The sequence below is a fragment of the Rhineura floridana genome, chromosome 6 (genome assembly GCF_030035675.1).
Source record: "Rhineura floridana isolate rRhiFlo1 chromosome 6, rRhiFlo1.hap2, whole genome shotgun sequence".
In the NCBI taxonomy this organism is placed as follows: Eukaryota; Metazoa; Chordata; class Lepidosauria; order Squamata; family Rhineuridae; genus Rhineura; species Rhineura floridana.
The window spans coordinates 143,076,713-143,148,801 of NC_084485.1; the positions used below are offsets into that span (position 1 = coordinate 143,076,713).

The following is a 72,089-nucleotide window of genomic DNA, read 5'->3' on the forward strand; positions in this document are numbered from 1 at the left end:
CAGAATGCTTTTATGAGACTAATGCTAGGTCTTCCCCTGGGGACCCCATCAGCTCATCTTAGAGCCGAGTTGGGATTACCCTCAGTCATGGCACGAATCGATTTAATATACTTACGATGCTGGACCCGAACCTTGAACATCGAAGACTCAACTTTGGTTAAGAAATGTTGGCATGATCAAATGCTACGGGGAGGTTGGGCCAAGGAATACCAGTTATTACTCTCCAAATACAATCTTCCCCTAGCTAAAATATTGGAATTAAGCACAGCTGCACTTACCAACTGGGTTTATAAATATGATGCAGCGCAGGACCGTGCGTCCATAGTGATGGCCCCGTTTTCAATCTGGTACCCATGTATTAAACTGAATCATGTGGCAGCAAGGTATCTAGAAGTACTTGATAGACCACCAATTAGAAAAGCTTTTACTGCATTACGTTTTCAAGCAATGCCCACAGCTTATCTTGAAGGACGTTATCGCGGCATACCAGTGATGCAACATTTACGGTTGAGTATTTACGGTTGTAATGCAATTGAAGAGATCGTCCATTACTTACTATATTGTCCACTCTATGATGACCCCAGGAGGAAATTTTTATCACTGTTTTTAGATGTTTTAGTTCATTGTTCAGATAGTGAGAAGGTAATTGATCTTTTAATGGACAATCTTGAACCAGTGACTTTGGCAGTCACTACTTTTGCAATGGCTGCACAAAAACTGAGAGATGCCCTTGTGAAAACGATCATATTTTGAAAAGAACTCCTGCGGTTTTATGTATATATGTATATTTATGTTTGTATATTTGCATATGGCCTATGGCTAAGCTTGCAATAAAGTATTGTATTGCATTCAAGTAGGATACTGGTTGCTGAAAAATCCCTGTGAATTCCATCACTACAAATCATTCCAGTCCCATAGTTACAAGAAACACAAGGATATGGTGCACATTTTGCTTTACTTATATAATTATGAATGCATATTATAATTCCAGGAACGTTGGAAGTAAGATTTTTATCATTATCATGGAAATAAGTGCAGCATTGTGATGACTAAAAGACTAAAAACCAAGGAGGCAAAATTTAAAAAAAATTAGCACAACTTCATTATATTTTCCAGCTCATGATCCATAACGTCATTTGTGCACAATTCTTTTTTCAGAATAAAGATATTATGGAAATAATATTGACACCTCATATTCATGGTACTGTTATAAAGTCACATTAATTATGTGTACATAGATGTGGTCCTCCAGTGCACGATATGGTTCTTGTATGGCCCACAGAGCTGAAGAAGTTACCTGACCCTACTCTCAAGCCATGTTCATGTGAAGAAGTGATGGACAGAGGAATAAAGTTTATTTATTTATTTATTAAATTTATATCCCCGCCCTTCCCCCAGCAGGAGCCCAGGGCGGAAAACAAACACACTAAAAACACTCTAAAAAATCATTAAAACAGATTTTAAAATTTATTAAAAACAAAAAATCTTTAAAATCATATTTTTTAAAAGAAGCTTTAAAACATATTTAAAAGTCAAGATAGTATTAGGAGTTTCCTTGCTTCTATGCATTAGAGGATATTAGACTTGCCTGTATTCATTCCGATCTCAGATGAGCTAATTCATTGGATCTGATCCACTCAAACCACAGGGTACCTGCAGAATACATGAGGGTAACCTTCATTATTCCACATGTAAGATCAGTGAAATTTCATTATGCAGTTTTCTTCCTCATCTATGTATATGATCACTTAGAAACCTTTGCGGATGTGAAGCCAACCAGCGTCTTCATTTTTCCTAACATAAAGATGCTGTTAACTCTCAAAACAGTTGGGCTGCACACAGATTTATTGTGTATCCTTTAATGAAGAGACTTAAGTTATGCTGTTTAATGAGAAAAGCTTATCTATACAGTTGTAAATGCAAAAAGGATCTGAATATCCTCTCACCTAATTAAGTTAAGGCAAGGCAATTAAAATAGACTATACCAGATGTAAAATCTGTGTTGAAATAGATTTTATGTTTTTTGCTTACAGCTAACTGTATGGATTCCTGGATCTTGTCACCAAACAGCACTTAATTAGATAGGTATGATTGTGGTCTATAGTGATTTACAGTTGGTACTCTGCATTCTTCAAAATGTCTCTCTGTGAGATATGGATTGTTCATCCCTACTACAGTGACCAACACCAGTACTATGCAGGAGTGCTATCTTGTGACCTTGAAGCAGCTACTGTATCCTTAAAAATTCTTGAAGACCTTGTAGAAAACGGGTCCAGTTGTCAGTATGCTGTAGCATTTGTACTGTGGAACTGGATGGACAGCAGAAGGCCATAGCAGAGGCTGACAACCTGGTGCTGGGAAGGAATGGGGTGCTGGACGTGCAGAAGTAAGAAGCTTATGCAAAGCACCCTTGGTTACCAGCACATAATAAGATGTAAGATGAATCTGTCCAAATTGTGACAAAAAATTGTCAACAAATATAGAAAACTAAACAATGGCCCACAGACTGGAAGCGTTCAATATACATTGCTTCGGCAGCACATATACTAAAATATACATCCCAATTCCAAAGAAAGGGGATCCCAGGGAATGCAGTAATTATTGAAGTATTGCCTTAATATCCCATGCAAGTAAAGTAATGCTCCAGATTCTACAACAAAGGCTCTTACCATATATGGAGTGACAAATGCCAGATGTCCAAGCTGGATTCAGAAAGGGAAGAGGTACCAGAGATCATATTGCAAACATACATAGGATAATGGAACGGACCAAAGAATTTCAGAAGAAAGTCACCCTGGGCTTTATAGATTACAGCAAAGCCTTTGATTGTGTAGATCCCAAAAAGCTATGGAATGCTTTAAAAGAAATGGGGGTGCCACAGCATCTGTTTGTCCTGATGCGCAACCTATACTCTGGACAAGAGGCTACTGTAAGGACAGAATATGGAGAAACCCATTGGTTCCCAATAGGAAAGGATGTGAAAATGATGTGTGTTCCCAATTAAACATTAGGGAACTAATTCATAAGTTCGCCAATGAATGAAAATTCATAAGTTCACAAACATGAAAGCATGTAAGGCTACATTTGTGTAACTATGTATCTTTGCATAAAGGCAATACAAAAAGGTCATTTTCTTTTTACTTTATAATTCACACAAAACATTTTCCTACTCCATAACGATTTTCTTATTTGTCCTTATTTGCCTTGTTACATTTTTTATAACATTTGAATTGAAAAATGAACCAAAACAATTATAAAAGGTAAGGGTGCCGATTTATAATTTGCAGAGGGGTGCTGAACATGCCAGCACCGGCCCTGGTCATGGCTTCCCCCAAAGAATCCTAGGAAGTGTCATTTGTGAAGGGTGCTGAGAGTAGTTGGGTGACCCCTCTTCCCCTCACAGAGCCATAATTCCCAGAGTGGTTTAACAGTTGATCCCTCTTCCCAGAGAACCCAGAAAAAAAAATCCTTTTAAATTTTAATATCCAAATTGAACACTCAGCAAATATGAAATATTCATTAATATTTGTTTCAATTCTATTTCAAATATACATATTTGGATGGTAGAATTCCAGGGTTTTTTTGTATCTGTATTTGCCTAGTACTCACTGACTTTTTTGAAATGCTGAACATTATAGCACGGGAGTTGCATTGATTTGACACACTTGAAAATACAGATGTTGATTGTTCTAAATATGAAAGAATATGAGTTTCCAAAAGGTTAGCTCCCCCATGTAACATCAAGTGTTAATCTGCATATGGATTTGCATGTGTGAAGAAGCCATCACCTATACCCAGAAAATCTATATATCATGATGTCACACCTAATACACCACTCTTTAACAGAGTCAGGTCACACATTCCTTAGCCAGTCGTCAAATGTAATCAAGTAATGTGCATCCATGTGTGGATCCTAATTTTCTATTGTACTGTTGCTTTCTCATGTAGAGTAAAATGTATTTTCATCTGACCAACATGAGAAGCGTTATTAATGTCACATTTCATACAAAAGAAAAATGGACTTGAAGCAAACATCTGAAAAAATAAGTATACTCGTGATCCCTAAAAGGATTATTCCAAAAGAATCACATTAACGTTAGTGGTTTGACACAACTGCAGCCCTAAATCCCATTTTTGAAAATAACTTAAAAATTTAGACCTCACAGAGTTTCATGAATGTAATGCTTCTAAACACTAACAGTTCTGGAAAATGAGGCTTGCAATCCATTCCTTTCAGGATCCCCACTGGTACAAGTACTTGAAGCCTAAGCCACTTTAGGAAATTTTAACTCTTCAAAACAGGAGTAGGCCTGAAAAGCCTCAGCAACTAGTCTCCTTTTTAAGCAACGAGAGTAGTATCATTATGTCTGAGACTGAGTTGTGTAGGCAATCTGAAGGCAACATTAAACTCTGCTGGAGTAGGGGTATTATGTGATACTGTTATCTTTGTTTCTATAGAAACTCTCTAAAATGTCAACTATTTTTAGCTTTGTAGTTGGAGAAGGCAGAGGATTGCCTATAAGGGGTTGGAAATAAAAGTTTTGCAACTTGCCACATTTCAACTGTCTGATTAGCGTCTCACGTATTGTGTGGCTCTCCCAAAGTTCTGTTGAGCACATGAAGAAACGCATCGGGTTTAATACCCAATAGGTCCAGACTGTCCTGATTTGCTTGGGACTATTTTCTGATACACTTTGCTGCCTGAGGACAAGCTGTCCCCCATTCCACATACGGGAGTTGATCAGACTAGCCGAGGAACGTTCTTTCAGCACTGGTAATGGGACAATATTCTCCACCATACCAAAGGGCAACAGGATAGCTGATGTAGGGCACAGGACAAGCTGTGTGATACACATAGCTTTCTCCTTCTCCTTGTTGACTGCTGCCAGTACCTGTTGCCTGAGGAAGCTACCTCACCCCGCCTAACGGTAGTGCTGCTCCCAAGATGGTCCTTGTTTTGCCTTTGGGGGAGATACTGTTAAAGAAAACTGCACATACATCCTCAATGTGCATTATTTTCCTTGCAGAACACCCCTCTAACTGCCTATCCAGACAGGCAGTGTTGCCAAATATTGTTTTTGAATTGCAATCATTCTGTAATAAGTACAGCCATACCCACTGTGAGATTAAACAATCCATTGAACTCATTCTGCAGTACCTTGTCCAATAGTTACCACTGGTGGTGGCAGCAGCAGCTGCTAGCCCGCAGGGGCATTCCAGGATGTGGGACTCAAGATGTTCCTGCCTTCTAGATAGGGCGCCAGAAGCACCATTTCTCATCCCATGCCACAGCACTACTTTAACAGCCTTTAACCGGTGGCTGCCTGTGAGAGCACTGCCCTTTAGATGGCTTTTTGGATTAGTTATTTTTTATTTTATTAGAAAATTTCTTAATCACTTTACATTCCAAGAATCTCAAAGCGATGTAGCAAAAAAAAAAAAATCAAATACAATAAAACATGATTTCAAAACATCATTCGAAGTACCGTGCAAAAGAATAACAAAACCATATACAAAACTACAAATCAATACCAAAAAAGAAAAGAAAAACAATACACAATACAACATATTAAAATCAGATGCAGCACAAAAGAATCTCAAGAACACTATGCAAACTAGGGATCAAATGCAATACAAAGATACCAAAACAGTATATACCCAAGAGAACTGTGTCGCCCTGGGCTCCTACTGGGAGGAAGGGTGGGATATCAATCAATCAATCAATCAATCATTAAAAAACAGAACAATAAGTTAATCTCAAAATGGTATACAAGATAACAATCAAGTCTAGTACAAAATATTAATAGTCAAACACAACCTTTTAAAATAACATCACAGTATCAAATCCATACACTTCCAAAATCCCAACTAATCACTTTGCACAACACAAGCAGCTGACCAGATAACAACTTGGACAGCCTTGGGATTGTGAACATTTGCGGTAGGGCTGGGGTGTTTCAGGGTTGTTGTTTTTTTAAAAAAGTATGATATATTTACCAAATCATTTGCCTTTCATTTGGCCTCTTTTATCCCCAAACCGGCCCATTGCCTTGGACTGTGAGACCTTTTGGGATGGGTCTATTTGCATGTAGAAAAATTGCTCAAGGCCAGTCTGAGACCAGAGGCAAGAGCAGAACATGAAATAACATAAATAAAATGAATGATTTTTATTTAATTTTTAAAGGAAGCTGCTGAGCTTACACCCTGCTTTAGAATCCAGCATCAGACAGAGTATCACAAAGCAGATGAATGCAAGTATTCATAGAGACTCTTCACACAATGTAAAACCTGGATTATGCAGGCTTCTAAATTGCATGGGCAGCCTCCATGAGCAGAAGAGGCTCCCCGCTCCAGAACTTCAGCCTCTAACTCATGAGGGGCTGGCAAGAAGGGGGAAAGTGATGCACTGAAGGGAGCGGGGCTTGTCAGCATGCTCCAGCTCTCCATTGCATGATGATGAGCAAAGACCGTAGCTCAGTGGTAGAGCATCTGCCTTGCATGAGGAATGTCCCAGGCTCAGTCCCTGGTGTCTCCAGGAAGGACTGATGAATGCCTTTGTCTGAAACCCTGGAGAGCAGCTGCCAGCCAGAGTAGACAATGCCAAGCCAGATGAGCCAATAAAGCAGCTCCCTACTCTCCTAACAGTAAACACTATGCCTGAAGAGGGCTATATATTGTGTCTGATTCAGAGGGCTCTGCTGTTAGAGATGCAGTGATTTAGGTACGGGAGCTTACCTACTCTCTCCTTGTCGTGACTGCTAAAGTAATTTAACCTTTTAAAAGAATTCTTTTGCATTCATCCGTACAATTGTGAACGGGTCAGAAGGACTTGATGAGAGCTCCTTAGCTCCTGTTCCAATCTATACACTCATGGAAAAGTAGTTAGATTCAAAAAGGATTAATTAGCCAAAAGTATTTGGTGGCACCAGCCCTCTCCTTCCCCAGTGAAGTCAAACTGCAGGCTTACAAATGAAGTCCTTGCTGCACATGGTGATTGAAAGCAGGGTAGATTTCGGGGAGGGGATATCCAATATACCCAAAAGGAGAAGGGAAATTGACTAAAGAGCACAGTGCAAAACTGCAATACGTAGAGGTTGCCACCAAAGGCAGGAATGGTGTCTCTTTTCTGCCTCTTCCTTTAGATTATGCACAGTAAAGAAAAACACACCAAGTGACGTCATTGCATTCCAAACTTCTCCAGCCCCATTCCCTGCCATTGGCCACTGTGGTCAGGGAGAGATTTGGAAAGCAATGTGATTACATCACACATTTTGTTTCTTGCAGAGCTGGCCCTACCATGAGGCAGAGTGAGGCAGCGGCTTGAGGCAGCAAATGCTGAAGGGTGGGGACTGGGTAGAGTGGTGTATACCATGTGGCCTGCCTGGTATACCCTAAGCTAACCAGCTGCCCTCAGGGGCAGTAGAAGATGGTGTCCCACTGCACCTTATGTTTAAAGCACTATGGTGGCCACTTTAACAGTCATAGTTTCCCCCCCAAATCCTGGGTACTGTAGATTGTTAAGGGTGCTGAAAATTATTAGGAGACCTCAACTCTTCTCACACAGTTACAATTCCCAGAGTTCCCTAGGAAAAGATATTGATTGTTAAACCACTCTGAGAACTGTAGTCCTGTCAGAAGAATAGAGGTCTCCTAACAACTCTTAGAACACTTAACAAACTATAGATTCCAGGATTCTTTGGGGGAATGGGGGAGGTTGCCATCTTGTCCTTTGCCTCAGGAAGCAAAATGCATTGGGCTGAATCAGGTTTCCTGATGCACTGCCGGGGGAGGGAAGATTTGCATGTGGGGCTTCAGCTTTTGCGTGCCTTCTGTCATCTAGCTCCATCCACTTACAGGAACTGACTAGGATCTCAAACAGTTAGGCATGGGAACATCTCAAATCTCTTCATGATCAATGTCCTGGAGGAGCCTTTCAAAAAGATCTCAACTAGTGCCTCTTTTTCCTTCTAGTATTTATGTGAACTATAAATCAGTTCTCAGCTGCCGGAAATGTTTTGAACTCTACATTTGTCTGACAGGTTTATCCACCTTACAGATTCACATTGTCTATGCTGGGGTAGCCTCAGTGGTGCCCTTTGGATGTTGCTGCACTTCAAATCCCATCAGCCCCAACCTACATGGCCAATGGCCAGGGATGATGGGATTTGTAATCCAACAATATATAGCTATCCTTAGTCTAACTGCCTGCTCGCCCTTGCAGCAACTCTCCAGGGTTTCAGATACTGTGGAGTCTATCCTAGCCCTGCCTGCAGATGCCGGTGATTGATCCTGGAACCCTTGGCACACAAAGCATGTGCTCTACCACAGAGCTATGGCCCTTCCCCAGGGCAATGCTGTGAGCGTGGGGGTTTAAAGATGCTATTCAATTTCCCCTAGTGTAAATACTGTAAGCTATTATGGAGAAAAGGAAGACTTTGTTTCTGTGCTTCTTATCCAAGAGACCCTACTCTTACAGCTGGTCATTGGAAGTGAGGTGAGGCAAAGCATTGAACTCAATGATAATATCAGGCATGCTCAGTAAGAACCAACTGTCAGTGTTCTAAAAGCCAGACTCACAGCTGCTGCACTTGCCTAATCAGGGGGCCACACCCACACCACACCTTTATTTAACTTCAGACAGTCATGGCTTTCCCCAAAGAATCCTGGGAAGTGCAGTTTGTGAAGGGTGCTGAGAGGAGATTCCTATTCCCCTGACAGAGCTCCATTAGCATCATTGTACAGGAGTAAATCCCACTGAACTCAAAAGCATGCAAATGATCAAACCTGCCATCCCCTGCTCCTCCCTCCTATCCTCTCCCTCTTGCCCCTTCCCCTTCCTATCCCCTCCTTTCCCCTCCTCCTCCTCCCCCTCCATCCTTCCCTTCCTCCCCCCCATGGTCAGTTTTACCTGTCCTAGAACTATGACCTGGAAGACCAGGATTCGAATCCCCATGCTGCCATGAAGCTCACTGGGGCCAGTCACTGCCTCTCAGCCTAGGATGAAGGCAATGTTAAACCACCTCTGAATACCTCTTACCATGAAAACCCTATTCATAGGGTCGCCATAAATTGGAATTGACTTGAAGGCAGTCCATTTCATTTTCAAGTATGATTGCACAGGAGTAAATCAAACCTGCCCTCCGCTCCTCCTCCCTCCCATCACTTCCCTTTTGCCCCTTCCTTCCCCCTTCCTTCATTCCCTCCTCTCCCCTTCCAATCCCCTCCTACAACCTCCCTCTCCTTCTACTCCCCTCTCCCCTTCCTCTTTCCCTCTACTCTCCCCTCCCCATCCTCCTCCCCCATGATCAGTTTTACCTATCCTAACCATGATTGCATGGGAGTAAATCCCATTGAACTCAATAAGCATGCAAATTATCAGACCTGCATTTCCCCTCCTTCCCCTCTCCTCTCCCTTCCTCTGTTCCTCCCCTCCCCTCTTCCTCCTCCCCTGCCCACTCCAGGCCTCCCTCCCCCATGGTCAATTTTACCTATCCTAAGCATGATTGCATGGGAGTAAATCCCACTGAACTCAGTAAACATGCAAACGATCAAATTTGCCCTCCTCCTTCTCCTGCTGCCTGCCCCCATCCCCTCCACATTTCTTGTGGTCAGTTTCACCTATCCTAAGCATGATTGCAGGGTAGTAAATCCCACTGAACTCAATAAACATGCAAATGATCCATCCATTCTCAGCAAACTTGCAGAGGATTCCATTTCTTACCTCAGATTAAAAAGCAGAGAAATTCACTAATAGGTAAAAAACCTTGTGGTTTAAGAATGTACCTATGTTACAAAATGTTACATTTGTTACAAATATTACAAAGAATTTTGTAATGTTACAAAATTCTTCCAAGCTACACAGGAAGTGGATTGGACTGTGAAAGACCAATCCAAATTGTGTTTGCATTTTGACAAATTTGTAGGGCAGTACAATATCTCAGAGAGGAGGTCAGGTCTCCTGCTCCCCTGGTGCATCCACTATAGCTGCCCAATTTCCCTGCTTTTTAAAGTTTGATAGAAATATATGTTGGTAAATTCTTAAACCACAAGGGTTTTTTGCCTAGTAGTGAATCTATGCATAGGGCTTTAGAATGTGTACACATTTTCTGTGAGGATAGACCAGCCTTTCCCAACCAGAGTGCCTCCAGATGTTGCTGGACTACAATTCCCATCTTTCCTGACCATTAGCAATGCTGGCTGAGGCTGATGGGAGTTGTAGTCCAACAACATCTGGAGGCACACTGGTTGGGAAAGGCTGGGAGAGACTGAGAAGCTGGGTTGGTCTCCTGCAGTTCCATTGGTCTCATGAGTCACATCACAACTCCTGAACCAGTAGATGCAGTAATGGCCATCTGCATGGTGATTATTATTAAGTATAGCAGAGAACAGCTCTCTCTTCTGCCAATGTCAGTGATGGAAGAAAAGAAAGTGAAAGCGGTTGGCTCAGAGCCACCACTTTGATATTCCCCAGCAACTTATTTTGTCGAACACACTTAAACTCCCTCTCCAACAGTAGGAAGCCTGCCCAAACCTTCTAACTGATTGACTCCTACTGAGCTATTGTGATTTATGCACATTAAAGCACTGGATTTCACAGGATAGGAGATATAAAATGTGTACCATGTTGTGGCAGAGAGGCTGTCATGGTTGTTGCCAGGTACAATCATCTACTCTTGAGCTTCATCATGACTACTATCATTCCCCGCCCACCTTCTTGCAACATGAACAAACATAGATGGATTTTAAACCAGGAAGGGAGGAAGGTAACTCTATCAAGCTCCCTCCTGCGAGGATTCTAGCATTCACCTGTTTAAAGAAAGATCTGCATGGGAGAAGCTGCCCTGTTCTTCTGGCCTAGATGTTGTCACCAGCTCTGCTCCTGGATCTGATGGGGGGGGGAGTGCTTCATGGGAGGGATTTCTCTTTATCAGATCCACCACCACCATCTTCTGTAACTTTAAGAATTTTAACTTTTTAAGTATTTGTGCGTGAGATTGCTTTTTCATCCTCCCTCCCATTCCTTTTTCCTTCTGTGTCATGGCTTTTTAGATTGTGAGCCTACAGGCAGGAACTTATTTAAAATGGATTTTGCTAAGCTACTTCTAGAAACTTTTCGGCTAATATGTGGAGTACCCATGCTATGAATAAATAATTATTAGTTATTATGCCAGTCCAAGAAAATAATAATCCGAGGAAGACATGTCAGGGTGGGGGTGGGGAAAGAGAAAGAGACTCACGCATAGAATGAGTTTCCTGAAAGTTGATTTTCAGTGGTAATGCTAGAAGCTATGAATAAGGCCTTTAAATAGTAGGATATAAGGATATTGTCTAATGAAAGGCTTTCCCAAATTATAATGGCCTGCAACAGGAGCACATATGGTCCTTCCAATGAGACCTTTCTTTCATATTGTGAGGTGACTGAAATAAGAATCTGTTTTTTAAAAAGTGTTTGTGATTAACTGAGGAGACTTATCAGGGCATTGGGAATGATGGGAAGACCTCAAACTCAGTATGATGCTAGGACATGACTGTTTCTGCATTGCAAACTTAGATCAAGTTTGAATCTTTTTGACAATCATGACACATGCTTGCTGCAGATCCCGGGAACTTCACAACAGGAAGATGCTAAGACTTTTGTAAAAGAGATTATAATAATAATAATAATAATAAATTTAATTTCTGTGTTGCCTATCTGGCCAATGGCCACTCTAGGTGACGTACAAAATCGTTAAAACACAATATGATAAAATACAGTAATACAATATAAAAACAGTATAAAAGCAATACAGCTGGAACAACAATATTAAAACAGGGCAGGCGGCATTTCAGTCATAGCAATTAACCCTCCCCGGAGATCCCGAAGGCCTGTTGAAAGAGCCAGGTCTTTAAGGCTTTCCGAAATACATTTAGGGAAGAGGCGTGCCGGAGATCTTGTGGGAGGGAGTTCCAGAGGGTGGGGGCTGCCACTGAGAATGCCCTCTCTCTAGTACCCGCCAATCTAGCTGTTTTTGGCGGTGGGATTGAGAGAAGGCCCTGTGTGGCCGATCTTGTCGGGCGGCATAATTGGTGGCGTTGAAGGCACTCCGTCAGATAAACTGGGCCGAAACCGTTTAGGGATTTAAAGGTTAATACCAACACCTTGAATTGGGCTCGGAAAACAACTGGAAGCCAGTGTAGATCGAACAACACTGGTGTGATGTGATCCTGGTGGTGACTGTTCGTAAGTAGTCGAGCCGCCGCATTTTGTATAAGTTGTAATTTCCGGACCGTTTTCAAGGGTAACCCCATGTAGAGCGCATTACAGTAATCCAAACGAGAGGTGACCAGGGCGTGTACTACCAGTGGAAGCTGATGAACAGGAAGGTAGGGTTGCAGCCTTCGTATGAGGTGTAGTTGATACCAGGCTGCCCGGCTCACTGCCGAAATCTGAGCCTCCATGGACAGCCTGGAATTAAGTACAACCCCAAGGCTGCGGACCTGGTCCTTCAGGGGTAGACTCACCCCATTGAACTTCAAGTCAACATCTCCCAACCTCCTTTTGTCCCCCACGAGCAGCACCTCGGTCTTATCTGGGTTTAGCTTCAGCTTGTTCCTTCCCATCCATCCACTCACGGATTCCAAGCACTTGGACAAGGTCTCCACAGCCAACTCTGGCGAAGATTTAAACGAGAGATAGAGCTGAGTGTCATCTGCATATTGGTGACACTGCAGCCCAAATCTCCTAATGATTGTCCCCAGCGGCTTCATATAAATGTTAAATAGCATGGGAGAGAGGATAAAACCCTGTGGCACACCACAATTGAGAGGCCAAGGGTCTGAAACCTCCTCCCCCAATGCTACCTGTTGGTACCTGTCGGCGAGAAAGGAACGGAACCACTGTAATACAGTGCCTCCAATTCCCAATCCCTCCAGGCAAAGTAAAAGGATACTGTGGTCGACAGTATCAAAAGCCGCTGAGAGATCGAGGAGGACAAGAAAGGTGAATTCTCCCCTATCTAATGCCCTCCTCAAATCATCTACCAGAGCGACCAAGGCTGTTTCAGTTCCGTGAGCAGTCCTGAAACCCGATTGGTATGGATCCAAGTAATCCATTTCATCCAAGTGTGCTGACAACTGGTTGGCCACCACTCGCTCAATGACCTTGCCCAGAAATGGTAGGTTCGAAATTGGGCGGAAGTTATTGAAAACTTGGGGATCCAAGGAGGGCTTCTTTAGGATGGGCTTTACAATTGCCTCCTTGAAGGCTGATGGCATCACACCCTCTTTCAAGGATGCGTTTACCACCGCCTTGATCCCCTCGCCCAATTTCTCTCTGCAGCTCATAAGGAGCCACGATGGGCAAGGATCAGTAAGGCAAGTGGTAGGCTTCACAGACGAAAGCACCTTGTCCACTTCCTCAGAAGGGAGAAGCTGAAACCGATCCCAACTTACCGGCGTGCAACTGGCCAACTCTGGTTCATCCACTGTATCCACGGCGCACGGGATCGAGCTCCGTAAGTGTTCGATTTTATCAGCGAAGTGCTTTGCTAATAAGTCACAGGAGGCCTTTGACTGTTCCAAGGGTTCCTGAGCAACTGGACCGACCAGGCTTCGGACCACCTGGAACAGCCTCCTGGGACAGCACTCCGCTGGTCAGGTTAACACTCCCCTCCCTAAAGAACTACAAACCCCAGGGCAGGGAAGAAGGAATGACTTCTTACATTACCAGTGTAATGTAATCTAGTCCACATGTAACGTGGATATACTCGAAGGAATCTTGCAATGTAACGGGATAGATATGAGTGAAAACGGACTGCTGAAATTCTACGCTATATTTGTGGGTGGCAAAATGGAGGCAGGCAGCATCCTTGGAGTGAGTGTCAATTCTTCAACAGTCTGAAAAAAATTTTGTGAGAAGAATCTCTTAGGAAAATTTATCTTGAGAAATTTCACCTCAGTTAACGCTGAATGAAAAGTAATTTTTAACACATACTGGTGGATGAAAGGCACACTAGGCTATGAGAGGAGAACTGGGAAAAGTAGGGGCCCAAGCCCGTCATTCCCACCGATAATCTGAGAGTCAGATGCACTCTTAAAATTCTCCACCCTATCCATGGGTGGCAAAACTGGAGGAGGGATTTTACCAGATATTCTTGGGGTGTGTGTGTAAAATGCTTCTTCAGTTGGTAAGAAGCCCCTAAAAATAAAATTCTCAGATAATAATGGCTCAGCTTTAGGAATGGAAAGTACTGTCCGTTTTGCATCTCTCACTTTCCCTTTTTTCCATTCTTAAATTCAGTTCTCCACATTTCTGTAGCAATTTGCGGGTGTTTTTTTAAAAAAAAAAAACCATGAAAATTCTCTAGTATGTTAGTGTGAATTTCTCCTAACAACATTGTGGCAAGCAGTTTCTCATCCTATAATGCATTTTTGTATGTTATTTTCACTTATATATTCATTTTTATGTGCACTTTCCCCTAATATGTATATTTTGTAAACACTGGTTGGCGAACTGCATTGCAAAATTCAAATAAGTGTGACTTTTGAAGGATGGACATGTCTTGGTTTTCATCTTGTTTCAGAAAGTGCAAATTTTAGAGATTCAGCTTGGATGTTTTTAGATTTTCAATGTCTAGGTATTATATGCCTATGTTGTACGTCGCCCAGAGTGGCTGGACAGCCAGCCAGATGGGCAACTAATAAATTCTATAAATAAATAAATAAATGAGAACTGAATCGAATTTCTTGCCCATTCCTGCTCAGCTCTAATGGGAGCTGTGAGGTTCCAGCTTGGCAAGGTTGTGCCCCTGACGCCCCACCTGTGTAGCAACTGCCTGGGGAAGACACCATCTATTCCAAGGGTCAGGGGATAACTGCAGCCCCCCAAGTCTCTCTAAGTGGCCCTTGGGACTCTCACCTCCCTAGCCACATCTCTCCTTGGGCCACCCCTGCTTCTCACCCTCCTTGAGTGGTTTTTGAATGTGTCTTTCAAATCTGGCAGTGCCTGGATAGAGGATAGAGAGGGGTGTGCGGATGTGTGCAGAAACTCACCTACCACACAAAAGAAAAAATTGCATTGCTTGCTCTAATCACTTTTGTCTCTGGCCCTACCCACAACTGACATGTGGCCTTCATAAGATTGCCAAGTAGGGAATGTGGCCCTCTGGCTGAAAAGACCACCCCTGCCCTATTCTTAACAGTTCATTACATATAGATATAATCCGCTTCTTGAAGCAATGCATCAACTATAAAATAAGCCCAGTACAGTTCTATGAGAGGAACAAACTTGACTCCTGATATAGGACACATAATTGTGGAAGCGTTTTCCCTTCTGTGCAGTTCCATTTGGTGGATAATAAAACAAGGGATTGTGTTGAACTAAGTCCTGCTCATGATAGACCCATTGAAATTAATGGACACTAGTTAGTCATGTCCATTAATTTCAATAGGTCTTCTCTGGGTATGGCTAACATTGGCTACAATCCAAGGACTTTAATCATCATCATCACCACCACTGCCACATTGGGGTGGCCTTATGGAAGATGTTTTCTAAAGTGTCTGTTATGCTTTCTGAAAGTTTATCTGCCCAAACTCCAACAGATAAAAAGAAAAATGCAAAGTTGGATTTTCTTTGATATGATTACCCACACTGACAAGGAATCACCTCATAACTGAGTAAGGGCAACAAGTAAGATTGAGTTAGTAGGGAGATGCAATCTGTTTGGCTGGTCCTGCCACCTGCTTTGGATGCAGAAAGGCAGATGGGGTGTGGTGGGACAAGAAAATTTCCTTGGCACTCCTCTGTGTCTTTTGTCATTGCTGTCTTCCCATAAATTGGATTAATTCCATTTTTCAGTTTGCATCCCAAGCATTGCTGCAATCTGACAGATAGAATTTGAATGTCATCATCTGTGATGAAAGATAAACTAGTAAGCTTTGGAAGACTGGCGGCAATACATCACAGCTCCAAGAAAGAAGCACTGAGTTGCTGCTGCTGCTGCTGCTGCTGCAATATTGGTTCATGTCAGGCTTCTTTGTGTTTTCATTTACTGACTCATTACTGGAGATGGAGCTGAACGCTATGAAAATATTTAGTCTTATTAGGGCATGACTTTAAAAGATGTGAGACTAAGGCTGCAAGCCTGTGACTGTTTATTTGAGAGTAAGTCACATTGAACTCAGTGGGACTTACTGAATAAGTATATATAGGATTTGGGCCCTGAACTGTACTGAGAACCAAATATTTCTTCAGTATAATTCTTTACATCTATAGAAGAGAGGAAGATAAATTTATAGAAGAGAGAAAGATATATGCTTTCCCCCATGCAGTCCATTAGCTTCAAGCCCTTCCTGAACAGTTTTTGATGGCTGGTGGCTATTAGCTAGTGAACAAATCCTGTCTTCATGGATGGGGGAATAAAGAAAACAAGGCAGTTGAAATATAGCCAGCAGAGACATAAGACAATGTTTGCAACTAGCTGGCAAAAAAATGTGTAAAAACAATGAGTAAGGGGCTTCATGGGTATATTGGTTATTTGGGAACTAAACTTTGCTTTGACACATTATCTGGGGGTTCACGTTCAACCCATATAGTTGTTGTAAATAAAAAGATAAACATATGAACCCTGTACTTCTCTAGCACTCACAAGAAAACTGACCCTGCAAAATGTTTTTCCTCTGGAGTTTCCTAATTAAATGGTAGTGGTGATGCAAGCAATTAAATATCCATGCAAACATTTCCCAGTTTTTCTACCAGAGAATTTTAATAACTGAAGAGACTAGGGGCTGAGTTCAGGGCCTTAGACATGCAGTGTACATGATTTGCTCTTGAGTAAAGACCCTTGCTCAAGTATCTGTGCTTCTAGCTAGTCTTCAAAAAGCTGGCACCAATGGGAGCTTTCTTACCAATGCAACTAAAAGGTGTGATGGCCCCAATATGGATTGGAACTATAGTGGGGGGGAGTGGAGGGCAAAAGGTTAGTGCCTCCTTCTCCCACCAGGGACTCCAACTAACTACTCTTGCACCCATCTACTCTTGAAAAACCATTTACATAATATTGTGATGGAGCTCATATTTAGTCAGTGGGACTGCAAAAACTATGGGCTGTTTCTTGATAAAGACCACACCTAGAAGTCCTCCCTGATGTAAATGAGCAGCAAATTTCATCTGGGAAGCTCAGGAAGATCCAATCACTATTTTGCTAGAATAATTCCCCTCTATTGTCAGGAAACACTGTTGTCCAGCACAAGGACTTCCTCTCCCTCTCTTCTCCCCATGTGCCCCACACTCCCCAAATCTGTTCCCTGCTGGATCAGACCCTCCAGAGCAGATTTGGGTGTGTGTGTGTATGCGAGGACCGTGGGGAGAAGAGCGGGAGAGGAAGTCCCACTGAGCAGGCAGAAATCCTTCTGCCAACTCTATGAGTATGTTAGATCTGAATTTAAACCAGTTTGTTTGTATCTGTATCAGTCTGGTTAAACTGAATTATATTCCAGCAGAGCAGTTTAATTGATGAATTCAAGAACACTCTTTGAATAAGCCTAGATGGGGAAACTCTTAAAATTTGAACCTATGGCAAATATAATTTCTCCTTATACATCACCTCTGTTCCATAAGTGCATTAATCTGTGAGCCATTATCACTTCTGTAAATTCCATTTGTGAATCTATACATCTTTGGCTGATAAGACGATGCATGCTGAAATAATAACGCTGGAATCTTTCTGCTCAAAAAGGTAGTTGTTGAACTGCATGTGAAATATGTAACCACTTTAGCTGTTCTGTCAAAGCAGTAACAATTTCTGACTGAGCTGCAATGGTAGAATTTATCAAAGTGTCAGCTGCGGCAAGAGGTTTCCAGTTGCCCAAATTCTATATAAATGTTAAACAGGAAGAATGCAGTTGGCATGCTAAACATGTGGCCAAATTCTGGAGGAATTGACCTAGAAGAGCGAATGTGGTATAGTGTATGGGATCAAGAACATTGGCCAGAAAGACTTGAGTTCAAATCCTTGTTCAGCCATTAGACTGACTTGCATCCATCATTTTCTGCAACTCTATCACATCCGTAACAGAGATCTTGTGCAAAATGGCCACATCTGCCACTCTTCTCTACTTTTTGCTGAATAAAACAGCAATAATTCGCATCTGAAGAAGGGAGGAAAGAAGAAAGGGCAATGGCCAGAACAGCAATGAAAGAATGAGCTTTAGGGAAAAGAGATCTACAACACTGCATTAAGAACCTAAGGAAAGGGCTCAGAAAAGGTTCAGAAAGGGGCAACCAGAATGATTGTGGGGATGGAGCAACACCCTTATGAGGAAAGGTTGCAGCCTTTGGGGCTTTTGAGTTTAGACAAAAGGTGAGTCAGAGGCAACTTGATAGAAGTGTATAAAATTATGCATGGAGCGAGAAAAGTTTTTCTTCCTCTCTCATAACACTAGAATTCATGGGCATCCAATGAAGCTGGGTGTTGGAAGATTCAGGACAGACAAAAGAAAATACTTCGTCATGCAGCACAAAGTTAAACGATGGAATTTGCTCCCACAAGACGTAGTGATGGCCTAGTGGTGTCACTAGGGTTGGTGTCACCCAGTGCGGTAACTCATGGTGTCACCCCCATGGACCTTCTCCCGTACCAGACCAAACAGAATCCTTAGTAATGTTTTTGTACTAATGTTACTCATAAATTATAATTCCCGTATATCACTGAATGTAATGGCAATAGTAGTGACATAAACAACTAGCAAAATTAAAATTACACCTTTAAATTACAATATCATATGCACAGCCTAAATGTATTTACATTTACATAGTTTCATGTGGTTAAAGTGAAAATTCGGTAAGAAAACAATAGAATTCGAAGTAAAAAAGTTTAAGAACTACATCAAAATTATGTTCATTTTAACATTAAACTTTATCGTTACATGAGTTACATTAATGGATTAGGTTTGCATAACCAATAACAGCCCAAATAATGTAGAAGTTGTAGACAAATGCATATGGAAATATACTCATAAATGAAATAATACAAAAAAAAATAAACAGGAACAAATACACAAGCATTTCAGCACTTAGTGAACATCTCGACTAAATCAGAACTTTCCTTTCCTGGCCTTCTAAGCTGCGAACTTGTGAATCACTTCATCGAAATGAATGCCTTTCGCCAACTCACTTTCAATTGATAATATCGCAAGATCGGAAAGCCTTGACTGTCCCATGGTAGATCGCAAATAAGTTTATAAGTTTATAAGTTTCAGCTTTGAAAAGCTCCTCTCACATGAAGCCACAGACACACAAATCGTCAGAAATAATTTTAGGCTTAGTGAAAGGGTTGGGAGAGATTCTACGAAGTCCCATTCAGCTATGAATGTCAAAACGTCTAATATTGCCCAGTCTTTGGCTTCTTCCAGATCAATCTCTGCTGCTTTCAGGTGCCTTCTCAGCCTTGGTATTTCTATCAAAAGCGCACTCTCGGATACCTCATCATAGAAAGTGGTCAGTTTTGGAATGGACACCTTTAACTCTTCTTCAGTGGCAGATATGAGACTCTTCGCTTGAACAGCCTCAAACATGGCTGCTACTTCCTTGATGGCTCTTGATCTGATCTGGAGTTCAGAATGAAAGCAATCAATGCACTCAAGCATTGCCCTCTTATTTTCTTCTTGCAGAGTGAGTCCAGCATCGTTTGCTCCCCTGCCATCCTCTTCTTGAACCTGGCTCTTCTCTCTACTGCAATTCCATATTCGTCTGATTTTAAAAGTGCCTGTTCAATTGCATGCTCCACTAGGTGACTGCGCTCCTTGTGCAAAAAAAGTCTTAGCACCTTTGTCACCACCTTGTTGAGAGTTAAGCCCTTAGTCTGCAGGTACTGCTGTGTAAGATTAACTTCTTGAAGTACATCACACCAGAAGTACAGGTAGCACAGAAAAGTGAAATCACAGACAGCAGGCAAAAGACCTTGTGCTGCACTTCTTGTGTCCAAATTTTCATGTGGATCACAAAGAGCTTCAATCGCCGCCACAAACTTATCAAACTTTTCTTTAACTGGCTTAACTGCAGCATGATGAGCACTCCAGCATGTTGTTGATAGCCTTTTCACTGACACTCCAGTATGGTCAATTAACACATCCCATTGATGGGTGGAAGCAGCAAAGAAAGAAAACATTGTCTCAAGAGTTGCACGATGCATTTTCAGCACAAGAGTGCTGACCGCACAAGTTAAGCGAATGGTCCACACATCCATTAAAAATAGCTTTCTTGTTCTTTCCATTAAGAATGGCTTGTACACCTCCATGGATTCCAGCCATAGTGGCAGCATTATCGTAACCTTGAGCACGGCACATCATTATGTCCAGTCCATCACTTTCCAGATTTTTAAGAATGTCAGAACTGAGGTCAGCAGCTTTTTTCCCCTTTAAAGGGAAAAATCCTAGAAATACTTCTTTCACTTCAACTTTCCTATTGTTGATTTTTACATATCTGATCACTTTGGACATCTGGTCAGTATGTGATATGTCAGGTGTGCTGTCGAACATGATCCCAAAGTACTTTGCAGTCTTTATGTTCATGACAAGCATCTCTTTCACATGATTTGCCAGGACACTTATAAACTCATTCTGAGTTTTTGGTGCAAGATAAGAGACTGATACTTTAAGTTTACATGTGCTCCGCTTTAATCTCATTAGGTGCTCTTTCAGCACTGGATCATATTTTGAAAGCATCTCAACCAACTCAAGAAAGTTCCCTTTATTCAATGAAGATTCATCTTCCTTGTGGCCATGGAAGGCCAGATTCTGCTTGGCAAGAAACAATGTGATATCAAGCAATCTGTGCAAGATGTCCCTCCACTTTTTCTTCTCCATTTCCATCAAAGCAATAGTTCTGGCGTCAACGGTTTTGTGCAGCCTAAGTCCTGCTGCCAATGTTTTCCACTTTTCAAGGCAATGTAGGTGCTCTTCGGATGTCTCATGGCTATGTACTTTCAGGCTCAGTTTCCACCACATCTGAAACCCAGTCACAAATTTGGATGTCATATCTGTAGCACTAACGGCAAACAGTCGGCAGCAAAAAAACAGTATAAATTCTCACTGACGAATGAGTAAACCATCCATGACCGCAGAATTTTCTCACCATTTGGCATCATCTTGTAAAACCACTCTTTTGAAAACTGGCACACATCTCCCTTTGCTTTTGCATCTTGCCTTGCCGCAACACTGAAAGGCCCATCTTTGTTCTGGAAAGAAGCACTTCCACTTTTGATGATTTCAACCCGAAAATGATCTGGAAATGGTATCTCCCAGAAAGAAACATCACATAATTTTTTCAATCTTTCTCCTTAATGTCACTCATCTCATTTACAGTATCATGGCTAGAGTCATTTTCAGCACTCTCTTCTGCTTCAAATTCTGCCATTTCCACCTCTTGCTCTTCTGCAGAATGCATGCTAGCATCAGAAGAATCAGCTTTTTCAATTGGAGACTGACGAGCAGTGTCTTTTGATGAACCCTGGCCATCATCCGGTCTTTTGACATATTGAAGCATGGATCCAGCTAGTGTTTTGAGTGATTTATTTCTTGCCTCTTTTGCTTTCCTTTGCTGGCATCCACTTGGCCTCATTGATTTATGCACTCCATGTGGCATGATAGAATATCCCTGCACAATAAAAAGGGTTGTTGGAAAGACTCCATACACACACACACACACACACATACACACACACACACACACACTTGTAAAAATACACCCCACATAATAGTTTATTGTCAAACCAGTTGGTCATTGCAGAACTGCCTAATTGTTTTAAAAGTAGGATCGGAGAGGGAGGGAAAAATTTACAACACAAACACAATTCTTTGTTATGTTTACTCAGAAGTCCCATTAATTTACAGCACAATCCTAACCATGTCTACTCAAAAGTAAGTCCTAATGAATTCAATGGGGTTTACTCCAGGTACATGGGATCAACATTCCTTTACTCCCAGAAAAGCAAGTATTGGATTAAAGCTTTCATATTGGAAAGGTTTTCAAAGCACTGCCCTCTCCAACAGCCCAGGGTCTGACTGCTACACACAAGAGAAAAAAAACTTTAACCCATATTCTTACTTACTCAAACTGAAGACCTCAAAACCACCATTTTGACATAATGAAGCCTAAGCACTGCCTGGGTCAACAAATCACAAGCCTGGCTCCCCTTATTGGCTACAATCCTGAAAGGGCAGGATTAGAGGCCAGAGCATGGGAAAGTTATTTTTTGGAACTATAACTCCCATCAGCCCAATCCAGTGGCCATGCTGGCTGGGGCTGATGGGAGCTATAGTTTAAAAAAGTAACTTTTCCAAGCTCTGGCTAAAAGCTGCTATACAGATCGGTTAAAAAACAGATTAAAAAGTTGCGGGGGGGTGACATTTTGGTGTATATATTGGGAACCAGACGACCTAGAAACTTAGTTTTTTTTAAAAAAAATGAAGCTTAGAGTCTGGAGATTAAGGTAAGTTAGCTGGAGACCTGGAGGGGACCCCCAAAACAAGAAACTCCAGCCAAAAATCGGACACTTGGTAACCCCTACTCCATCTTTGCACCCCCTGATTGACTGCACCCGGACCCCCCCTTGGTATGCCACTGAAGCATGCAGCGGGTGTACAGAGGCAGTGCTTGCCTGGGCTGGAGGTTTGAATCTCCCACTCTTTGGCTGTAGAGTGGTTTTCCCCCCATCCTGCCTGGGAAGCCACTCAGGCATGCAGCCCAAGAGCAGGCAGGGGATTCAAACCTCCCGCCTAAAATTCACAGCTGATGAGTGGGCAGGCCAGGCAGGATGGGGGGAAAAACTGCTCTGCAGCCAAAGAGAGGGAGATTCCCCAAGAGGGAAGTGGCTGGTGAGATGGCCGCTGCAGGGCTGAAGATAGAGAAAAAACCCCACAGCAGCCCTGCTTCTCTATATCGCCAAGCGCGGGGCCCTCCAAAGTGTGGGGCCCAGGGCAACTGCCCCACTTCCCCACTTCCCCACTTCCCGGTTCCTAGGGGCAGCTCTGGGTGTCACCCCCCTCTGATGGTGTCACCCGGTGTGGTCGGCACCCCCCTAGTGACACCACTGTGATGGCCACCAATTTGGATGGTCTTATTTATTTGTTTGTTTGTTTATTAGATTTATACCCCTCTTTTAAAAGAGGGTTAGGCAAATAAGGAGGATAAGGCTGTCACTGTCTACTAGCCATGATGGCTGTGCTCTGCCACCATAATCAGAGGCAGTATGCTCTGTAAACCAGTTGGCAGAAGCTGCAGGAAGGGAGAGTGTTCTTGTGCTCATGTCCTGCTTGTGGGCTTCCCATGGGCATCTGTCTGGCCACTGTGAGAACAGGACAATGGACTAGACGGGCCACTGGCCTGATCCAGCAGACTGTTCTTACATTCTTAACTGGTCTCACAAAACACCCTGCATCCTGTTCACACAGTGGCCAAACAGATGCACACAAGCAGTGCCAAATGGGAAGCCCACAAGCAGGACATGAGCACAGTAGGACTTCCCTCCTCATGTTCCCTAGAAACTGGGTTGCAGAGTTATGCCACATATTGCTTCCCAGGATGCTCCCACCCTCCCATTTACTACTATTTTTTTCTAGTATGCAGAAACATGTTTTAGCTACTTTCTGTAATTGCTATTGGCCAGGAAAAAATTGTACTATACCATATTAGTTGGACACAGCCTACGACCACAGTGCTAACCAGTACTGGATTATGTGAGATGCTGCTTACAGTGTGATGCTGTATAGGATCAATCTGATGGATTAGATCTTGCTCAGTTATGGATTATCAAAAGTTTACAGAACCAGGCTCTTATGTTTACTTTAACAGCTACCCAATTAATTTGATCTGGTCACAATTCGGTTTTGATTAATCCAGACCCAAAACAATCTAAGCATGGATCTAGAAATCCAAATCTTGTACTCCCATTCACTTGTATTTGGAAACCAAAGCACCCATAACTTTTTTGTATTTTTCACATGAGTGCATGAAATTTGGAGACATCATAGCCCCTCAAGAGGGTATTAACTCTGACAAATTTCATACTGTGAAAAAGACAAATAATTGGGTGTTAGAACAAGTTAAACCAGAACTGTCACTAGAAGCTAAAATGATGAAACTGAGGTTATCATACTTTGGACACATCATGAGAAGACATGATTCACTAGAAAAGACAATAATGCTGGGAAAAACAGCAGGGAGTAGAAAAAGAGGAAGGCCAAACAAGACATGGATTGATTCCATAAAGGAAGCCACAGACCTGCTTACAAGATCTGAACAGGGTGGTTCATGACAGATGCTCTTGGAGGTCGCTGATTCATAGGGTCGCCATAAGTTGTAACCAACTTGAAGGCACATAACAACAACAACAAGCTGCGGAGGTTTCTACTAGCCACCTTAAAAATTTGGGTTTTTTTTCTAAACAATTTTTTTTATATATGAAAAACTTCTATACTGATGCATGTAATATTACACTGTATAGGTGCTGCTTGTGAACTGACTGTGTACAATGTACTCACAAGACTTCCACATACACACACACACAACAAAGTGTAATGAAACCACTTGCTGGGAACTGTTATTAAATGTGTTACGGGTTTGAAGGAATTAATGGAATGCCTGGGAGTATGGGTGATGTAAGATGCCAGGTGGGAGGGTGTGTGTAAGTGAGAGTTCTAAGAGAGGTTTGAATAAAAGACAGTTAGTTTTGGCAAGAAGTTTTTGGTTGTTGGGATTTTGAGTGGAAGGAGAGAGTTTGTGTTGTGGGAGTGAGCTGGGTGGGAAAGGGTGTGTTACATATTAGTTAGAGGGGATAGGACAGGTAGGGAAGATAGGGACCATACATCAATATACTATTTAACAACTTGTATTTTAATAAAGTTATTTTGTTCATTTAAATTCCTCCATGTCTGCATGATCATGTGTGCTACCATACCAGGATCCTATTTAACTCCTCTACCTACATCCTGTGGGGCTAATAGGGCACACCAGTGGCCACCTTTTGGGTGGGATAAAAGGTGGAAGGGCTGAAGCTTGTGGTGCAGAGAACATATCTGACCCAGGCTGAGGCAAGTGTCCTGCTGGGTGGGGATTTCCTGAACCAAGCGTGGGGTGTCAGGAGAGATAATCCCTGGTGAAGGGTGGGTTCGTGACACACAATTGTAAATAAAATGCAAACCTAACCTAAAAAACTAGGGTAAAAATGGGGGGGGTAAAAAAAGTAATACTGCCTAAGTAATTAAAATCAAAACACAGAAAACGAATATATTTTTATGTTTGTATAAGGATGGGACTGGGATTGACTGGGAAAGGATGGAAAACACACAGGTATAAGGCTGGGCAGGGTACTGTGAAGGAAACAAAATACAAGCTGAACAAATGCCACCAAACTGTTTCTAAGAGACAGAACTTACAAAAGAGTGAAGGCAGTGTGAGCTTGCTACATTTTAAGACTTCACCATGCCTCCTCCCACCAACCAGTATGATTGGAGACTGCTGGTGAGATTCTAGCCCTGGATTAGAAGCTAGAGCTCTCAGTGCGCAAAGTCCAGCTCCCCTCCTCCTGCTTTCGTCACCCTGGTGTACGCCTTATATAGTGTTGTAATTAACAGTTGCAACATTTTAGAGACAGTCTGTCTGGCTTTAGAGAGGCTGTTTTTTGTTCCAAAGTAGCACAAATTGCTACCAATCAATCTGGGTCCACCCAACCTGCTCTGTAGCAAATTGTAGGTACCTCAAGCCTATGGATATTTGGTACAAATAGGTCTGATTCAGTTTGTGATTCTGACAAATCAGTTGCACAGCCCTATTGTCTACTAGAGATGTCATTTGCAAAGTAACTAAAGCTCAATACATGGCCTACTAGTATTTTCTCCAGTACATAGTAACCAAAGTCAGAAGAAACTTTGTACTGAAGAAATATTTTCCTTATTATTCCCTTTGCTGTACCCCTGCTGAAAATAGCATGTATTTCAGTGGCACTAAGATTGATAGTTTCTTCTGCAGGAGAGTCTCTTGGGCAGACAAAACAGGGAACTTCAACCAGTTTGTGGCTGTGATGACAATGATGAAGAACCTCATCTCACAGGTACTCTTTTAAGTGGAAGTGAGTGAGCAAGCAAATGTCCTGGATAGACTAAGAGTTGATCTTGTAAGCAAATATGGGTTACTCACATGGCGGTCTCACAATGTCAGAGCGCTAGTCGTTAGGTTTGTAGTCAGTTTGCTGAGATTTGGTCAATAAACACTGAGAAGTGAGACCTATAACGAAGTGTTGCCGTGTGGAGTGCTCCTATAAAATTTTCAGCCAGGCAGCCATGTCCTTTCACAGGATACTCCATTCTATTACTTTCCCCCTATTTTTCTATCTCTCCCCCTCTCCCAAATAGTTATTCAGTACTCGGTGGCTGCTGAACATGCTCAGTCTCATTGGGCAGTTTTGTGTTTTCCCCTTAACTTCCACCCCTAAATATTTTTTCTAGTTCTTCAAACCTTGGGTTTCCCCCCAAACCTGCTAATATTTTTTTTTCTTGTGCTTGGGTGGTGCTGTTTTGGCTATGCAGTGATAGGCACTCATTCCCAAATGTCAGAAATAGAAGGAATGATTGTGACTTCTTAAAAATTGGATGGTCCAAATAACAAGGTTCTGGGGGTTCTTGCCTATGTAGTCTTGAGTCTCACAATTAGCTGTACAATTCCACAATAAAATTAGCTGGTTCTTAAAACATTATAATTCTATCACAAACATCGTATTGTTCCAGATTGTTTTATTGCCTGATACTAAAGAGGTTTCAGATTGGGAAGGGGTGAAACAATCAGATTAGGACTGCAAACTTAAACCTATCAAACCAAGTGCAGCCCACCTGCCATATATGGCTGCCAGTCAGAGACGGTATAAACCTGTTATTCCTGCCACACTCTCCCTGCGACTGCAAAATCAAGGAAGCTGTCAAGCATCTGGCAGATCACAATCTGGTGGTAATAGTCCACATTTGACTTGATGGACAAGCTCTTCAGACATGTATCGATTTGTGATTTTGGACAACCAACAGATCCACCCTTTTAGGGCCTATTTCAATTACGATGTCAATTAAAGCTGGAAGTATGGTCTGAAGAACCCAGAGGGATAGCACCACTGTTCAGAAAAAAACAAACTGCTGCACATGCTCAGAACAATCTCAGTTGGCATGGCTCAAAAATAAGCCACTGACACCAATTTGGATGTTGGCACCTGCACTCATTCTACATATTTTTGGCCCTATTAAAGCAGCAAGTGCTACTACACTTAATTGTTATGACTGTTTACTAATATATTTGTACTTGTTAGTTGCCTTAGGTGAGATTCATGCAGACAGGATATAAATATTTTAAAAATTAAAACATGAACATCATCATTATTTCATTTCTATCTTGTAAACTCATAAAAATATATCTATGCAGTGTACAGAATCTCAATGAAAACGTGTGTGTACGTGAGAAATAGGACTGTGGCTCCCCAAGTTCCACAATGTGTATTATATGAGTCCCTGCATGCATGCAGTTGTCTGTGCAAAGGCTTTCTCCAAGCGATCAGGAATCCTGCTTTTTCAGGGGAGAAACTTATATTTGTCATGAGAACAGTTGTTTGAGTTGCCACCAAAATTTCACTTAAATCAAAATTAGAGATCCCTCTGCAGTCAAAGAGGAATTTTGAGGAAAGCCAAAAGAGAAGAGCTTCTATAAGAGTAGTGAAATTCCTCAGGATGGTTCCACGCTCCCAAGGTTTTCACCAGATTTCATTTAAAACAAAATCAGAGGCAAAATCCATTCACTGATTTGATTTCTTACCTGCCCTTCACCATAAAGTCCCAAGATGGGTAACAATAGACTATGCAATTAAAAAAAAGCAAACCCACAAAATGATTACAATTATAAAACACATAAAACTGTTCCAAATTAAGCAGAGCAGTCTAAATTCAACTGCAGCAAAAGAATTGGGTCCCACAAAACAAAATACTTTAACCACCTTAACATCAAAGATCAGAGTAAAGACATCCATCTTCAGCATACAATGCAAGCTATACAATACGTTTATGGGGTGCGAATTCCACAATTTCCTCCTCACTCTGTCCTCCCCCCCCAAAATCTGAGAAATATTGAGGGAGCCCAAATAAATTTTGTTAAATCTGGAGACATTTCTCCAGACTGAAATTAAAAATAACCAGCACTGTTAAGTAAGGAGATTTCAAATGAAAAAATTCTGGAGGTGTTTTCCTGGTAGAAGCATTTCCTTATTAGGTGTCTTCTGCATTTTACTTTGTATACCATGTCTCCATCGATTGGCTTCAGCTGTAATGTGGCCCTCAGTTACATGTGGTAAAGTCATACTGAAATCAGGAGAAGCTACTCACAATGTAATGTTGTCAGCCCTTGATAGCATGCCAGTAAACAGGACATGTTTAGGTCACCCACAGAAGTATAGCTGTTTAAAAAAATTATATAGGTTAGCAGACATTTCTAAAACAGATACATTTTCTCTCTTCTACTCCTTTCTAAAGTATTATCAAATTCCCTGCATGCTAAGAGAATTTCAGCTGGATATAATCTTCACCAAAAATTGGTTTAACAAGTAACATACTTTCTGCAAATTGCTTCTTCTCTGAAGCATTTACAATGAAATTCTATTTTTCAAACCTACTTGGATTCAATCTTATTCCATTCAATACTGTCTATGGGGCATTATAACAGACTCATCTAACACATAGTTACAGCCTCCTCTGAACTAGCCTTGTCAATTTCTTTTCATCAATGCAATGACCTGAGTGGCATCTGACATCAGACTCTATGCCTGATTCTAAATGTTGCAAAATGCAATTTCATCCAAATAGAGTAAACATCAATCTGATCTTTGGAAGCATTCCTTTTCGCCCCCAGGGAAACTTGCAGAGGCTCTGCAGGTAGTAACTTCAACGCTATTTTGTGGTACATATACTATTTGAGAAATGATAAAAGTGTCCTGACACAACAGGGAAGATTTACATTAGCTCAAGATTTTCTAACAAGCATGAGATGTGATTTTGGGGAATTTGAAAAAAGAATAAAATAAAATGTGAGAGAAAGGCAGATTAATAGTATAATCCTATAATGTCTACTCAGAAGAATGTCCAGTTGAATTCAATGGGACTTACTCCTAGGTAGGGATGTAAGAAGGCATCATTTTCCATTTTGCCCTGTACTTGTCACATGCAGCACTGTTTCTGTTCCACTGCAGGTCATCTTCTGCCACAAATTACATTAGAATCGTAGAGTTGGCAGGGGCCTATAAGGCCATTGAGACCAACCCCTTGCTCAATGCAGAAATCCAAATTAAAGCATATACCTCTCTGTCTGCTGTGATGAAATTATGTAACTTACAAAATTTATGTAATTAATTATGTAAATGTTGTTGTCATTATCTTATTCCACCCCATTCATTTTAATCCAATGGAAATGCAATTCAAAGGGGGGCCAGAATGTAATCAAATACATGTCATTTGCAGCAGTTGCATTTGCAGCTTGACAGCAGCAACAACAACAGCAAACAGTGAACATATTCACAGGACTGGTTTCTGTTTCAGACATGGGACAAATAAGCAAACATTAGCAATTTCTACTCCCATTTCATTTTTGTTGGAATTCTCTAACATCCCTACTCCCAGGTAAGTAGATTTAGGATTGAAGTGTAAAATTACCACAAGCTCTGTTATAAGAAAATGTAGAAGAGGGGTGGCCCTCCAGATGTTATTGGATTCCAATTCCCATCAAGCAAGCATGGTCAATGTCAGGGTTGATGTTAGTCATAGCTCAATACCATCAAGAAGACCTCAGGTTCTCTTCTTCTGGTGTCTGAGGGAAACAAAATAACTTTGATTATGGGAACATAATAAGTGAGAGTTATCAAAAAGTTACCATAAATCCTGGGGGTTCATTTTTCTTTCTAAAAGCAGTCTAAGGGTGGATAATGTATTTATACCAGGCCAAGCATCAAAACTGTTGCCATGATTCAAACCTTTCCTGTGGGGGATATATCTATATACTGCTAAATTGATTGTGAGAATAATCTTAATATGGGAGGAAGCAAAATGAAATAATTACATGGACTGACCTGCATTACTCTCATTCTCATTGCAAAGCGATGGTTTGGTTATATGATCCCAAACATACTTGGTACATCTGTGGAGGGCAGAATAGGAGGGGATGATCTTAAAGTACACAGTGCCAAGCAGGCTTGCCTGGACAGAAGATCACCCAGGAATCATGCCATTTTGTGGTTAGTTGTCAAGAAGGAGCCTTGGGGGCTCAAAGGGCATGCTCTGTGCTTTAGGGAAACTGATGCTTTAAGGACTAGCATTATCTGGTTGGTTGGTTGCTTGTTTGCCTGCCTGCTACTCCATATACAACCTGTATATCTGCAAAATATACAGCAGGTTGCAGCAGTGGAAAAGTTGGGAGGTAAGCCACTCAATCAGTTCTGTGATAGACCAACTCTATTGGGTGCCTACTGTCCCTGATCTAGTGCTGTACTGAAAGCTGTGCTCCAATTTCTCAAAATCTTTCTTCTCCTGCAAAATAGGATTCAATTTTTCTGCTTTCTTCTCATGCCACTTTAGAAATGTTTTGGTGGGTATGAAGTTTTGAGCATAACCTAGAACTTCCTATAGGTCAGGGAAGTGGGGAGCACATTCCCTTGGTCCAACACCTAAAGGCATACGATGCAGTTCAGCTGAAGAACCATAAGCTTCTGAAATGGGAATCCACTTGGAAGTACATACTGTAAGCATAAAAACACATAAATCATCAATATGTAAACCCTTGTTACTTTGAATAGTACTTCTGGCTTTAAGATGACCCCATTCTTCAAGTTTAGTGGTGGCATCTTATCAATCAACCCAATGCCCCACCTTTTTATGCTGGGCTGAGGGTGGGTTGGATTGGGTGGAAGTGACTCTGCATTCGGCCAGCTGAACCACCCTCCCAATGGCCACTGATGACTCAGTGATGCAAGCATCACTCTGTTGGTGCTAACCTCTCCCTTCTTCCCACTGACCATTTGGGTGGGCAGGAACCCCACTGATGGTATCCCTGCCAGTGGATTCCAGAAGAAGGCCCCACGATGAGGAGTTCCAAGAGTGGAGAGGGGGTGGTACTGAGCCACTGTAGGATCTGATGGATCCCAAGTTGTTCTTTCTGCTATCACTAGTGCAGGGATCAGGCCCCATTGTCCTGCCCAGCCACCACCTTCAGCTGTGGCTGCCATGAGCAGCTGGGCTGTGGATGCAGTGGTGGCTCCGCCATTCTGCAAACCCCACTGTTGGAGGAGGGGAATTGGGTTGTGCCCTTAGGCTGCAATCCATTTACTTCTGAATAGCCATTGCTAGAATTGTGCTATTAGAATAATCCATAATGCCTTGCAATATCCAAACAATTACAAGAAACAATCTAGAAAAGCTTGGTGTCAAGGCTGCTTTGTTTGCATTCTGAAAGAGTATTAAGCTACACATTAAAAACTTGCATCCTCTTTGGTAATTGATCATTAAAATGATGGAAGTGCTGAAAGTTTGCAACATTTCCTGGAGGACTTGTTGATGTGTTAAGAGTATTTAAGACAGCTGTTACTTTTATCCGTCATAAACAGCAAGTATCAAGTGTTTCCCCCTCAGCATCCCTTAATGCACTGAAGATTGGGGCTCTCTGTGTATATTCCCTAAATTATTGTGAAATGAAATTCTCATGAGCCGTCTGGAGAATCAAACCTTACTTAGCCATAATTACATTACTGCACTTTTTTTATTATCAAGCAATCCAGGAATGGGGGTATTTTTTAATTTAAATATTGTTTAAGTCACTTGCTTGCTTTCAGAATGATAAGCAGTAATTGGTTTCTTTAGATGAGCCTTGGAATCTAGTGGGTGGATAATTAGATCTGTATGTGAAAATTAAAGGTATAAAGGGCCCTCTTACAGAAATATTCCCCCTGGACTTCAAGTAATGCCATTATTTCCCCCTGTATGTTTCTTGTCTTTCCTCTTTTTTGATTTGTATTTGATTTGTATTATGCCTGTAGAGCAGAAGAACAGCCTCCCCACTGTTGGTGTACTGCAGAGGAAAAGAATGGCAAGAAAATTAATCATAAACATAGTCTGACTTTAGGTATACAGGGAAAAATGTTTGACTCATCCTTTCTTTTTCATTCTCCAATGCACGTTCTGAATATTTTTTCCAGAAGATGGAAATACACAATGCTGACACTTCTCAGCAAGGGGATTCATGGTGATGATGATGATTTACCTTTTTATCCTGCCCATCCTCCAAGGATGTTATGTAGACATAACTCCCCTCCTTTATTCTTACAACAGTCCTATGAGGTAGGTTAGGCTCAGAGATGGTAACCTGCCCAAGGTCACCCAGTTAGCTTCATGGTTGAGTGGGGATTTGAACCTAGGTTTTCCCAGACTAGGTAGAACACTCTAGCCACTTATGATTTATAGGGGTGTACATTGGCTCCATGTGGGGGATGAATAATAAGGCAGAGCAGGGTGATCTTGGGGTCTCTCCCCAAGTTGAAGCACAATGTCAGTACCCTCCTCCGCAAGTTGGATTGTGACCCCCACAATGTCACCAATTTCTCTGGTGTTGTTTGTATGCTTTTCTGTGTTGGATGTTGTATCTGGCGCAAGCAGATGCCCAGGATGCAGAACAGTATATTGACAGGCTAGATGCCAGTTGAAGCAATGAGCCGGACAAGCAATAAGTTTTAAGAGTCACTTTACTGACAATATATCACAAGCTCTCTCTGTACAAACTCCTCGACCCCCACACTCACAAGTGTCTGCTGGCCCTCTATATAGATAAGGCCAGCTGCCCGAGCCTAGGTTGCTTAGCAACGTGTCCTTGAAGATGGCTCGAGCTCTGCCAACTTTCGCTTCTAAGTCACGTAGCTCACTTGTGGAAATTTAACCTCTGCTTTCTCGGTTTAATAGCCAACATTCTGTGCTGATTCAGCTCTATTTCTGTATATTATCTTCATATTTCTCTCCATTCATAGACTTTGCAAGAGGTGAGGTGGTCAAAAATGTTGCCTGTGGAGCACTGAAGAGCTGTTGTTTTTTTCTCAAAGCACAGAAGTGGAAGATTTTTTAAAAGTTAAAAGCTTCATTTAAGTTTTTTTAAAAAGCTACCTTGCTCTATGCTAACAAAACCTTCTCCCCCAGAACTCATCAGACCCCTGCAGACAGCATTTTGGACAGCCTCATGTTGCAAAGTCTATAGAAGAATGCAAACACCAGAAAGGAAAGGCTGATGTGAAGCTACAAAGTTTTTAAAAATGTACAAAGTAGGGCTGTGCACTAGATTTGGTGACACCCAAGCCAAATTAGGCTCATATAGACATTTTTGGAGCTCAACTGAGTTGGGTTCTGATAGCCATGGATCACTATGAGATAGATTTGATGACTCAGAGTGAGTCCAGAGCTATCACAGGGGGCAGTGCACCAGGCAGGAAGAACAGGTAGCCGTGGCTCTCTTTTCTGCCTATTGAGCAGTGATCCGCTAGGGGACCAATCCTGGGGAATGCTATTTTGCAAAGGGCTTTCATTTGCAAAACAGCATCAGCCAGGATCACTCCATCAGCATCTCAAAGGAAAAATTGACCATGCTCTTAGTTGGGGGAGAGAAGAGACACAACATCTCCTCTCCTCTCCCCCTTCCCAACATATGTTTAATTAGGGTTTTTACCCTAATTAAACATGAGGCCTACTCCTCAAAACATATTTGGGAGTGGCTCTGAGCCAGGATGGGTGGTCTCCAGGTTAACCTAGGGTGGGTCAGCATGATGCCCCCCCTCTGGATTGGAGTGACAGGATGGATAGGGAAGTCTGTGCATGGCCCTAGTACAAAGACACATTTTGTACATGTAATGTAAAAATATGCATTGCTTGGCCACCTCTTAATTATTTTAAGGTAATAAAGAGCCAGCCCCCAAATAAGGGATTATGAAGGAAAGTGACTCTCCTTTACTTCCCTTACAAATATTGTTGGACCTATTTATCTGCAATTAGGCAGGCTTAATTTACTCTGGAGGGATTCCTGGGCCTGCAAATTTCATCCACTTTGGCCAAAAGTCAGAAAGTTATAGTCATTTTTAGATTCTTCATTATAGTGAATGGGGAACACAGAGCTTTGCTTTACAGAGTGATGCCAGAATTGAATAACAGATCAAAACAGAAAGTGCAAAGGATTACTCAAAAGCAGACTGTTGTTTTTTTAAAAACAAAAATGCACAGGAACAGATACAAGGCAAATCTTGGGGCTTGTGCATTCCCCTACTAATTTTGTAAATGCCGCTAGTCTTTTGCCTCAGTCTAGTAGGAATAAATGCTAAACCACAAGATTTACCTTATAACTGTATCTGTAGCATTTTGATGCAGCCCAGACTGTTTTAGATGCAGCTTTTGCTGCTTCAATTTTTTAATTATTCAGGTCCAGATTTGATCTGTTAAATCTAAAGCTCTGTTTCACTCCCTCTTCCATTGACTATAATGGGGAATCTAAACATGGTGAAAACTTTTTTGTCCTTTTACAAATAAGTGGATGAATTTTGCAAGCAAAGGAGTCTCTTGAGAGATAATTAAGCCTGTCAAATTTCATGCAGGGAACCTTTGAAGCTTATTTTAAAAAAGAAAGAAAAAGTCTCTAACTTTTTTCTGTTTTCTGCCAGAATTGAATGTAAATTGTAGGTATAGTTGCACCTTGGGAAAGCATTCTCTAAATTTCAAGAAAGATAGGTGCAGCTATTCTCCTGTAAAGACACACTTTACCACTGTGGGGTGAAAAAATAGAAATCAGGTTTCCTCCCCTAGTTTTTGCAGACAATCATTTTGAAACAAAGAAGATTAGGAAAGTCCCCTAAGTACGAGACCTGCCAAACTTCAGACAAATAGGACCGGGGCTATTGTGCTAGGTGATTTTACCCTCATCATAAAAAAAGAATTCCTCCTCCTTTCTTGGAACTACCCTCATTGAAGAAAAAAGAGGGAACTATATTTTCAATTGCTTATTAGGGAAAACAACTATTAAGAAAGAAGCAGTCCAGTCCAGTAGCCTAACTAATGCTAACGCCCTGCCCTCACAGCCAAAATCTGTATACAAAAATGATGACTCAAATGAAGAAAAACTCTGTTTATTTACTTCAGCATCCCTTCCACAAATCACTGTGATTGGAATGGCCTCAGACAATAAGTCATTGTGATTAAAAGCTACACCTTTTAACACCCCTCCCTGATAAGTCTTCACTCCTCCCCTCTCAAGCTCTGGGTATTTCCCCAGTCAGCTTGGTTTCATTTTTCAGAAAAGAAAAAGGGAAAAAGAAAGAAAATGTTGTACATTTAACTTTTTAGAAAAACTGAGGCCACAGAGTGACTCGGAAGCTTAGGGGGTTCCTGATCTACCTTGAGACAGCTTGTTAATGGTGCAATCCAACTCAGGAAAGTGAGGTCATGACCTGAATCATCCAGCTCACTTTGTTATTTGGGGTACACAGAAAGCCAATGCACATAACTAATATATACAGATGTTCTTCCCCTCCATATGATTACCATAACGGGAGGGAAAGTGTAGGATGTTTTTCCTGGTTCCAGCCCTCCCTTGCATCATTGTCACTACTTCCACAGCTTTTCATGTGTTGAGGGCTGAACATCTCTATTGTGTACTCGTGTAGGATCCTCCCACATTATTTAGAATCCTGGAACATCAGGAGCAATGAAGGTGATGTGAGGAGGATAGTGGAGCCAGGGTGCATGACCTCACTTTCTCCATTTACACAACAGTAATCACATGAGGTGGTAATGCCCAACCTTGTTCTTTCCAGGCATTTTGGGCTACAGCACCCATCATCCTTGAACATTGGTCATTGCTGGGTGGGGCTGATGGGAGTTATAGTCCAAAATATCTAGAAGGCACTAGATTAGGGAAGGCTGGACTAGTTTCAAAAGAGGTATGACACAGTATAAGGAAGCTTCATATAGTTGCATATGAATCTATATAGGGATTTTAGGAGGCGTGTGCACCAACCACAAGATTCAGTTCAGACCTTTATTCAGCAACACTTTGTAAAACAGTCTGGTTTGACTTCAAACAAATCAGAAGCCTCTCCCCTCCCATCCTGGCATCTTTCTTAAGCTTAGAGATATACGTTTTGCTCTTGCAAAGCTGCTCCTTCCCCCAAAGCACTGGGATTGGAAAGTATTAGTAAAATCGTTCCCACTGACTACAAGCTAGACCCAGAGCTCTCCCTTTCCTCTCGGTGGTGCTTGTTCTCCCTTCCTCCATCAGCCCATCCCAATATTATGGTATTATAGTCAGCTTACTTTCATTCTCAATGCTTGTCTGAAGCTTTGTTTTTTAAAAATACCTGCATTGCCAAGGTACTACACAATGCTTCAGGGATCCCTGCTAGAACTTGCATCGACTTGTAGAGATCCTGTTTAACTTCTGAGAAATACAAAATCCCTCCAAAGCATCCCACTTCAGGATTCAGGAAAACACACATCAGTCATCTTTTGTGGACACATTCTTTCCCCACTGGATCAGGGCCTTTGAATCCATGACTGTATTCATGATTGGAGCTTGAGTCACCTTTGTTATCTTTTGGAACAGATGTTTTTGCAACCATGCCTATTTTGCAAGTCACTTTTAAAATATTTTGATGTTTGAGCACATCTATTAAGATTTTCTGGCCACCCTCCCTCAAATTTAGCATGGAGTCTTAGGTAAGCACCCCCTTTAGGATGCACACCTTAATGTGGTAAGGGGGGTTGAGAGTGCTGAAGAAGCTGAGAGCAATGCTGCCCGGAGCCTAGACCAAGAGGCTAGACTCCTAGCAGGGGCACCCAAGGCGGAATGGTCAAAGCTGAGACACCAGACTAAGATGCATCCAAACTCAGAAGGAGGCAATGGTAAAACACCTCTGAATACCTCTTACCATGAAAACCCTGTGAACAGAGTATCCAAACTTGGAGGTCACTGATTCATAGGGTCACCGTAAGTCGTAATCGACTTGAAGGCACATAACAACAACAACTTAGGTAAGCAACATAGGCTTATAGGTCCCTTGGTTCAGTGCCAGCCCAGAAGATTTTGCTGCCTAAAGCAAAGAGCAATATGGACCCCCCCACACTTCCCACACAAACTGCACCTGAGAGCAGCAGGCTAGTTTAGGGGCCAGAAGGTAAGCTGTGTGGCACCAAGAGGTTTGGTCTTGGACACTACACTAACACTCCCTGCCCCTGTGAGCACCTGCTGCCTGAGGTGGTCACCTCACTCTGCCTAATGGTTGAACTGGTCCTGATCATTCTCTTAAAACAGGGATGGCTTTATAAAAGGGGCACATTCATTGTGTTGCATGCTACTGATGGCTGTGGCCAAAAGTGGGCAGGCCACCCTGCACTCCCACACATACACTCACATGCATACACATGCAGGACACCCACATAGGCACACAGGTCCCCTCCCCTTGATACAGATCTGTTTATGAGGGGGTGGCATCTCCACTCTGCTCAAATGATTGACCTGATGACCAGGGAGGGGCCCTCTTGTATCCTTCTTGGCCACTGGGCTCTTCCTCTCCAACGGTACACCTGCTTATTTTTCTCTTGTCGCTGGAGTGTCAGGGTGGGAGGGGGGAGAAATGTTATTGGGGTCGGGTCAGGTCAGGCCCTTGAACCACATCTTCAAAAACCTGATTGACTGATGTTTTCAAAATATCACTGCTGATACGTTCGAACTTGGAGGGGGGAGTTCTGGAAACTACTTTTTGAATTTCTTGTTTACTTGTGGGACCTTGACTGCTGATTTTCTTGTAACTGCTGACATTGGCATGCATGAAAACTCAATTTTAAAAATGGCTACAGATGGAAGAGATGACTTTGGTAGCTCTCTGGGCGATGTTAACTCACATATTGATTGTTTATTAAAAAGCTTTTATCCACAGAAAAAAGATAACACTTATGAAATGCAGCTAATCATTTACAGTGCATTAATGGAAAGTGCTAATGTGTAATAATACTAGCAACGCTATTTTTTTAGGGTCTGCCAAACTACAGTAGCATTAAAGTATCCTGAGGGGATTATTCCTTCCCCTTGAATTTCTGCTTTAAAGGAGAGGCAAGATAAAGACAATATGTGAAACATGCAGTATGGATAAATTGTGTGTGCATATCTGAGACAGGGAATGTTTTTCAGCCCAAGGGCCGCATTCCCTCACAATCAACCTTTTGGGGGCCACATGCTAGTGGTGGCCAGAACCAGAGGCAAAAAGAGGGCATAACAATGGATGTGATTCTTACCTTTGTACAGTTGGCTACATTCTATCCCTACAAAAGCCTCTGAAACACACACACCTCTCTCTGTTTGCCAGCTAGGCAAATAAGATGCATTATCACAGTTCAAGGAAATGTTCCAGCCAGGCAAAAACACTTAAGAAGATCCCAGAATAGGGGCAGCATATCACATGTGGCCTGGGGTGGGGGTGGCCTGGGGAGAATCCTGGGGGCCAGATGGAGAGGTCTACAGGGCTGTAATCAGGTTCTTCAACCCAGTATACATAGAGCTGGAAAAGAAGCTGGAATTATGCCAGTCAGCTGTTCTGGGTGCTGAGAGTAGGGTGGGGAGCTGGAGAACTGGGATCAATGACATTTTCCAGAGGGACAAACAATCTGCAGCCAAAAAATGAGCTTGTTATTTATTTATTTGGCACTTTTATCCCCCACCCTTCACCAAAAGGTCCCAGGGTGGGAACACATACAACATTAAAACCATATTTAACCATACTTCACAGGCTGCAGGACCTTACCATACATAAAACATAACTGAAAAAAATCTATATGGACGTATGGAATGAGTAAAATAAATTCTTCCAATCAGCACTAAACCTCACCCCTCCCAAAAGCCCAGACAAAGAGGGGTGCTTTCACTTGTTGTCAAAATGTCAGTAATGTCTTGCATGACACACCTCAGGCAGGGGAGTTATTCTGCAGGAGAGTGCTGCTACCACAGAGATGGCCCTTCTATGCACCCATGCCCTGCAGACCTCACTTGGGGACAGGACCACAAGCAAGACTTCCTCCGCTAACAGACTGAATGACTATGCGTGGCTCACAGTGTCAAGAATAGCTAACTTTGGTCAAGCTGAAATGGGCCACCAGAGAGAATTCTGGGAGCCCATGATTACCTAGGATTCCTTACTGGGGGGGAGATCCACAGCTCAGGGTTAGACAAGCAATTTGCTCCCTTATCTTCAAAGGCTTCAAAGTAGTAGACCCTGCGGAGGTGGGAGATGACTGTTTGCTTTCCCCCCCTCTTTGGTGACTGTTAAACTCCATAAAAAAAGGAAGGATAAACTTCCAAGAGAGTTCCCTATTTTCCATCTACTCAACCTGCCTGAAATGCGACAGACAAAGCCTTTTGCAGGAACCAGGCAGATCTATTGTAAGTATAGGATCTTAGCTTAGAAAGACTTTTGTTGTATTCCTTTGTCTGAATTGAACCTCTCCCCTTTTGTCATGCCACTGTGCCTCATGTAACCCATCTGTGGGGGATTATCTTTAAGGAAACAAACCGCTGCTCTCTTTTGTAAATACCAACTCATTTACGTTTAAATAAAATACCCTTTTATAAATGGTGTGTATTGGATTGGAACTGAGGATTCTAAATCTAGTTCTTTGACTGCTGAACACCACTGTTACTGTTAATTGACTAGGGTTAATCCCTTGGAATTTGCAGTGGGCTCTGAGGTCCCTTCCCTCAGAGAAAGGAACTTGGCCAGAAGAAAGGTGGTGGCAGTTACTACGGAATTACTCCTGGAAGAGGAAGAGCTTGCCTGGGAAGCAGCAACCCAGAGAGGTGGGACTGTTCCCAGAAGCAAAGATACCCCCTTGGAGAACAAAGGACAAGGGAGCCAAGGGGGACAAGTCTTTGACACACAGTAAATGCCACAAGTAGAAAAATGCCCTCATCAGGATCTAGCTTATAAGGTTAGGAACCATTTCTTTTAGACATCCTGTCTCTTGGCTAGATGGGCAAGAATTTTGATTCAGTTCTCATTTCAAGTGGAATCTATTAAATTCCCACCTTCCAAAACAACATGAGAAGTGAAACACAGCCATCTTTCAAAATTCACATTTATTCGAGTTTTGCATTGCAGTTCGCAAACTAAACAATGTTTACAGAAATGCATCTATGAGATGAAAGTGTGCATAAAAATGAATATATGAGTGAAAATAACATGCAGGAATTTTATTTATTTATTTCATTTATATCCCGCCCTTCCTCCCAGGAGGCGCTCAGGGCAGCAGATGCAATATATGATGAGAAATGGCTTGCACAAATATGTACATTTGTCAAAACTGCCTATAAATATGTGTTTAGTAGGAGAATAAGTAATAAGGGCAGCCTAAGGTCACCCTGAGCTAGGAGCCAAATCCTGAAAGAACCTATATCTTAGAAGACAGATCCTAGGAGAAGGAAGCCTATAGAAAGCTAGTGTTCAACACCACCCTAGCAGGAAAGCTTCCAGGGACACTGTAAACAAGGCTAAATTCCAGTCGCAGAGAAGGGGAAAAAGGAAACTCCACCAATACATACAGGGAGAGAGTCAGCTCAGTCTTTGCTAAAAAGGGCAGCTTTAGCCTTCCTTAAACACAACCACAAGCTCTGTTTCCCTAGGTTAAAGATAGGTCAGGCTGTTCTAGGTGGGAAAACAAAAAACAAAAAAGACTCGCCTGGAAGTCGCAGCCCCCTGCTTAGATTAAAAGCAGCCAAAAGCTAGTCTAGTTTGTCCAGGCCAGAGTGCAAGGCACCACTTAAAAATACAGGGGAATTTGCACTGATAAAAGTGGTTGTTGTCAGCAAATAAAATAAAAATAGAGTAAAAGCTAGTTAACCTTTCTTAGTACCACTAGTCAAAGTCTTTAAACAGCCCCCCCTCGCTAAGGAAGGAAGCCTGCCTTCAAAAGAAGGAAGCCTGAGATAATCCTAAAGAGTTAAGCCCCAGCTGATAGTTAAACCATCAGCCTCAATTAACACATCACTGGCTGGCAGCAGTAGCTGGGAGGGACCAGCCACACATATAAATTCAGAGCACCTGAGCTAGGGGGCACCCCAGCTGACAAAGCGTCAAGGTCCCAGCTGACAAAGCGTCAAGGCAAGTTAAGCAGCAGAGCGAGTTCGGCAGCAGGGCGAGGAGGCCAGGGCCCCCCACTCTGCCCGTCTGTTCCCTGACCTCAACTAAACCGCAGTTTCCAACCCATTAACGTAATAAATCTTAAACAAAACTATGCAGGTAAGAAGCCAGCAGGGGTGTGGGGGCTTTCCAGTGTTTTGCACTGCCTGCAGCATGTACAATTATCTGCCTGTTGGACAGAAGTTGTGGGTGTGCTCCTGGTGCAATGAGCTCCTGGCTCTCCGGGAACAACTTCATTTCCTTGAGGCCAAGGTGGCTGACCTGGAAAAGCTGAGAGAGGCAGAAAGGTGTGTGGAGGAGGCCTTCAAGGACGTTATAGCTGTGTCCCATGTGATGTTCCTGCTTATATTGTAAATATGGTAAGTGCTGTTTATATAAAAGACATATGGTAAGCAGAGTGAAAGAGGAGGGGGGAGTACATGAGCAGTAGAATGCTGGATGATTGGCTGAGCGTTTGAATGACTGGGAGTATAAATGGAAGAATGACAGTTGAATCTGGGAGAGTGTTTAGGAGGGGGTGTTTGAGAGGTTGAGAGAGAGGTTGGAGGTTTTGAGGTTTGGTGGTGTGGAGATTGAGTCGGAGTTCTGAGGCAATTAGTAAGAAGTTAAGTACCTAACAGAATATAGATAAAACCATACGCTTGTGAAACATTCCTTAAGTAATCTTGTTATTTCTGATATTAAATAAATACTTGTTTGGTTTACCAAAGGCTTGATCCTTGGCTGGGGGAATATACAGACCAGAAGGGAGGGCAAGGTAATTACCAAGGCTGAACAGAAACTGTATCTAATGGTGGCAGCGATGAAGGGAGAGATTGTAACAAGTCACGTATCCAGAGCAACCCAGAGTTGAATGCTTTAAATATAAAGGTACAAGGGGGTTGGAAACAGCATAGGCACTCAGTCACAAAGTAACAAGCTATAGAGAGACTTAGGCAAAGTCTCTGGGAGTTTGGGTTACAGAAAGTGACTGGTGGTGCTCCCTAGCAGTGGGATCTAGGGAGATCTGTGCGAGAGGTGTAAAGGGTAAGAATAAACCTGCCGTTCCTCTCTGCTGGTAGCCCCAAATGAGAGCTTCACAGGGTGTGCTGGGGAAGGACGTCACATCCCACTCCAAGGATGATAGCTCTTCTGCTGTCATGGAGGACGATGGTCTCAGGGAAGGAGAGCATCCAGCTGAGGGAGAGGGAAATGATCCCTTAGAAGGGACCCATTCCTTGGGGGATGAGCAGCTATCCTCTTGTGCCGAGGATATATCTCCGGGGGGGTGGAGGGATCCTTGTAGTGGGTGATTCAATCATTAGGAACATAGACAGTGGGGTGTGTGATGGGCTTGTAGACTGCAAGGCGATTTGCCTGCCTGGTGCGAAGGTTGCGGATATCGCCCGTCATTTAGATAGTTTGGTAGACAGTGCTGGGGAGGAGTCAGTGGTCGCAGTGCACGTTGGCACCAATGACATGGGGAAATGCAGCCGTGAGGTCCTGGAAGCAAAATTTAGGTTGCTAGGTAGGATGCTGAAAGCCAGGACCTCCAAGGTGGCTTTCTCTGAAATGCTACCGGTTCCACGCACAGGACCAGCCAAACAGGCATAGCTTTGCAGTCTCAATGCGTGGATGAGACGATGGTGTCGGGTGGAAGGTTTGGATTTGTTAGGCACTGGGGAACATTCTGGGACAAGCCGGGCCTGTACAAAAGGGACGGGCTCCACTTGAACCAGAATGGAACCAGACTGCTGGCACTTAAAATTAACAAGGTGGCAGAGCATCTTCTAAACTGTCTGAGGGGGGGAAACCCAACAGGAGCTGAGGAAGGTCCGGTTCGGAATAAACCTCCCCCCTGGGATAAAGACCAAAGAAATGATGGAATTTTAAAAGGGGTAGGCCTAGAAGTAGGCATTGTGAGAGCAGGGGCACAGGATATAAATTCAGAAGAGCAAAATTACCACAGGCCAAACCAAAAGTGCCAAAGACACTTGAAGAGAGACACTGCTTGCAAGTGCCTGTACACTAATGCTAGGAGCCTCTGAACCAAGATGGGAGAACTGGAGTGCTTAGTCTTAGAGGAGAGCATTGATATAGTGAGCATAACGGAGACCTAGTGGAATGGAGAAAACCAGTGGGATACGGTTATCCCTGGATATAAACTATATCGGAAAGACAGGGAAGGACGTATTGGTGGCGGTGGCACTCTATACGTGAAAGAAGGCATTGAATCCAGCAAGCTCGAAACCCCAAAGAGGCGGACTCCTCCACAGAATCATTGTGGGTGGTAATACCATGCCCTAGGAGGGATTTAATACTGGGAATGATCTATCATCCCCCTGATCAAAATGCTCAGGGAGACCTTGAGATGAGATATGAAATTGAGGAAGCATCCAAACTAGGAAATGTGGTAGTAATGGGTGACTTCAACTACCCAGACATAGACTGGCCGCATATGTGTTCCAGTCATGACAAAGAAGCAAAATTTCTCAATATTCTAAATGACTATGCCCTAGACCAGTTGGTCATGGAACCGACCAGAGGGACGGCAACCCTGGACTTAATCCTCAGTGGGGACCGGGACCTGGTGCGAGATGTAAGTGTTGTTGAACCGATTGGGAGCAGTGACCATAGTGCTATTAAATTAAGCATACATGTAAATGGCCAATTGCCAAGAAAAGCCAACACAGTCACATTTGACTTCAAAAGAGGAAACTTCACAAAAATGAGGGGATTGGTAAAAAGAAAGCTGAAAAACAAAGTCCAGAGGGTCACATCACTCGAAAATGCTTAGAAGTTGTTTAAAAACACTATATTAGAAGTGCAACTGGAGTGCATACCGCAGATCAGAAAAGGTACCGCCAGGGCCAAGAAGATGCCAGCAAGGTTAACGAGCAAAGTCAAGGAAGCTCTTAGACGCAAAAAGTCTTCCTTCAAAAAATGGAAGTCTTGTCCAAATGAAGAAAATAAAAAAGAACACAAACTCTGGCAAAAGAAATGCAAGAAGATAATAAGGGATGCTAAAAAAGAATTTGAGGAGCACATTGCTAAGAACATAAAAAAAAAATTCTATAAATACATTCAAAGCAGGAGACCATCTAGGGAGGCGATTGGACCCTTGGATGATGAGGGAGTCAAAGGTGTACTAAATAACAATAAGGAGATTGCAGAGAAGCTAAATGAATTCTTTGCATCTGTCTTCACAGTGGAAGATATAGGGCAGATCCCTGAACCTGAACTAACATTTGCAGGAAGGGATTCTGAGGTACTGAGACAAATAGTGGTAACAAGAGAGGAAGTTCTAGGCTTAATGGACAATATAAAAACTGACAAATCACCGGGCCCGGATGGCATCCACCCGAGAGTTCTCAAGGAACTCAAATGTGAAATTGCTGATCTGCTAACTAAAATATGTAACTTGTCCCTCGGGTCCTCCTCCGTGCCTGAGGTCTGGAAAGTGGCAAATGTAACGCCAATCTTCAAAAAGGGATCCAGGGGGGATCCCGGAAATTACAGGTCAGTTAGCTTAACTTCTGTCCCTGGAAAACTGGTAGAAAGTGTTATTAAAGCTAGATTAACTAAGCACATAGAAGAACAAGCCTTGCTGAAGCAGAGCCAGCATGGCTTCTGCAAGGGAAAGTCCTGTCTCAGTAACCTATTAGAATTTTTTGAGAGTGTTAACAAGCATATAGATAGAGGTGATCCAGTGGACATAGTGTACTTAGACTTTCAAAAAGCGTTTGACAAGGTACCTCACCAAAGACTTCTGAGGAAGCGTAGCAGTTATGGAATAAGAGGAGAGGTCCTTTTGTGGATAAGGAATTGGTTAAGAAGCAGAAAGCAGAGAGTAGGAATAAATGGACAGTTCTTCCGATGGAGGGCTGTAGAAAGTGGAGTCCCTCAAGGATCGGTATTGGGACCTGTACTTTTCAACTTGTTCATTAATGGCCAAGTTTGCTGACGACACTAAATTGTTCAGGGTTGTTAAAACAAAAAGGGATTGCGAAGAGCTCCAAAAAGACCTCTCCAAACTGAGTGAATGGGCGGAAAAATGGCAAATGCAATTCAATATAAACAAGGGTAAAATTATGCATATTGGAGCAAAAAATCTTAATTTCACATATACGCTCATGGGGTCTGAACTGGCGGTGACCGACCAGGAGAGAGACCTCGGGGTTGTAGTGGACAGCATGATGAAAATGTCGACCCAGTGTGCGGCAGCTGTGAAAAAGGCAAATTCCATGCTAGCGATAATTAGGAAAGGTATTGAAAATAAAACAGACAATATCATAATGTCGTTGTATAAATCTATGGTGCGGCCGCATTTGGAATACTGTGTACAGTTCTGGTCGCCTCATCTCAAAAAGGATATTATAGAGTTGGAAAAGGTTCAGAAGAGGGCAACCAGAATGATCAAGGGGATGGAGCGACTCCCTTACGAGGAAAGGTTGCAGCATTTGGGGCTTTTTAGTTTAGAGAAAAGGCGGGTCAGAGGAGACATGATAGAAGTGTATAAAATTATGCATGGCATTGAGAAAGTGGATAGAGAAAAGTTCTTCTCCCTCTCTCATAATACTAGAACTCGTGAACATTCAAAGAAGCTGAATGTTGGAAGATTCAGGACAGACAAAAGGAAGTACTTCTTTACTCAGCGCATAGTTAAACTATGGAATTTGCTCCCACAAGATGCAGTAATGGCCACCAGCTTGGATGGCTTTAAAAGAAGATGAGACAAATTCATGGAGGACAGGGTTATCAATGGCTACTAGCCGTGATGGCTATGGTCTCTCTCCATAGTTGAAGGCGGTATGCTTCTGAATACCGAGGTGCTGGAAAGTGCAGGAGGAGAAAGTGCTCTTTGCACTCAGGTCCTTCTGGTGGGCTTCCCACAGGCACCTGGTTGGCCACTGTGAGAACAGGATGCTGGACTAGATGGGCCACTGGCCTGATCCAGCAGGCTCTTCTTATGTTCTTATGTTAAATTTGCACTAAAATGCTGGAGAATTTTCATGAGGATCTTTTTTTAAAAAAAATGCAAATTGCTGCAGAAATGTGGAGAGCTGAATCTAAGATCGGGAAAATGAGAAACGGAGAGAAGCAAAGCTGACAGATCTTTCCATCCCTACTCTTGGCCGGTGTGCCTAGCACTCTTGTGTTTCCTTCCCTCACCCATAAGAACATGAGAAGAGCCTGCTGGATCCAAAGTGCTGTGAATTGTCTTCAGAATTCCCTCTCTGCCTAGCTTTTTCTGTATCCTGGCCCATTTCCTCAAGTCACCTATATTTTATTCAGTTTCTTGTCTCCCTGTCCATTGCTTACTCTGCATTGTTCCTTCAGCTTCCTTGCCTCTGGGCACCATGTCCCTTCTAACTTGAAGATCACTGATGAAAGGGTGTTTTAACTAGATTTTAGAATACTTGTAACTGTGTTTTAGATTTTTTAAAATTGTAATTGTGTTTGGGAATGTTTTTAACTGTTTCTGGTATTCTTTTCTTTTTCTTATTAAATTGCTTTGTTTATTTTTGGCGCCCTGGGCTTCTTCAGGAGGAGGGGCAGGATATAAAATAAGGACGTAAATGCATAAATATACTTCCATGGACCTTTTCCTAGATCCAACTCTGAAATGCTGGGGAATTTTAATGAGGATCTTTTTTTAAAAAGTTGCAAATTGCTGCAGAAACGTGGAGAACTGAATTTAAGGTTGGAAAAATGTGCAACTCAGAACGAAATTGTCAGATCTTTCCATCCCTCATTATCACATTAGAGATAGTTATTCGGTATTATAAGAATACACATAGAAATAGGAACTAATTTGGTTGGTCCTATTTCTTAGCAGAGTTGTAAAAATACAAGCAGCAGAATGAGAATATAAACCAGCCCCACCTTTCTCTATATAAATAACAACAGACGCAATTTTTTAGATAAAATAAAAGAATGTTTACTCACAACCTCTTCACATGTTCAGAAGAAGATAGGCTCTAGCTTAGAAGAAAGAAAAATATAGAAGTCTCAGTCCATCTTGGTGGTTTAGTATTGATGCTCTTAGAGAGAGCATCTGTGCCATGCGGCCTCTCTGAATGGTAGGAAGATCAGCAAAGGAGAATATTCAAAAATCCCCCAGGACAAAGGAGGAGGAAGTCAGGTAAGTAACCCCCACTCATTAGGAAGTTACATCATGGTAAAACAGGTACATGGGATATTTCCCCAAATATCCCTTAAAGTGAACATGCAACATTTGCCTATTCCAACAATAGTAATATCCAGCACAGCAGGATCTTATTCATCAGCTTCATTGTGTTCATCTGCAATATAGTACTAATATGTTTACTCTGATATCCCACTGAGGTCAATGGGATTTACACCCTAGTAAGTGTGCTTACCTGAAATGTGCATTTACTCATCACTTTCAATCCACATCCTTCTGCCAAACTGTGCAAATTTATCCCATATAATCTTGGGGTTATCCTTTATAATCTTTACAGAAAACCTATCAGAATGGAAGTATATGTTGCAAAGAACATAAGGCTCCAATCCTAAATGGCAGACCTTTGGCAAGCACCCTCCTCCCACTTCATTCAGTCAACCCATTACCCAAACATCATATGTTCCTTCTTCTGCTTTCAGCAGCCTATGATGTCGAGTGTGGGCTGGTTAGTAGAGATGGGTGAATCAATCTATTTTCAGTCTGCAGCATTATTACACATAATGTGAGACTATTCACAGAAAAGACTGTTCTATTCCAAATTTACATAAAACTTAGCATTTAAATATATATATTAAACTTATTTTCTCCTATTTAGATGGACTTCCTAATGTATTTTGATATATATATTTTTAGATAAAAACGGTGTCACAACAATTGCAGAAGTGCAAAATCCAAAAAAGCACATACATCCGATAGGTATGGGTTAATTTGTATCAGAATTAGTAAAGATTGTATTTGTCAGGCATCCCTGTCTGTTAACCACTTTAGTGCACAGGCTGTCCTAATGTTTATGGGTTAGGTATCAACATCTAAACCTGGGATAGGGAAACTGTGGCCCTCCAGATGTTATTGGACTCCCATTCTCACCATCCCTGACCAGTGGCCATGCTGTGTGGGTGATGGGAATTGTAGTCCATCAACATCTGGAGGGCCACAGGTTCTCCATTCCTGATCTAAGCAGATGGCAGACTGGTTCTTTAGGGAAAACATGATCCTATCCAGAGCAGACAGTCTCACCTTCCCCAGATCACAAGGGAAACCTTCACATCCATCAACACCTTAGTCTTATCTAAATTCAGTTTCAATTTATTTACCTTCCTGTAGGGTCTTTTATTGTGTCCTAACAAAATGAAGCTAGAAAATGAACTATCATGCCTTGAGTCACCATTCTGGCTGCAGTTCAGGTTAAATGATTGGTTAAGCAAACCAATATATCTTATTCCTGTCCAAATGCATCAGACTTGGACACTCATCTTCAATTAATTTCAAGCCTGAATTCTGGAGTGTAAAATCCTTTGCCAGTTTTGGACTACTGGCTCTCTCTTCTAAGAGGATTAGTGTGGTTTTAGGTATAGTGCAAATACTAATGAACAGCAATGATTTTAAATGGTCAGACACAGACTTGTGAGCAGCAGAGGACTGGAGAATGGTAGTAGGGATATGTTACAACTAATTCATAGAAATATCAGAAAAGAACAAAAAGTCCGCCTCAAGCTTTCTGTTTCTTTTTTGTAAAATCATTAAAGAATGCACTACATCCATTTATAGCTTCCTCCAAGCCTGAATCTATCAAACAAAACATAGATTTTCCAAAGAATGTTATCCTTTTATTGGCGCTGGAAATTGATAAGGACACTTGACTATTAATTTACATAGAGATTTCAGTGGGACTTCAGAGTGCTCTTTAGAATGGCTAAAGAAACTGTTTTGGAGTCCTCACTTTCCCCAAAATCTAAGGACAACTTTTGACAGGATGAATTGCCTTGTGAGGAGAGATCACTGGGGACTTGTGTTTGACTTTGTAACTTTTTTTTACAAGCTGAACAGGAGGGAGCAGGCAGGCTTTCAGTCAGACTTTAAAGCAGCATTGATTTTAAAAAGCAACAGTACACTCCTTGCAGTTCTGCCAAGAGGCTATAAAAAGTCAGGCTGGTTTTCACTTTCTCTGAAAGGCAGCTACATTCAAACAGCAAAACTGTTTTCTTCTCACACAACCTACCTGATCTGGAAATGTGTGCCACACATTCTAGCAGCTTTAGCTAATCCCTCTTAAAACCATTGAGGAAGCTTTTTCTCCTAGCAAACTATACAACCCCACTGTTATAAACGCCCCTAAGGCATGGGCCTTGAGGCTGGGTTCGAATCCCCAATTAACTTGCCTAATAATAATTGAGAACAACCGAAGTGGATGCAACAGGTTTATTGAATACACTTGCAAGGGAGAAGCAGTCAGGGCTGGTTCTCGCAAAACTATGCATTGCTGGTCTTTTTATCAACTTTGTTTTACTAATTATGCATGCATCATTATCATCATAATTACATCACTAATCCATGCCCATTTCCTCCTAATAACCATATTTAGAAGTTGTTTTTCACACTTGTTATGTTCACATTGACCTTGTACATGTGCAACATAGTTTGATACATTGCAATAACGCCTGATTTTCCCAGTTATTTTCCAAACACAGTTTTATACAAACAATGCCAGTCAGCGAATTAGCATTTCTGTTCAACACACACACACAAGTAAAATTAACCGTAGATTTCTATAGGATTTATGTACTACAATTCCCCCCTCAAGAAGCCCTTGAAAGTTTACTTTCATATGGCTTCTTCCTCTTGTGGAGAGCTTTGCTACACTATGTTTGAATTACCTTTTTGCTTAAATGGCTAACACAGGAAGGTTACTTCTGAATTGTATCACTGTCCTGAATGCCTTTTCCATTAATTCAAGGCAGAAAACTTCATCTTCGTGCTTGGCTAATCCTTGACATTTTGTTTTTAAAATTTCAGTTCTTTTCCATTCGGGCCTGTGGAGTATATCTGCATGTATGCTTTTAATTGGTACTAAAAACAACTAAAACTCTTTTTAACGAACAATGGGATTCACTGTATGTAGGGAGTATACATGCCAAGAATAACATTTATGCAACAACGTTTAACTCTGCCCTTGTTTTCCTGCACACAAACCTCTAGAACGCATTACCAGCCATACCAACAGTTGGGGGTATGTGAGAATGGGGTGGGAGCTATAGCTCTTGGCCTTACACCTCCTGGGTTCCACTTCAACCAAAATGGGGTTAGCCAAGCCATATCACTCCCCCCTCTTTGAAATGTAGACGTATAGTCCTTTCACAATCCTGCCCCCAGGCTCCAATGCTGACTTCTAGGGTATAACTGTGCCATATGAGATAGATCCATATTACAAGGGCCAGATACCAAAATCACCACAATGGGGTGCATTATAAGGGTTAGACCTCTTTTGGTGCCTTCTCCCCAACCAAACAGGGAATTCAAAGTCATCCATATGCCTATATCTGTGAGTGCTTATCTATAATGTAAGTGACTGTATGGCAATCATGTGCTATCTAGAGTGTAACTTGCTCTCCCATATTTAACTGCTTCTAATTGTTTCTTTAACATAGAATGAAAAAGTAACTTCTGAAAATTAGCTAGGCCATAGCTTAATGTAATGAGTTTGAGGTGTTGAAACAGGTCTATTCTCTGGATGGTTCATACAGGGACTTTGAATAAAAAATCACACCCTGCTATTTCCTCAATACCACAAAAGCATCCATTGATATATCTTAGCATAGGGTTGTATATAATACTTATCAATAACAACATAATCACAAAATATTCTTAACACTTAAGCTATATAAAGAAAACAGCCAATGGTTAAATCATCACATAAAACATAATGCATAAATAGTTACATTCAACATTATAATTGAAGTAAAACAAATATAGTCTTGAAACACACTGCAGGTTTGTACAAAGTTCATCTTCAAAAGATCAAATAGTTAATCGATCAGTCTGTGGGTTGCTGATGCTAATCAAAAATTCAAATGATATATATAAAAAAACAGTTCATTGTAGTAGCTTTCTTTCTGGAAGGAAAAAGTACGAAGACTGTGTTTCTCAGAACCACCTTCCCCCGTGTGACTTATTAGAAATGCCTTTTCTCCCACTGACATGGGCAGAGGCAATAACAGCCTTTAGTTGCTCCTGGAAAAATCCAAATCCATCAGGTCCTTTAAAAACAATCCTTTTGAGGAAAACAAAGCATCAGGGTTCCATAGTTGAGAGGGCATCTGTGTTTCTTTGCTTAATAACTGCTTACAATGCTATTCATAAAATTCATGAAATATAATATAATGCATAATATAAATAATTTTGATATTTATTTATTTATTTATTTTATTTGTTTCATTTATAGACCGCCCATAGCGAGTGGATATCTTTCCCTGAGGACCTTTTTCTTTAGCCTCAAAGATTTACATATCCATTTGGTCATAATTAAAGATAAACTCTATTTCAAACACTCTTTTATAATTGATCTGGGTGAAATCTTGTTATGGCATCTATAACATTCTCTCACATTATAAGACCCAATATAAAATCACTCATTATTTGAATAAGGTATATAAACATATGTATAATTCATGCATATTCTCACATAGATAACCAAACACTAAGTTATAATGTTGTTTTTCCACATCATTAATCTTCTACATACATCTGTACATATCATACAACTTAACCTTCAACATTTAAAAACAAATCTCTACTAAAAGAAAAGGAGGGGTGAAACTCTCATACACCCTTATGTTTGCACCTTTGCAACCTTATACACAGACCATTGGGAGTGGTTCCATTAAGCAGGCCTCTATGCTGTTAACACATGCTAGGGAATAGCACATTTGTTGCATAGCTATATAAAGGCCCAATACGTTGGTACCAACTTCATATGAGGCTCCAATCAAAATACCTGCAATAAATCTCCTGTGTCTCACACACACACACACAAATTTCTTTGGGGGTTAATGCTTCCTTAGCAAATCATTCAGCACAGGAAGGAAAATATAAAAATAATACCTTCATGGCTACAAATGAGACTTCTCAAAAGTGCACAAAAAAACCAAAATACCGTGTTGCAACAGATAGACACACAACATAACTACACATTCTAAAGGCCTTCAAGTTTCTCTAGCCTCTGATCATATGCAGAGGTTGCTAAAGAGACACAAAAATACTGAAAGAAACAAAGAAAAGGGGCCCCAGAAAGAAAAATTAAGTTTATCTTTACAAATACAATTCTATCTGTAACAGATATCAGGAGAGAGAAATAAAAGCCGGCATTGGTTATAAAAAGAAAACATTTTGTATCTTCAAAAAAAAAAATTCTTCCAGCTGTTCATAACTCGGCTGTAAAGAATTAGCATGATTAAAACAAAACATATTACACCCTTTAAGCTGGGCTCATTAAAGAATACCATATTACTGTACCTCCTAGGCAATAAAGTCCTGAATTCAGGATGCATGCACACAACTAAGACTGGAGGGAGAAAACACATCAGATGGTTTGTCCTTCCACTGCTTAACTACAAAACTTATACCTTCAATGAAACTCAAAGAAAATACTTATACTTTAAATCAGACAATAAAAAACTTCTTACAATTTCTTAACACTATATCAAAATGACTTAAAGAGAGATCCAGGCGATTCTCTGCTATACCTATATAAAATCAGAACAACCATCATAGCATATGCTTCCGCTCCATCCTATAATTAAAAAAAACAAATTAAATGAAAAGAATTAGACGTTTTAATCATATACAAATGCATAAAAAATAACAAAATTATATCAGGCTACATGGAGCTTCCTTGCTCTCTTGGCTACTTGCCCACCAAATGGAGGAAGAAGGGGTTATAAACATACACATGCAAGAGAACAAGTTTCAGTGTGAAAACTAAGCCAATAACCACTGACTCTTGAACCTGTTCACTGTCTTTCTATGTGTTATACAAAACCTACTATTCACATCCTGTATGCCCCAATCTTACAACTGGCCCTGTTACACTAGAATTTCAGGTTTGTTTCCTGTTGGATGAGAGCCCCAATCACTACAGCAGATATACACTTTGAGTACAAGAAGTTGGCAGTAAACACAAATTCCAAAGGTGGGGGTTAGTCATGCTCTGTACTTTTACACTGATATAGATAAGCAAACTCTGAATCATTCATTGTATTACTCAGTTTTGCTGACTTCTAGCATATAGTCAATGGCCTCATGTTGCCAACTTACCAAAAATCATCGTCATCATTTGTCAGTTTATATACCCTTGTTTAAAAAGGACTAGAGAAAGGAGGGGTTAAACTGTCAGATTCATTCGTTTGCTGTCAATAAAACCTTTCAAGCCTTTGCTTCACCTTTTCCCTCAACTCCTTTGCAACATACTATTTCCAACATACTTTGCACCTTTTCTTCGTAACTCTATCCACCTTGCATATGTTCTTGCCTTCAAACTATCTTACTTAAATCACCTTTGGCAAACCTATGCCCATGCATCAGACAACAAACATCAACACAAAACAATTTTAAACTGCTGTAGAATAAAAAAAATCAGTCCACTATATACACAAACTGGAGAATAATTACATAACAGACAACACAATAATTAACAAGGCCCTTCCTCTTTCTCCTTGGGATTGGGCCTGACTGAAATCAATCGACATAATTAAAAAAACACAGTCAATCAATCTTAGTATAAAAAATAAAGCATAATCATCAATTAAAACACCTATTATAAAAGCATAAGAGCTGTTTTAACTTTTAATCTGAAGTGTTAACATTCCTTAAACCTCTCAATATCTTTAACTCTACAACTGGGTGGCAACAAGAGTTTCAAAAAGCTTTTACATAAAAATACTTCAGAACTATGCCTCCTTGTCAAAGTGCCAAAAGGAGGAAATTCCCTTAGGAAATAATAAAAGAGTTAGCAATAGACTTTTAACCTTATACAAAAATACATAATTTCCCCTTGCAGGTGCCAACAAAAACATCTTGGGTAATCATGATCTATGTGCCCAGAAACATTTATCAAGCACTGAAAGATAAATATACCCCGGGCTGAAAATACGCCATTCCTCTAGCTGTTTAGAGGCAAGTGGGGGGGGGGGGAAAGAAGGAGGAGCTATAATTTTAAACACACACTTACACAAAAGGCAAACTGCAACCCAATAAATTAAACAAAGAAAAGGAAACAGACATTATAGAACAGAAATTATTCTCTTTTCACTATAACTCAGACCTCCCATTTACTTTCCTCAGCTCTCTCTTAATCACTTGCTTAAACAAACAGAGCAAGTTCTTTCACACTTGACTTCAAAGACCGCTAAAGGAACAGAGGTTCTTTAAACAGCAATAGACATTTCAAGAAACCTTCACACATTCACACATGAGTACTCGATTCATACACCTCTTTTTCGCAACATATTATATTTCATCATACTTAATTCTAACCCATTATAGAACAAAAATCAATCCACTGTACACACAGACTGGAGATTCCAACTCTACGAAATTTGATAGAGGAGGGAGCCCCCAAGGAAATAAAACATTAGGTGAAAATGTTCCCCTGTTGCATGGTGATGGAGGCAGCATTATAAATCCTAAAACCATACACCCAAATGGATAAGGTATAAAATAAAATATAGGAAATCTTCTCACCATGACCCACCATGGATAAATATAATCAAATCTTACACATAAAAAAATACAAGAAAGAGAGACAATTAAAGTTGCATTCATAAATACCACAACATACTTACTCTAAATTTCTTAACACTATACCAGAATAACAAAAAGGAGCTCCAAAAAGAAAAACCAAAATACTGTTTTTACCACAGACAGACAAAACACACAACAGTACAACCATCCCAACTCTCTTTCTTCTTACTACCTAGCACCCTGCCCCCATGTTGCTACAACCTCTCTGTTTGCCGGAGATGTCTGAGACTAAACCTAGGAACACAGACAAGTGACATACACCTTAACATCTGGATTAACCACTATCATTCATTCCTCTCCTAACCCATTCATAACTTTAAACTTAAAAAAAATCAAAGGATCCTGTTACCTCTCCTATGCCCAGAGCAGGCAGTTGAATACAGCTGAAGCCATACGGGCTCTGATCCAAAACCAGGAAGGAATTTGGTCTCAAGGTCTTACACCAAGATTCAAAATCTCTCCAGTTCTGTCCCTGCTGTCCTTGAGTACATTCCTTGGGAAACATGCATGTGTGTGTTCTGGAAACTAAGGCTGCTCCTGACAAATAGGGCAAATCACAAGTTTGCTAAAGCTACTAAAGAGACAGATTAAATACTTCATGAGAAAGCACAGTCTGTATTTAGATTTACACAGACAAAGTTCCAAAACGTTGGGGGCTGAATTTGAGGTGACGGAGTTTAAACTAGTGGCTTTGCCTGAAAGACTGGGGGCTTAATTTCCAATTTCTTCCCCTCATTAATTTTACATTGAGCCCGCGCCTTTATCAGCGCACATTCTTGTGGGGGGTCTGGGCAGATGGCTCTTTCTAACCCTATGCATGCCACCACAAAGTTGTTTCGCCTGGCAGCATCTTAAAGAGGGTAGCTTCCAACTGCCGAGCCTTAGTGAGGTTAAACATCCCATACAACAGCCAATCAACACCCAGCTCCACCCATACTTCATTACAAAACATTAACAGCTGTTATTCCTTTGGGACCAGCCCTCCAGAAGACATAACACTTTTCTTAAACTCAGTGAAATTTTGCAAAATACATTCAAGGGGGGTCATTTTCCAATCGCCCTTTTTCTTCTGACTCTCTCCATCTTGTCCTGTTTTGAAGCACCCTGTCCCCATGTTCCCTGTCCAGTCCTATCTGCCCTTTGCAGATGACGTACGACTTTTTGGGGGTAGCCTCTCTGTCTACCTGGGGGGGTGTCTGAGACAAAACAACAGACAGATAACGTTCCGATGCACCCTTCCCCTCTCCCATGTTCAGACGACACTTGGGTAGCCTCTCTGTCTACCAGGGATATGCCTAACACGGAACAACGGACAAATGACATACAACACTCGCTACTTTCACTCACTTTCACACAGTTTAACCCAATGGGTGCCTTACCAAAAGAGAGGCGAAATTCACGTCCTGTGCCTTTTTCCTGTTCGGTTTACTATGGGATGATCATGGTGACACCTCTAGGTCCTGGTACGCTCTCGTGGATACAGGGCAGACTCAATCAGTCTGGAGCTCCCCCCTTCTCCACAGATTACGTCCAAGGCAAAGAGGATCACTAAAGATCGTCCCGGCGGAGTCGCCATTGTTATAAACGCCCCTAAGGCATGGGCCTTGAGGCTGGGTTCGAATCCCCAATTAACTTGCCTAATAATAATTGAGAACAACCGAAGTGGATGCAACAGGTTTATTGAATACACTTGCAAGGGAGAAGCAGTCAGGGCTGGTTCTCGCAAAACTATGCATTGCTGGTCTTTTTATCAACTTTGTTTTACTAATTATGCATGCATCATTATCATCATAATTACATCACTAATCCATGCCCATTTCCTCCTAATAACCATATTTAGAAGTTGTTTTTCACACTTGTTATGTTCACATTGACCTTGTACATGTGCAACATAGTTTGATACATTGCAATAACGCCTGATTTTCCCAGTTATTTTCCAAACACAGTTTTATACAAACAATGCCAGTCAGCGAATTAGCATTTCTGTTCAACACACACACACACAAGTAAAATTAACTGTAGATTTCTATAGGATTTATGTACTACACCACTGCCCCGTGTTCCAGTGGGGGGCATGTTTGCCTTACCCCAGGGATGGGGAACCTCAGACCTGGAGCTGAATGTGGCCCTCCAAGCCTTGGGATTGTCCCCAGGTGGCACCTCCTCCCCAACCATGTCCCCTACTGGCCCTGCTTTACCCCCTCTTTGAGAGTTTTGCCTGGGTGGAATGAGTCCTTGAACTCTGATAATGCCTCTTGCTTCCCTGGATGCCTTTGGTGGTCTGGCACTGGCATTGTTTCTGCTTTGGGGGCAAGGAAGGGTACTGATCAATTACCCATCTGATCTAGGGCACTAAGCTGGGGTGGGGTCACCCAGGGGAAGGGCCCAGAGGTTCTCCTAGTGCATTCATCAAGCTAGGTTGTCCACAAGGTTGACTAGTTGTATTTCTGTGTCAGATCCTTGACATCTTAATAAAGGTGTGGCCTTTAATCCCAAACATCCCTTGCATATTTATTCCAGGTGTGGGGGGAAATGCCTTTAGAAATGTTAATTTTGTACATCCAAAGAGCATGCCAGCAATATTGTACTAGGCAGGTTGTGGTGTTTTCCCTTATCTCTGAAATGCAGTTGTCCCTAGAGATCTTTTGGACATTGTGAAGTGCTAAACATTTTCTTTGAGAATAGCTCAGGGACAGATCAACTGTTATGCAAAGAGTGCTCCACACAGGGCCAGTTCAAACTAGTGCCTCTACTGTAGTGTAATTTACTGAGAAGTCTACTGCTAGGAGTTGCTGGAATCTGTGGTGAACCACTAGCTTGCAGGCAGAAGCATCATCTCAGTGAAGAAATTTCCAGATTAATTCTATCCATTTAGGTTGACTGTTGGGTCTTTCTAGGCATGAAGGAGCATAAAAGGGATTGTTCTTCTTCTTCTTTTTCTTCTTCCAGATGAGCCTAGCTTGAGCAACATTATCTTCCTGAGCAATGGCATTCTTGGCTGTTCTTTGGTCCTATTTCTCTGACCCCATGTGCACTATACATTTAAACCAGAATTATACCACTTTAGTCATGGCTTCCCCCAAAGAATCCTGGGAACTGTAGTTTGTGCTGAGAGGAAACCTCTATTCCCCCCCCCCCACAGAGTTACAGTTTCCAGAGTTCCCTGGGAAGAGGGATTGACTGCTAAACCATTCTGGGAATTGTAGCTCTGTGAGGTGAATAGGGGTTTCCTAACAACTTTCACCACCCTTAAGAAGCTATAGTTCCCAGGAGTCTTTGGAGGAAGCCATGACTATTTAAGGTGGTATAATTCTGATTTAAATGTATTGGGCAGATGGGGCCTTTGTTTGTCCTTCAGTCCTACTTTTCTTACTGGTTCTGACCATGGACCTATAGCATGGCTCTTGGTTCATGACTCAACTCAGACTGCTGCCCATAGCCCAACCCTAACATCCTCCTTGCGTGTGGATTTTCAAAATGTTTTTTTGAAAAAATCCTCAAACCATTTTCCCATGAGAAGAAATAAATCACACGTGATGAGTGCTCTTTGTACAGAAGTTTCCTATAGCTCACAATATGGAGCTATTCCTCCAAACAATCCCCCTCAGCCTGGTGCCCTTCAGATGTTTTGGGCTACAAGTCCCGTCAGCACTGGCTGGAGCTGATGGATGTGGTAGACCAAAACATCTGAAGAAGGCTAAGGGAGGCAGTCCTAAAGCCATGAAGTGAGCACAGAAATCAAGATCACAGCTGAGGAGGAAAGTGAAGTACATCACTGAGCCTCAACAGTTCACTTGGAGGAGTGCCAGGAAACCTTCTCTTTGCTCTTGAGTTCAGATAAGGGATAGGGACCTTGCCTTTGCATATACGTTGGCAAAGAAAAGAAAACATATAGGCGAGGGACAGACAGCATCCCTAAATATCAGTAGAGTGACCCAACAGAAAGGGACACAGGGCTCCTTTATTGCTAAAAGCTGTGCAGAAGAGGGAATTTCAGCTGGTGTGTTTTTTCACCCCTATATGGCAACCCATGCCAACCAAATGTCCTTTCTTTGAACAACTTCTAACATTAAAGAAGCTCTGTTGAATTTTGCACCTTGTCACTGTGAAATCTGGTCTTGTCTTGGGAGTGTCCATGTAGAAATGTGTATTTAAATGTTCATCCTGCCCTGGCCCTGAGATCACCTCCAGAACGTCTGCTTTAAGACACACATTTAATATCAGTGAAATTGCTAGGCACAAGAAACAGGGATTATACTGGTCATGACCCCACTTTCATGCAACTGCCTCCCAAGGGATAAGCATACAGTTCCCTTAGTACAGGTTTTAAATGAGCTTTGAAAACCCACTCCACATTTAGAGTTATAGACATGACCTCTGACCTGGTAATGCTATTCAGTCCCCAAAACTTTTAATACAGCTCAATCTAATATCATTTCCATTGTTTACAGCAGTAGAGATGGTATGATCTGTCAATGTCGGTTCTCTCAGTTTCTAATCTTTCCAATCTGAACTTCGGATCTCCGCATTTCCACAGCCATTTGCAATTTTTTAAAAAAAATCCTCATGAAAATTCTTCAGCATTTATAACAATAACAATAATAAAATTTATATCCTGCCCTTCCTCCCAATAGGAGCCCAGGGTGGCAAACAAAAACACTAAAACACCATAAAAACAGACTTTAAAATATATTAAAACAAATCATCTTTCAAAACAAAACAAAACATCTTTCAAAACAAAACAAAACATCTTTCAAAGCTTATTTTCTTAAAAACCTTTAAAAACATGTTAAAAGCAATTCCAACACAGACTCAGACTGGGATAACGTCTTTACTTAAAAGGCTTGTTGAAAGAGGAAGGTCTTCAGCAGATGCTGAAAAGATAACAGAAATGGAGCCTGTCTAATATTTGGAGGGAATTCCAAAGGGTAGATGCTACAACACTAAAGGTGTGTTTCGTATGTTGTGCAGAATGGACCTCTGGATAAGATGTTAGCTGCAGGAGGCCTTCACCTGCAGAGCATAGTGATCAACTGGGTATATAAGGGGTAAAACGATCTTTCAGGTATCTTGACTGCAAGCTGTATAGGGCTTTGTATACCAAAACCAGAACCTTGAATTTAACCCAGTAGCTAATGGGCAGGCAGGGAAATTATTTCAGCTGTTGGGTGACATATTGGCGATACCCTGCCCTGGTGAGCAGCCTTGCCGCTGCATTTTGCACCAGCTGCAGCTTCCAAGCCAGCCTCAAGGGCACCTCCACATAGAGCACATTACAGTAATCCAGCCTGGAGGTTACCAGTGCATGGACAACAGTGGTCAGGCTATCCCGGTCCAGAAACAGCTGCAATTGTCTTACTGGCCAAAGCTGGTAAAAGGCACTCCTAGCCACTGAGAAAATCTGGGCCTCTAGCAACAAAGATGGATCTAGGAGCACCCCCAGACTACAAACCTGCTCTTTCAGAGGGAGTATGACCCCATCCCAAGCAGGCAACTGACCAATTATCTGAACTCAGGAGCCATCAACCCACAGTGCCTCCATCTTGCTAGGATTAAGACTGGCCCTCATCCAGCCCACCACAAAGTCCAGGCACCGGTCTACAGCTTGCATGGCCTCTCCTGATTCAGATGTTACACAGAAATAGAGCTGGGTAACATCGGCATACTGCTGACACCTCACCCCAAATCTCCTGATGACCACTCCCAAGGGCTTCATAAAAATGTTAAACAGCATCAGGGACAAGATGGTACCCTGTGGCACCCCACAGCACAACTGCCAGGGGGATGAAAGACGATCACCCAGTGCTATTATTTAGAAACAACTCTGGAAGTAGGATCAGAACCACTGTAAAACAGTGCCTCCAATAGCCATCTCACCAAGCCGACCAAGAAGGATACCATTGTCAATGGTATCAAAAAACACAGAGAGATCAAGTAAGAAAACAGGGCTGCACTTTCCCTGTTCTTCTACTGATAAAAGTCATCCATCAGGGTGACCAAGGTTGATTCAGTTCCATAAACAGGCCTGAACCCAGATTGGAATGGGTCAAGATAATCTGTTTCATCCAAGACTACTTGCAATTGTTGCCCCACAACCCTCTCAATCACTTTCCCTAAAAAGGGGGTTATCTGTGACTGGGTGGTAGTTGTCACAAACCAATGGGTCCAGGGCAGGCTTTTTCAGGAGCAGTTGGAGTACCGCCTCTTTCAGGGTGACTGGAACCACTCCCTCCCACAACAACGCTTTGACCACACCCTGGATCCACTCAGTCAACCCCCCTTGGCAAGCTTTAATAAGCTAAGAAGGGCAATGGTTGAGAGGACACATTGCTGGCCACATCATTGCAAGCACCTTGTCCATGTCATCAGGCCATATCAACTGAAACCAATCCAAAGAATTTGCAGCAGACATTGCACTGCACACCTCACTGGGGACTACAGTAGATGTGGATGGGACATCAAGATTGGTGCGGATTGCTAACTTTACCCTCACAGCGCCTTGCAAGCAATTTCCAGTGGACCTCTGCAGGGTCTAAAACTCCATTTCCTGGAGTTGATGTCAATAGACCCATGACTATGGAAAAGCTCCACTGGACGGCTACTTGAGGATGTGATGGTGGCAGAGAAGTGGGCCTTCTTCATTGCCCTCACTGCCACACAACAGGCACAGTTATGATGCTTTACTTGTGCCCGATCAGCCTCAGAGCACTTCTTTCACCACGTGCACTCTAGCTGTCATCCAGCCTGTTTGATTGCCCTTAGTTCACTGGTGTACCAAGGTGCAAACCAGGCTCCCTTGAGTGCCAGAGACCCTTAGAGTAAGCCACTACCTCTCACCATGAGCCTGCATTCCTGCCCTATAGAGATAATATATTTTTGACCCATATTACAGACTTGTGCTCACAAGGTTCCATTTTCAAATAGCTGGCATGCTGTAATTTCCATCTATGCACGAGATTTTATTGGTGAGTATAATGAATATACACCAGGGATGACTAATTTGGGTATTCACCTGGACTCACAAATTTCTAGACGATGGTCTGAAGGCCAGGAGTGTATCATACCAGGCAAGCTAATAGCTAGTAGTTATTCTGCAATAGTGATTAGCTAAGTTTCATTTTTCCTGGAATAGAAATACAAATCTTGGCAGCTCTTATTTAAACAAGCATTTATGCAGTGACTATTTCAGCCCCCAAAGTTCATATTCAGCTCTGGAGAAGGAAGGGAAGATGGGAGGTTTGCTAGGTGGTTGGAGGTGAGACCCTGTCATGCTCCCAATGATGGCACTGCAGTTTTGTAATATACCAAGCTATTTTGGGCTTAGAATAAACAAAGCTATTTTCTGAGTTTGGGATAAATTATTTGCCTGCTGAGTGCAGATCTAAGCCTGGCCAAATAAGTTTCATCCCAATACTACTTTACAGTTCTTGAGCACATGCACACAAGTTTGGTTGGGGTAATATATGTGCTATCTGTAAAGAGATTTAAGAATAAAGTGGGGGACATATTTACTTCTCAGAAAACAACTGCTGAATTCCCTGAAACTGAGGCTTAAATTTCAGTACAACTTAGTTTGTTTTTTGAAAAAAAGAAAGATTTCTGGGAATCAGCTAAAATAGTTTTATAGATTGGCCAAATGACCCTCCTGATGATTGTTACCAACAAATAGTTAACACAGGACCATAGGAAGCTGCCTTATATTGAGTTAGAGCATTAGTACATCTAGTGCACTGAGTGGCTCTCCAGGGCTTCAGATAGGGGATATTGCCAGCCCTACCTGGAGATGCTGGTGATAGAACCTGGCACCTTCGGCATGCAAGCACTGAGCTATGGAGGTTAGGTGCCAGCTGGGCTGAAAATTCTGCAGCGATTTTTTTCACAAACCTTTTTAGAGCCTTTTTGGAGGGGGTGAAAAGAGAGGCAAAAAGGCAAGACATCTTTGATGTGGGGGCAAAAGAAAAATATGAGCTTTTCAGAGGAGCAGAGACTTTTACCTAAAAATTATCAGCAGCCACGTTTGCCTTTTTAAAAACTTTTTTCGGTTGCTGCAGCGGTGTTACTCTTCTAAACAGCCTGATGGCCATGTGCCATCCCCCCTCACTTCGCCCTGCCCCACAATGCCTTCCTGACTGGTGCTATTTTGTGATGTAGCATTATTCTGGGTGCATTGTTGGAAAAAATGGCTGCCAAGATTCTTTCCAGCAATGCACCTGGAATGATAGTATGACATAATGAACACCATTCTTGGAGGCATTTTGGGGAGGAAATGGCTGCCTGGCTATTTAGAGGGTTACAGTTGCCACAAAAATTAAATTAAATTTATAAAAAATGAAAAGCTTTGACAGCTGCTGCCATTTTCCTTGTAAATTGCCTCCCATCCCAAAATTGGATTATTTCCTACTTGCTCCTTTCAAAAATGGCAGAAAATTCTCCTCCTTCACTTCATGGGCTGCTCGTGAGTCCTTGGCCAGTGCTAAAAGATAGGAATTTGCTGTTCTATTTGCATTCCTGCCACTTCTTCAATAAGCAGGCAACTGGATTTAAAATTATGAACATACCACTTTCAGGATGAAAAGCTCAACAATGGGAAGCCAAGTATTAGAAAAATAAATGGATTCAGTATGCTATTATGTACTAATCTCTTTTGTCTATGACCTGGTTTAAATAGTAGATAATGTGGTAACACTATTTGTGGAGTACAGTATATCCTTGTGCATCGCTGACTGGATATTTGACCTTCAACAGGGGAGAAAATCCCTACTAATAAAAAACCAAAATGGAGATCTAGTTTTAAGTCCAGTTTTTACGGCAGGGGGCATTGAGTCAGAATATCCCCTACCTTCAGGTTGAGGTGGTAGCTAAGACAGGGATGGTTTTACCTCATGACCTGCTGTTTGCCTAGGAAAATTCCTAGCTATAATACCGCTTAGTAGCAGGTCTTACATGAATTTAAAAGAAATCATACAGTCTAATACTTAAAATGTTTGAAAATACTTAGGGAAGAGCCAGATGCAAATGTCAGTGTTTGTTTTCTTTAATCACACACTGAAGAAATGCAAAAGACTTAAAAGAGAAATGGTTTAACTTTTATGTATCTACTGTCCTTTTAATTCCTGGCAAGGGTGGGGCTGGTCGTGTAAGTGTTTGAATTAAAGTGAACCCTTTGTCACCTTTTTAATTAGAATGTATGTCCACTTTCTACAACCTGGTTTCAAAAACCTATAATAAATAAGAGCCAGTTAATGAAAAGTGTGCCTTTTCATTTCACAATGTACCAGCCACATGAGTAATTAATTTATATTATGGTGCATAATAAAAGTAGGTTAAAATTAATTTTTCAGCTTGAGGTTCAATCTTAGGCCTAATAATTATAGCTCGTGGTAATTCACCCAGCTAGAAAAAGCAAAACTTTAATGCAATCCATTTTATAAATAATTATAGATGGACTCCTAGTTTATAATTTCTTAATTAACAGCAGCTAATAAAAGCAGAGAATTTCTACCAAGTTTTCTTTGTTCTTTTAATTATCTACTGATGGCTGTTGCATTTCAAGTTAAACCTTTTGCTTCCGGCAAAATGAATGAGGCCTATCTTATAGTTGTGACTAGGTTTGTGAAAATGGTTGGCTCTGTCACAATCAACTGGTTAGACTACCTTCACCCAGGTAAAAGCCAAGAACCAAAAAACAGGTTTAGATGTACCCAGAGTTGATTGTGCCCCCTGGCATTTTGCTACTGCACAAAAGCATCTCCTGTCTCATCTCTGAGAAGAGGCACTATTGTGTTTGTTGTGGAAGGGGACAGAAGCCCTCCACGCAACATTTCACATTACATCCATCACAAAGCAGACAGGGGCAGAGACCACTTTGCACCTGTGTTACAGACAGGAGGAAGGTAAATTTATGCTTGTCTACTCAGATGTAAATCCAGCTGAATTCAGTGGTACCTACTCCCAAATCAGTGTGTGTAAGACTTAAGGGTAAACCACATTATTAAAGTAACATGTAGTGTGGCCCCTGACTTGGGCTTGAACCCAGCTAAAGACTAAACAGGGTAGGCATTGGGCCAAGGGTTCACTACTTTAGGGCACAGCTGAACAAGGATGTAGACGGCTATAGCTGAGATCGGGGGTGGATGTTGATTTTGTTATTTTTTATCCAGAGGGCTGCATTCATTTGTAAGTAGCTTTCCAGAGGCCACATGACAATAGTGGGTGGGGCCAGAGGGAAAAGTGGATGGAGTAACAGATGAGACTCATACCTTTGCATTAGGGTTGCCAGGCTCAGGGCCTGAGGCTACATTCCAGCCACGCAAAAGGCAGCAGTTTCTACTAGGGCTGTGTACAGACCACACCAATCTGATTTGTGGCTCCAATTTGTAAATACAGATCAGGCCCAATCTAGTTCGAACAAATATGAACCTCATCCGACCCAAACCAGGAATTATAAATCTCCGGAAATCCCATTAATTTACACTGCAAAACCAAAACAGCCATAACTTTCTTGTTTTTTGACCTAGGGACATAAAATTTGGAGACTTGATAGCTGCTATATAGGGGATTATTCCTTTCAGATTGCAGGTGGATAGTCCAGGGCTTTTCATGACAGCCACTTTTAAAGCTTAAAATGTTTTGAATTAAAACACACATAATCATTTTGATTTTTCATACAGGGACATGAAATCTGGAGACATGGTAGCCCTGGGAGATGGAATTAACCATGCCAAATTTCAGATGGGGTTTTCACGTTAGCTACCTTTTAAGTTTGCTTTTTCAAAAAATATATTTTTTTAAAAAGGCTGAGTGCTCAGTCATGCTGTTTCTCATGTTCCTGTGTTTTCCTTCTTCTTTCCTTCAAGAGTTTGGAAAAAAATGAGGGTTTTTATAAACTAGGTTTGAGATACTAGATACAGGTAGGTAGCATCAGGCAGGCATGGGCTGACAGCATCAGGCAGCATGGAGATAACATGCACAAAGGGACATGAAATTTGGGAATATGGTAGCATCTATAGAGGGGATTAACCCTGCCAAATTTCAGGTGGGTAGCTCCAGGGGTTTTCTTGCTAAGCCATCTTTAAAATGTGCCTTGTCCAAGAAAGATTTAAAAATACCCTGTCACATAGGGGTCAGATTACCAACAGCAGTAGTGCGTGAGGGGAAAAAAATCCTATTTAATATTAATAATATTCACTATGGCTAGCAACTGTAAATAATAATCTCAGAATGCTGACTAATATGGAAATAATAATAATAATAATAATAATAATAATAATATGCCCACAAGGGTTTGCTGGCTGGCTAGCTAATAACAGTAATAATAATAATAATAATAATAATAATAATAATAATAATAATAATAATAATAAATGTAACCGCACAAGCTGGCTGCTTCTTATTGTTTATGGGTAGCAACTGGAATATTATTATTATTATTATTATTATTATTAGGCTAAATATACCTAAAAGTTTTAATAATAATTCTTAGCAATGAGAATAGAATAAAATAATAAAAAACAGACAACAAACATTTTTAAAAAATATATTTAGTAAGAATGGGACTCGGATTGATTGGGAAAGAATAGAAAATATACACAAGCTGAACAAATGCCACTCAGCTGCCACCAAACATTTCTAAGTGACAGAACCTACAAAAGGTTTCTGCAGTTTAAGATTTCATGCCATCCAAGCACTGTAGCCTTCCTCCCACCCTCCCTACCCTGGTGTTCTCCTTTATGGTGTTGTAATTGCTCCATTTCAGAGACCTCCTGTCTGGGTTCGTTAGAGATTGTTTTGTGCTACAGATCTGTACCAAGATCTACAAAAGTGATTTGAGACTAGCTGGTCCGTTCTGTAGAGATTTGTAGCTGCTTCAACCTTTGGAGAGGATACAAATCACCCTGAATTGGCCCAATTTGTACAAATATTTGTGATTTGTACAAATATAGTGCACAGCCCGAGTTTTCACACACACACACTACCTCTATCCATGCAAGTGACATTCTCATACTTCAAAGACACATTCAAGCTAGCAAAAGCACTAGAGGAGAGTGCAGAGTAGGGCTGGTGAGGAGTGTGGCCTGGGGAGTATCCTAAAGGCCGGCCAGAGAGACCTGAAGGGCTGCATCTGGCCACCAGGCCTGAGGTTACCCACCCCTGGCTTAAATGTTTGAAAGCATGTTTGGTCACAAAGGATTGTGATATCAAATTGTGACATACTTAACTATGTCTACAAAGTTATGTATATCCAAAAATAAGAGAGATTGGGAGCTGACTGCAAAGTCAGGAATCAAGATAATACATTTTGTGTTCCTGGGATGGGGGGTTGGAAACCTTGTTTCCTTTTGAGGGCCCAGTTTGAACTGCTGGACCTAAATCTATGATTTTGTTGTGTATCTGCCATATTCCTAAACTAAAGCACATGCTGTTGCTGTGCTGAAGCCGGCTGTGTTTTGTTCTAGTCAGCATGGTCAGTACATAATGGGGTGGTATGGCTATGTGTGTTGCACCTGCAGCCTGTCCTCTGCAGGTATGGGATGCTGGACTGTAGCCATGAAGAAGAAGAAGATTCACAGATTTCAAATAAATATCTGTGGCCTTCATGTTGCCCAATACTGATGTGATGTAATACAATGTAATTACAATACATGCACACTTAATTGCTCTCTCAGTTTCAAGTATATACTGTACTCTTCCTTGGCTCATAAATGCATCCAGTTGGATCTAATTTTACTGAATCAGAAAATTGCCTGGCATTGCTTTATGGATGACCTCAGCATTTGTGTGCTGGATAGGAAGAGAATGTTTTTCATTTCATCAATCATTTACAAGGTGCTGCATCTTTTCCCTAATGCCACTCCACGTACTGGGTCCTAAAGAAAACAGGGCTGACATCTCTGCTGGCATAAAGAGGAATAGCTTTGCTGAAGTTAATAGAAATGCACAAACTTATATCACCTGAGGGTCAGCCTGAATACTTATGCAAAAAAGAGAGGATTTTTTAGAAATGTCTGGGCTAGTCTAAATTCTGGATGGCTCTGTCAGGCTCCACCATTCCTGTCAGGATCCCACCTCAGGCGCCACCTGCTAGGATCTCGCCTGTGGTCACTGCCTTGTCACGGTCCCAACTCAGGGTCCTGGTCTTTAAACAGTTCTCTCACTGGCTCTAGCAAAGATCTCTCAAGATCCCACTGCTAGGCAGCACCGCCATACACTCCCTGTAAAACAATATTACCTTGACACTGTGCCCTAGTCTCCTCCTGGCTTATTGCTACTTTGTGTCTGGGTGCACTTGCAGGCCACAACCCCCCTGTATCTTTGTTGCTATAAGAAGTACAGCCCTGGGTTGCTCTGGATACCTGATGATGTTATACTATCTCTTCACGGCTGCCACCATTGATACTGTTTCCCAACCTTGGTATATGCCCTGCCCACCCTTCTGGTCTGTGTAAACCCAGCCAAGGATCAGGCATTTTGGTAAACCAAGAAATATTTATTTATATACACAGGGAATAACAAGATTACTTAAAGGTATAGTCAACAAGTGTGTGGTTTCATAAGATGCATTACTCTTTATGTTTCCAGCCGTCAATAACCTGCCTCACTACCAGCCTAATCCAATCCAACCCACAAAACCAACTCCAACCTCCCTCAGAACTCCCACCAACAGAACTCTCAACAGCTCTGTCATCCTCTCATTTATACCTTCAGACACTCAAATGCTCAGCCAATCATAATACAATATTCTCCAGCCTTCCAGCCCATGTACTCCCCCCTCTCACTCAGTCTACTTACCACATATACTCTAATAAACCCGCACTTACCATATTTACAGTAATATGTATACAGGGACATCACAGGCTCCTCTGTGCACCTCTCTTTCATAGCATGATGTCTGAGCTTCTGTATCAAGACATGGAAATAGGACCAAGCAAATGCCAAGGAAGTGTAATTCCTCACCACTTTCATATAATGTCAGTTTCTTTTGAAAATACAATTGGCATCTCTTCTTTTTAGTCAGTTTTGAGGATTTTAGTAAGGAGTAATGTGCAAAATATGTGTTTTGACCTATCAAGAGAAATCCGTGTGCGCAGGTGGTGCTTCCTCACTGCCATACTCAGCTGGGCTTCATTGCATTTGATGAATCTACCTGTTGATTAGGCTGGGGATCTGCATCCCCACCTGTCACCACTAGTCATGGCATTCAACTAGGGATGGGGGAGAAATTTGATTAAGTATGCATTTAAAGGTGAATCTACCTAAGTCACGTTTTCTGAAACAATACAGAAACCGAAACACAACAGTGCAGTTCTCCAGCCATGCAATGTGTACAAAAATGCATATGCTAGTGTAAAGTGTGTATATCAGTGTATGCATTAGTGAAGATAACATACAAAGATTCATTGTATCAGGGAAAATAGTTTTGCAAGAATGTGTAGATTCAGCAAAATGACATACAAAAATGTATAGATTAGAAGAAATGAACACTAGAATGCTGATAAATTTTCATGAGGCCAAACTGATGTGGAAATGTGGAGAACTGAATTGAGGATTGGAGAAACAAGAAACTGAGAGAAACCAAAATTGACATATTTGCCCATCCCTACAACTTACACAATAAAAGCTGGATCAGGAAATGTTTCCCGTACTGCTGGTGACTAATCTGGGCCTCTGCCTTGTGATCAAACCAACCCAACATAATCATGTTTGTGCTGGAAGTGGAATGGTGGTATCATCAGTGTCCATTCACAGTGGCCTTGATGCATTTCCAGATGAGAGCAGGAAGAAGAGAAGAAAGGGACAGACAGGTAGCATTGTGGATTCACCATTCCTGTGGTGGTCAAACAATAACAGAAGTCACTGTAACATTAGGTAAGTCAGCAATGGGCCTTCCCACTGGCTGCTTGACACCAGATGGAATGTTAGCATAGCCAGAGTGTTCACTGATGAAAAAGGCCACCTGGACATTACCCTCCCACATCCTCCTCTTTCTCTCTCAAAAGTATAAGGTTTAGGTCACTGGACTCTGAGCCTTAGCTAGACATCCAGTGATGGGGGGAGGTCTTGCTTACCATAATTTCTACAGCTGCCCACCTTGCCTTTGCTAGAGTTGGAGCATGACCACTGAATCTTCAGCAATGGAACTCTACTTAGGTTAAAATGCCACTGGTTATCAAATTGTGTACAAATAGGAAAGGATTGCTATATTGCAATGTAAATATATTTGCATATCATTAATTAATCAAGGATGTGATTTTCAAACTATGGACACAATAGTGTGACATAAACACTAAAGTCATTAAAGACTCATGTGCATCAAAGTATCCACCTACATATAAGCCTGCTGCATCTCAGAATGCTTTACCACATTGATCTTGGCTCATTTGAGTCGCCAGAAAATTCCACCATGTCTCTCCATCAGGTCTCTCCATCAGATGCAACTGAATTATTCAGCAGTGGTGCAGTTTGATTATTCTAGACTTTGGACATAATGGTCTTTTGCCCCTTCCCTTTTTAGATGGTAATGTGTATTACTTCATTTACTTCAGATATGATACACCAGCCCTGCTGTATTTGTGGACCCTCCAGCAGAGTTTTTCTGCTGATTTGGGCCCCTTGACATCTGCCGTTATTATTATATTAATATTAATATTTAAGCCATTTCTATATCGCTTAATATATATAAAAATCTCTAAGCGGTGTAACTAATTTAGTGGTACTTGAAAAGCTAAGACATAAAATGCAAACTTCCATAAGCCAGAGCCCACTTTAGTAGATGCATGAGGTGCATCTTAATTGGGTTAATACAGAGAGAACCTGAGAACAGGGTAGTAGTAGAAGAAAAAGATTGTTTTTACAAACTGAAAGGTCAAGCAATGCAAAAGATATCAGTACCTAACCTTGGAATGCTGGGTGGCACAAGACTCCAAGTTTAGTAGCATGCATTTGTTTTAGAACAGGTGAAATGAGGCCCATTTGGTTTAATTTTCATTCATTCCAAAATGAACATTGTAAGTAACAAATGGGTATAAATATGTTTTGGTTACTCATATTTGTATTCAATTGGGAGTCAGGATGTACAGTGGTGGATAGTATACTGGGACAGCTGCATTCACCTGACCTCCCAACAGCTGAATCGCTGCTGCTTACTGGGAAGGATAGAGAGAGGGATGAGGCAGCAGGGAGGTCAGTACGGGCAAATAAACCAGCAGGAGCACCAGATAGGCTCAGCCAATGTCTCTACACTGGACCGACCTCCCTGCCACCTTGCCCCTCTCCCTCTCTTTCCCATACAGTAGCAGCAGCTCAGCCACCCCACCATGTAATCTGCCACTGGGAGTATACTAGCTGTCAGCAGCAGCAGAGATGACTTTAGTGACCACTTCTGCTGTTCAGAATGCCACACACATTGCATTTGGAGGAGGGGACTGGGGGCTTCTATAAAAAATGGGATCTGCCAGTGAGGGTTGTCACATAGAGACATCAGTGCCCTGAAAAAAGTGCAATGCCTGACATATAAAGGGAAAATAAAATGGCAGTCATCAGGAGCAGCAATCAAAATCAGCTGTTCTGCCATTGCTGCCATAAGAAGTGACAAAGAGTTAGGGAAAGGGGGAAAAACAATGAATGTTAGGAATAAAACAAATAAATATGGTTTTAAAGAATGTGTGACAAAACACAATAACAAAACATAATGGACTAATAAAAAAATATTGCACACCCCTTTCTTAGATGCTGAAATACACTAGAAGTATCCTCCACAATTTATCTCTGCCTACAACAGTCACACAGAATACCCAGGTCTGTGATTAATGCAGAGACATAGAAGATGGGTTCTTCTGAGGGCAGGTAATTTTTACCCACACACACTCTAAAGGGAAACCTTTTGGCTTTGAGTGCAATGAGTCCCCAATTATAATTTGGGAGAGGGGGGAATTGTGGAACTCAGTTACCAGATAGTTGGGAAACACTGAATTAATCAGTGAAGAAACAGCTGATTATTCAATTATAAAACTCTTTAATCAGTTTGATCCAGCCATAGGAGTAAGGTGGTGGTAGTTTTTGAGAGGGTTTTTGTGTGTGTC

At 41.7% G+C, this 72,089-nt stretch overlaps 1 long non-coding RNA gene across 1 annotated transcript; it reads right to left on the reverse strand.

Annotated features, from left to right (window-relative positions):
• Positions 1–1,539: 1,539 nt before the first annotated feature.
• LOC133387988 (uncharacterized) lies at positions 1,540–55,880 on the reverse strand. Its single transcript, XR_009763612.1, has 4 exons — positions 55,361–55,880; positions 29,707–29,860; positions 28,387–28,457; positions 1,540–1,653 (listed from the first exon to the last, which is right to left on the reverse strand). It is a non-coding gene; the product is annotated as an uncharacterized LOC133387988 (long non-coding RNA).
• Between the last annotated feature and the right edge of the window lie 16,209 nt (positions 55,881–72,089).